Genomic DNA, 50,471 nt, shown 5'->3' on the forward strand with positions numbered 1-50,471 from the left:
AATGAACTCAAAGTTTCTCGGGGGAACACAAAGGTTTTGCAAACAACGCAGCTTCTTGGGGGTACCGAAAGTTTTGGCGAGCGAACGCAAAGTTTCCCGGGGAATGCAAAGGTTTTACGCGCGAATGCAAAGTTTCTTGGGAGAACGCAAAGGTTTTGCAAGCAAACGCAAAGTTTCTCGGGGGAGCGCAAAGTTTTTGAGAGCGAATGCAAATTTTCTCGGAGTAACGCAAAACATTTGCAAGAGAATGCAAAAGCATTGACTTATTATTTTCCCTCCCATTTCATATTTTTTTCTACCACCATGTCCATTTAGGGGCTCCGTAGAGGGCAGATAACGATGATGTGCACAAATAAATTACTTATAATAAATACATCAATATTCCATAAAAACAGTTCCAATTGTCAGTTTTGAAAATCAATGGACAATTCTTATTTTTTATGGAGTATTGACACATTTATTATAAACGATTTAGGCCTAACTGTGCACATCAATCTATTTTAACACAAATTTTATTTTGAAATTAAATTTAATAAATTTATCTTTAAAGGTCAGAACAGGTAGAAATAGCTTAACTGCACATTTTCACTGTGCAGTGCATATTATTACAAGGCATAGTGCTTTTTTTATTGCCATTGTTACTGATATGGTTTGTTTTAATATTGTTATTGCTGCTCCTTGTTGTATGGTGGTGACCTTGAGTGGTTTGAAAGGCGCCTTAAATAAAATGCATTATTATTATTACAGTTAGCCTAATACAGAGTAGCCTACAAAGTACGGGTAGATATGTAAACGTATGCTAAATTATCTGTCCCAGTTCATGGTCATTGTCAAAGGTTTGTGGGAGTCGTGAGGGGCGCATAGAAACACGAAGCCCACAATGAATCTTCAATGCTTTTTTTCACGTGAAGGCCAGACATCCCTGAACGTGCATCTGCGAATGTCTCCCCCTTCTCTGGGCTCTGACCTTTTTGGTTGAATACGAGGGAACAGTGTGCTCCGGGAATAGCTTCTGTTAGTGGCTGCTGTGGAGGTGAACTAGACTACGCGTGAGCTCGAGTATGAGAGAGAGAGAGCGAGAGAGAGAGAGAGACAGAGAGGGGAGGGAGAAGGGAGAGAAACAGCCGCCTTCAAAAATGGCGTCTTCGAGGGAAAATGACTAATATTATGAAAACGCAGGCCTCGAGCTCGGCTTTCAAGTGAACTGTGCGGAATTACCACGCAGCTTCAGTTTTTTTAATATCGTCGAAGTCGAATGAAACACAAAACTCGTGGGAACGGGTTTTACTGAAAATAATAGCAGCAACACCATCTTATTTTGATGCGTCGACAGGGCTAACAGCTAGCTCACAACAACATTGTGGGTGGAATTTAATTCGATATTCCTCCAAATTCGCTCGCAATATAGTTGCATGCAATGTAGGAGTTGTTTAAAGGCCGATATGCCCCTTGCTTGGTTAATGCATATTTAATACAACTAAAGTAAGTGGAGAAAGGGGAGGAGAAACAAGGGAAAGGACGTATACGGTCATATGCGTCCATCGGTAATTTATCGGTAACCGGTCAAACCGAATGATTCGCATCCCGCCAGGAGCATGGCATTACTTGATCTGATTTTAAATGAGAAAAGACTGAAAAAGAGGTGAGTTATTTCGTTGGAGGTGGTCGGTGAACACCCCCTCTATCACGCACGCACTCATCTCCTCCCCTCCATTTCCCTCTCCCTTTTCAATATGCTATTTTTCACTCTTGTGGACTTAGTCGTCTCTCACCAGGAAGAATGATTAAAAACTGACAACAGGACCGCGATCTTGCCGTGCAAAAAATAGTTTTGCACCGAAATCGTTCGCTCGCATCCAGCCGCGCGTATTGCGAAGCAATGGATAGAAATTACCCGGGCGCTGGGTTCGGTGATTTGGGCGCAGGAGCCGGATGGAGCTACGAGAGATCAGCCAAAGCAAGGTAAGCATGCAGCCATGCTGAAAACACAGAATGGTGTACGCTGTTTGGGACAAAACAGACTGTGAAAACCTATGCATTTGCATCTGACTCTGACGATGCATTTGCGTAGGATGTCATAAGGTATTAGTGTAGCTATTGTTATTCAAATAAGCGAGGGATTGCGTCTTTGGAAATTCAAGTGTGATTGATGGACTAATGTGCGGTTTGGGGAGGAGAGGGAAGAAAAAAGGTGGGGGGCGGGGTGAAGTCTGCCCGCACGATTTTATTACAGATCCCATCGTAGATTCATTTAGCAGCATCCCCAATGAATGAGGGGCTCGGGTCAAGTCTATTGAGAGCGGGGTCGCTAAAAAGAAGGCGAAGTACAGCGATCGGAGATACTGCAGTTTACCTGCGCTCTTTAATTTGCAACATTGATTAAAAATACTCCGAGTCAAACGTTACAGTTGCAATGGAAATGCACGTGTAACGTTATATTCATATCATATTGCTCTAACCGCGTGTTCAATAATGCCTCGTTGTTTTATAAATCGTGGAAACAATACTACGCGGCCTCTGATGATGAGGAGCCACAGTCAAACCTCCCATTCAGCTGACGTTAGCTAACCCCTTCGTGCTGTTGTCGCATGTGGGCCTACTATTGATTCGAGCTAGAAAATGTTATAAAAATTGATCTTTACGTTAGGGCAGTGAAAATAAAGCAATCTATATCGTTTATGTTAAGATATGCATAAGCTAGCTCTCGCGCTCGTTCTTCGGAAGATGGGAGCGACCTGCGGTGCTAACGAGTTAGCATCCAATGCTAGGCTTACTGTCACAGATTAGGACATTAATTCCAGCCAACAAACCATTGCATAAATAAAAGGTTTATTTTGAAAAAATAAAAATAAAACATGGTATAATCACTAAGGCGTATCGTCATTTTAATTTCAAAGTAGTTTATTGGCATGATTGTTTTACATCAATAATGCCAAAGCCAATAATGTTAATGAAAATAAAATAATTCACAACAGAACATGGTTAAAACTAAAAATAGTATTGTACTAGAGGAGAGCAGTGGCTGGTTTCTGAGGGTAAAGCTCAAATTAAGATCTGAGATTTATTTGTTTTTGTTTTTAGATATAAATTATCTGTCCAGGAACTTCTGTCACAGAAGTTCTTATCTTAATATACAAGTTCAATGTTCCGAATGAGATTCTAAGTGAAATTGCTGTGGTTGCTGCTTGATAAGGATATATATGGATAAGATAAGTGTGTTTCTACTAGCCTGGTTCTACCAGACTCTCGTACATTTCATTTGTACAGAGAGTCTGGCCTCGCTCCATTGAGAAACGTTTACTTCCTTGTAGGCGGGTTCTCTGTTAAAGTTCAAAACTATTGGATCTGCCCAGCGTCACTCAGGATCTGCCATAGCCAATCGCTAACGTGTGGTCGTGACGTATGTCATGCGCCGAAACCGGCTGGAAAGAACAAGTCCGAATTCCATATTCATAAATCTAAATATCTAAATGCTAAACCTCTCTTTCTTATATTTGTGAAAGAATTTTAAAAATACCTCTTTTCAATTAAGTTGTCTGAGAACAAAAAAAGCCTTAAAAACATTATCTGTTTGTAATTATTTTCCTTTTTTCAGTGTCATGTAATTCTCTTAACTTGTTCATGTTTATTTTATATTATCCCCCTACTGTTTTATTTTTGTTTTGTTTTTATTATTATTTTTTGTTTGTTTTTGTATTATGTTTTCTGTTATTACTTGTGTATTGTTTTAAGCAATAAAAAAAAACAAGTCCGAATGATCAGAGGATTATGTTTAGAATAAGATGTCTGTCAACGAGAGCTGCATGTTTTGTTCATCGAATTTAAGAGTTCAAGGAACAATTCTAAATTCTAAATGTATATTTGACACTAATGACAGTGATGTATTCAATCAACTGTCGAAGCTGGGTGTAATCATTAACAATACGCCGCTGCGGTCGTTTCGGATCTGCCGCAAATGCTGTAACGTTACAGTGATCATCGTGCACGCCGAGCTGCCCAGCACCAACTCCTAACCTTTCTGCCTCCCTCACTTGGTCCTCCATTAGTGCAACAAGAAGAGACGACAACAACTATCGGCTTTGCATCCTATCGTTCGCCTTAGCTAACTCATTCACCACTAGCGGAGTGAGCTGGAAAATTAAACTTTTCCCGAATCATGGCCACCAACAACACCTAGCAAACATTGATCTTGCTCGGGCTTTAACTTCTGGATATTCGGCAGTTTTGCAACAACGGACCGAATAGATTTTCTCACGTCTTTCTCCGCTGCCATTACTGAACTCCAACTCAAACTGACGCGCTACATCAACGTCATCGTTCTCAGCCACTCCCTCTGTTCGCTGATTGGACCGGTAAAAAAATTATTTCTGGAAACCAAAGTCTACAGCACAATCCCAGACGTAGTACTGAAGGAAAATAAAATTGAGCGGAAGTGCGTAGGAGGGCGGAGCCAGGCTATGTTTCTACAGCCCCAGACATATAAATATAAGGGGTGCACCAATATTACAAATAATCATATGTAATGGCAGATGTGACAAATTGTTTTCTAAAAAAAATAAAATTTAAATATTACAATTCAATTTAGGCATCAAAACATTTTAATAGTATTATAAACGTGGGGTAACTATTATTATTTTTTTTTTTACCTGAAAAAAGCAATGAAAAGCAAAGAAACATTAATAAAGGCCACTTTTCTTAATGCACTTAACACATTTTATGGTATGATTTGCTTTTGACATAGATGTTCAGGTCTTTCAAAAGTAACCTGTTGTCTAATTAAGGCATAGATACAATTGTGTTTTTCTCTGATGCATAATTATCAGATTATTAGTTTTAAATGATTATTCATTCAAATCTATGCATGTATAATATGTTTTAATTAGCAATTAGGGCTGCTCGATTATGGCAAAAATCATAATCACGATTATTTTTGGTTAGTGAAATATCTATTTAACACGATTGTTGGTGGGCGATATGATCAAGTCTATCATTGAAATTTCACAATTATCGATACTTCAGCAAAAACTAATACTTGGTTAACTAATGTAAGAAAAAGGACCTCAAATGTAATTGCATAAGACAAGTAAAAAGTTTGCTATACAATAAGAACAAATAATCTAATTACAAACAACAGACAAATAAATACAACAGAATGAAATACAAATTAAGTAAACAGTGTCTTAAGGAAGATGTAATAACAGTGGCATTCAGATAAGTAATAGCCTACAACAAAGAAAGTGAATAATCAAGTGTAAAATATAGGGGTGTAACGATCCCCTCATGTCACGATTCGATACATATCACGATACTGAACTCACGATGCGATACTCCAAGACATATGATAAAAGGTTAACAAAAAATTTACTCTGATTAAAATTCTAACTTTGATATTACATTGTGTGTGTAAATGAATAGGCTTGGACTCAGTGTTTTTAACCCAAGGACAATGGTGACACCAGAATAAAAATATTCATGATTCTGAAGCTGAAAATACAGAAATATTTCAGACGAATATTCTTGCACTTTTTCACTGACTAGATATATTTAAAATAATGTTGGACACTTTATACTGGTCAGGTAACATTTGGTATTATCAGGACCCACAAATATTCCCCTATTGCATTATTATACATTATAATCAACATTATATATAGTAGTTTAATGTAGTACTGACACTAAAACTCTGAAAACTTGAGGTTTTTTCTCACATAGTAATTTTGGGGGGGGGGGGGGCGCTATCCACGATACATATTGTCACTATCCACGATACGTATTGTTGCATTTTTGTATTGCGATATATTGTGGCACGATATATTGTTACACCCCTAGTAAAATAACACTGCATAGTCTTACTGTACACATTAAATACAGGTTAATCCTTATTAAAGCTTCTTAAGTTATTCAGTTAAGATCAGTGAGTGATTTTCTTTTGTCATTTGTTGTTTGATTATAATTAATAACAGACTGCAGCAGGTATATTAGGCTGCTGTCATTTTGAGAGATTGCGTAATGCACGGATTCAATATAGTGTTACACGTGTGTTTTTCTCTCTAATGTGTACGTTTACTTAACCCCAAATTTTTGTCATTTACTCACCCTCAAAATTTTCCTGTATGAGTTTCTTTCTTCTGTTGAACACAAAAGAAGATATTTTTAAGAATGATGGTAACCAGACAGTTGACGGTAGCCATTGACTTCCATAGTATTTTTTTTTCCTACTATGGAAGTCAATGGCTACTGTTTGATTACCAGCCTTCTTCAAAATATCTTCTATTGTGTTCAACAGAAGAAAGAAACTCATACAGGTTTGGAAAAGGAGGGTGTGTAAATTATGACTTTTTGGGTGAACTATCCCTTTAAGACAACCGACCGTGTTTACAAGTGAATACTCTCCAAAAAGGCATTTTGAGATTTTTGTGTATATGCTTTACGGCTCATATCCGAAGCCCATTTGCCTATCTGCGTTCGGCTCCGACTCGGGGCACGCACACAGAAAGCCGGAAGCGCGCTGCTTTGAAGGAAAGGAAGGTGCGTGGGACGGAGTGTGGCAGCGGCACAATAATCGCTTTATCTTGATTCTCTTGTTTTTATTGTTGGGAAGCCAAAATCAAATTACGATTAATCGCACAACCATATTAGCAATTTAAACAAACTTAATGGAGTTGAATTAAAAGTTATATAACAGTAAAGTACCCTTTACAAAATTGCTTCCTAGTTATTGCTAGATGTACTTGTTTAGGATTAATGTACAAAGAGAGATTACGTTTAGGCAAACTATTGCTATTTAATTACTATGGTTTTACACTTGTTTAAGCATCATTGTTTATTAATGCTGAAGTCACTGGTGATTTCTGGTCTTGTCAGCTTGGTGTACGGCAGCTCTAGATCATCACACCCGGAGTCTGAACTTCTTCATCGCCAAGCCTATGCCACTCCCCATCCCCTGCAGGGTTATGCTACCAATCACCATCCTGGTGGATCTGGCCAGGGTGGGGCTTGGGGTGCAGCTGGAAGAAGCCTAGGTGAGTGACACTACTTTGACTCCACATCTGGTTTGGTTTCATTGTATCATGTTGACGTGGAATATGGAATAGCTTAATTTTATTTATGATTTATGCTGATCATTAATTGCTGAACAGGAATTGATATATGATAATTTCACAGTGTTTCCGACAGGGTTTTGTGAAACTGTGGTGGGTGGACCTCGGGACGCTCTAGGGGGGATCCGGAAGATAATTTTGTACAGTTTTAAAGTTAAATTCATAAATCTGGAGCACTTTGAGAGTTCAAAATTTAGAGCTCCAACCCATATTTAGTGTGCAATTTGAACAAAGAAAAAGTCAGTGTATGGACTCAAACCTCTTTAGTTTTGATAGTGTCTCAGTCTACATTACAGTACATACTACTACTACTACTACTAATAATAATAATGTTATTATAATATTATTCATATGACAGTAATATAGCCTAGGGCTGGGCGGTATATCGAGTTTGTACGATATATCGATATATTTTTTAGAAACGATATGGAATGAGCCAATACCGTTTATAACGATACAGTAGTTACGAGCACATCTGAACAATATCGGAGGACGCAGTGTGAGCTGCTGCAGTGAAAGTACATAGTACAATTTGTCCTAAACATTACACAAGCTTATATCAAGGGCTTCAAAATAGATATAGTTAACAAGTTTAAAGCAGCTTAGTTTGTGCTTTTGTTTTTATTTTCATTTTTAGTTTAACCTTTAGTCAATTTAAACACAAAAGCATTTTTTTTTGTTTTTAGATTGTAATGTTAGAATGACCACCTTTTTGCGCGTAATATATATTGCATAGCTTACATTACATTCATTATATTTGTTTCCATATCCTTCAATATCAATATTGTTTGTAGGATATTGGGCAGGATGTGAAATATATATATATTAGTGGTGGGCAACGATAAAAATTTTTAATCGCGATTAATCGCATGAGTGTATTACTCACTTTTGATTTAAATGTACTGCTATATACACAAAAGTGTAATAACATGTGGTTTGCAAAAACTTTAAACAAATAAGGTGCTTTACCAGCAGTATTCCCTTTACACAGCAATAAAATATTTTTTGTAAATCTCAACTTAAACATTAATGTAATCAAATCAAATATTAAAACAAAGCTATTTGCCACTGCCAGGGCATTACCTTTTATCTAGCTTGTTAAAACGAGTCCAGTTTTCTTGGTCTATGTAGTCAGAGGTCATGAGATATAAGTCGACCAACGTTACTTCTGATAGTAGCTTAGGTTTGGTCATGCCATGGTTTCCCACGTACACTAAGATTGCATTAAACAGAGGTAAAGCCCAATTTATACTTCTGCGTCGAACTTACGTCGTACCCTGACGTGCACCTCTCCAAAAATGTAACAACGCATCAATTCTACGCGTACCACAAGCGCTGTGATTGCTAGAACCGCTTCACGGGTTTCACATGCTCCCTCTGCATGTGTAATTGCGCGTCAACGCGGACAACGACGCAGAAGTAAAACCAACCAACGCGTAGTGTATAGCGTACCGACACAGAAGTATAAATCAGCCTTTTAGAGTGAGGTGAATTGGTCGAGCACAAGGTGCAGCGACAAGCGGGTGCGTTCTGTGAAACTGTTGCGGTCATGCTCGCCTCACGCGCTCGCCTCACGCGCTCGCCTCACGCACGCGCCCGCGCCCGCCCGTTGCCGAAGTTGAATTGTCTAAAAGGACTTTGATTGTCTATAACTTTTTGTACACGACGCGCAGTACAAAATCATTGGAAGAGAGACTGATCCTCGGCTCGCTGTTTGTGAGTTTCCAATATTTAAATAGTTATCAGGACATCAACAGAAGGGAATTCACATGGCAGAGCATCCCCGCTAAACTACACGCAGGCACATCTGGTAAAGTTATGTATAATTTTAATTTAAGTTAAAAAGACTACAGCTGCGTAGCGCACAGAAGCCGTTGCCATGGTTACTATCCATAGAGCGCCTGTCATTCACTCGCGGAGCGCTGTCTCCCTTTCTGTTCACCTGAGAGAACCTGCCAAAGCCTCTCTCCACTGCTGGTTTGGGTGGGTTATTTGCTGGCTGACCAACATCCCACCCCTCCTGTGATCCATGGTTTGACTGTAGGCCTATGTCCTATTCAGAGCCAGTGTGCAACGGACTTTCAAAATAAAAAAAATAAAAAAACTGCGTTAACGTGCGATAAAAAAATTGTCGGCATTAATTAATAAATGCGTTAACGCGATAATAACGCGTTAACTTGCCCAGCCCTAATATATATATATATATGATGGAGCTATACTTGACTTTTCTTAGGGGCATATAAAACAAAACAGCTCCTTGGACAAAATTAAATGTAATATTGTAGTAGTTATAAACAAAGGTTTATGTTTTGGTTCAGATTAACATTTGAGGGCAGCAATTGTATTCATAATGTCAAAATAAAACCGACATAATGTTACTTGAAAGCATTATAGCCTACTATTCCTGCCAAACTTCCATGGTTACAGTTAGTAGTGTTACTACAGTAAACCCATGGTGAATGTTGCTGATCTGGACACTGGATAGTTCATTCATGGCACAATGTTTCTTCCTGGTTTCCACGTCAGCGCTGTTTGATCCGTTAAAGGGGTCATATAATGCCATTTTTGTACAAGCTAATATGATTCTTTAGGGTCTAAATTAAAAGTTTGTAATATACTTTAATTAAAAATTCTCATTAGTATTGTAAGAAAACAGTTATTTTACCTGGTAAAAAACAGCTCTGTTTTCAGCACGCCGTTTCAGTGTATATGACTTTAAATGATCATGAGCTTTGCTGACTCCGCCTCTCTGTTCTATGTGTACACCAGAGCTCTGGCGTACACCGTTTGTAACACAATAATAACGCGTTGTTCAGTATAAACGTGGGATTATGCATTATATTGAGAACGTCATACATAGAAAACATGCCGTAATGTACCCTGAGTGTAAACCTTAGACGCATTCATTGTGAAGCATGCAGCTAGCGATTTACAAGGATTAATATAAATAGTAATATAAAGTTTAATAAAACGTCAGTTCTTTTGGAGGTTCAGCAGGAACACGAATATCTGCTACCGATCCTTTCTTCAGGAGCTGCTTCTTAGCAAAACCAGCTCATACTGATCCTCGTTTATAAAGCAGTCTGGTCAGAAATGATTCGCGCAAACATGTTGCTCGTGGGGAATATTCCCTTCGAAAACAAACTCAGCCACTGCGTATTCAGCGGTTCGGATTTAGGAACATTAAAATGACTGCTGTGTTCGTTATTACACCCAAGAACAGAACACCACAATCGCTTAGACGCCATTCTGCTCATAGACAGTGCTCCAGCATATCAACAATGACCGCGCCGGTCCGCGCTGACTATGATTGACAGCTAGCGAGGGCGGGTCTGTGTTGAAACCCGGCTGTCGCGGCTGTCAATCAACAATCGTGGGAGGGGCGTCCGTTTTATTTACGTTACAAAAGGGAACGGCTCAATTTAAGACAGGGGAAAACATATAAGGAGATTAAAACAAAACCACTGGATGGATTTTTATCATTATATGATGGTTGTGTACAGACACTGCCAACACACATTTCAGTACAATCAACTTGTAAAAGTGCATGTACCATTATATGACCCCTTTAATAACAGAGAAATGTGAATGTTTCTCACTAGATCTCGCAGCGATGTTATTACTTCAGTGGCGAATTCAAAATTTTTCTTCACTGGATTTCGCTGTGTAGTGACAGTGCTGATGATGAAGATCGGCTCGCGCTGCATTGGCCCAAACTGATAAATTGTCCGTCAAACACACAATAACGAGCAGCTCAGTTTCGTTCTGCTTACATTACATTTGCCATTTGATGTTGGGCAATGTTGTGGTCACGCCAGCGTCTCTTACATTATGAGCGCTTGCCACGCGCGACGCGCCTACATTTAAAATAAAAAAAATTTGGTCGGCAGGAAAAATGGTCCAACGAACGAATGGTTCAATATGAATATGTGTATCGTTACACCCCTAATATTTTATTATAAATACAAATTTTCTTTATCCAAATAGAAAAACATGGAAAGTACCGAGATGTATATCATATATCGCCATTTAACCAACAAATACAGAGATATGATTTTTTTTACCATATCGCCCAGCCCTAACCATACATTGTAAAACAAATGCACTGCAAAATAAATTAAACTTTCATAATTAGTTTTGTTAATTTCTGTACATGCAAGAGATAAATGCCATGCAAGAGCTTTTGGTGCTGTCGAGCTTTTATTTTGGCGGAAACCAAGTTTACAAACGCATCTCATTACAAATCTAGTGAAATGCTGTAATAGCCAACTTTGCACATCTGAAAATAATGTGTAACTGCGTTCCAAAATGCACGCTAAACTCAGCACATGCACAGATAGAGTTCACTGCATTCATTCACTCTGAACTGAGACGCGGAGATAAACGCGTGAGTGAAGTGCACACTTCTCTTTGCGCAGCGCAAACAGTATTTTGATAAGGACACAAAGCCTTATCGCGCTTTCGATTTTAGTTTGTTTGACAGCAATGGTGCAAAACACGACATTAAAGACCTTTTATGTTATAATGAGACGTTTAATTATATTTTCGGGTCGCCACAGTCTGGTTAATGAATGGGAAGCACTGGAATCCATTTGTGGTGGTCAATGTTGATATTGTGGCTAAATCAATGTATGGGAAACTCTTTTATCAACTGATCACAATTGTTGATCACATCAAGGCCAGACATTTTTTTTTACATTGTTTTTATAATTTTTTTTTTTTTTTTTTAATGGCTGTGATGTGAACACACTTGCATAAGAGGGTGCACTGCATTCCTGAGGTTTTAAAGCACAATGTGCCCAATAGTAGCCTTTTTTATAGAGCTTATCACATGTTCTCTTCCTTGATTGGTTTGCAGCAAAGAATGTATTAGTCAATACAAGGCTTGTCACACACACAATACCAAATTTCAGTAGTCAATTCTAATATCAGCCAATAATACCAGCAAAATAATTTAAAAAGTGAAATATTCCTGTAATCAAGTAGTTATTGAAAACAAGTTAACCGATATAATAATAATAAAATGGAAACAAAGTTGTAGTTTTTTGTTGTTGTTGCATTTCTCAGGATTCTAATAGCAGGATCAAGTTTTCAATTAAACGTCCAGAAATTAAAAAAGTTATCACATGCAATATACTTTTAACAGCTCCAGAACTTTCTTGAGAACTACAGATTATACTTCCACAATTTTGTATCCCTGTCCACAGACAGTCGGATCGACAGAGGGTTATTACCAGGCAGTGCAAACACAATGTAAATAAGAGATCCATTATGCAGTGTAAACTGTGCCATCGATATATAACTGGAGTTTTGGTGAGAGTCCAGAACTATTTTAATCACAATTAAAATGACAGATTGTTTTCATGCTACGAAAATAAACCATGTGAAGTTGACCGTTTAGTCACTGGCTTGATTTACTGATGCATAGGCTAAACAGCAAAAAACTATTTTGGGACAAAGAACATCTGACTGTACATGAATCATTCAGAAATCACTGATCACAGATAAGGCATTAGAATTAACATGGATACTTGCATGTTGTGGCATTCCTGTCGTGTTCATATCTTATAGTAAAAGTCTGTTTGCAAAGCCTACACCGAAATTGCGACTGATTTACCAAAGAATCCACAGTGAAATATACAGAACAAACAAATAATGCTCTACTGAGACATCCACATAGTTGAAAATAATTAACCACTTTTTTATTTTAATTTTAACCACACCCTACTAGCATTAGGATCCATTGGAAGGTAATGTTATTTTTAGTTCAGTGATCCTTTATCTCTCTTCTCTCTTTCTCATCTCACTGATATGCCAGCGAGCGGGGCCAAAGATGTAGAAAATGATGTAGAAGTAGGCGTTGATTTGATTCTGCAGAGGCGGTATTTCGTCACACTATTATGTCATAATGTGACAAAATCTGCAACGAGTCGTTTTCAGGGCTTGGTTTCAATAAAAGCTGTTTTTGGACTAACGAGGATGTTTTAAGTTCTGAAACTTGTTCAATGAGTTCTTACATGTCAGAAGATCATATTTCTTGATTCATGACCCCTTAAAGACCTAATTGACTGTTTACATCAATACCCTGCTGAAGTATTTTAACCAAGAAGTGAATTTGATCGTTCATGTGTGGACATGAATTTGATCATGTGAAAAGACATGGGTACCAAATTTAGAGAGACTGGTATTGTTACATTTGCAAAAATTTGCTGGGTACCAAAGCACCAGTACTTTTGATATCTCCAATAAAAAGTATATGTTTTGTGTGTGTGTGTGTGTGTGTGTGGAAGTAATATATTTACCAAAATGTTCTCATTACATCATTGTTTTTCCATGTTTCTCATAGGCCTTTCTGGACTTTTTGATGCTGGGCTCCACCACGCAAGTCCATCAGGCCCAGATCCATCGGTTATGAACCTTATATCTGCACTAGAGTCCCGGGGTCCACAGCCACCTCCCTCTGCCTCATCCCTCCTATCACAGTTTCGCACTCCATCATGGCAGACTGGTAAGCTGAGCTTACTGAGTTGTATGGGGTTTGCATGGGTGGTTCTTCTATTTGAATAATGTACAACAAACTGAAATAACATATTTGATAAAAATTACATCAAGAATGCACAGTCACTTCCTTGATGTACTGAGTATATGGTGGAAATTCTGGTAAACTGTAAGTGCAGTCATCCAGCACTTTCATCACTGTTGCTATAACAACGATTAAAAAATATAAATTTGCTCTCTTGTAATAACTCAGTGTTCACAGCCATTTTCTTAGCCTTAGCTTTTATCTTTTCTGTGTCTTTTCTCCACATTTTAGCCATGCACACACCTGCCCCTGCAGAGCTCTTCATCTCTGGTGCTCTTCCTGGATCTGGATCCTTTCCATCCTCTTCTGCTTTGTCTGCCTATCAACACCCAGCGTCATTCTCAGGGCGCTCCTTCCCTGGTGTGTCCTTACAGGACGCGCCCACTTTCAGTCCTACCTCCAATGGCCTCCTGTCACCCCACGATCCTTTACTCCACATCAAGACGCCTTCTCAGTCGAGCCTGGGCTTTGACCGCCTGTTGTCATCACAGGGTGCAGCTGCGGCTTACCGTGGAAGTCACGATCCTTCTGTGAGTGGGGTCACATCTGCTCAAGCCTCCTCTGCAGCCTCAGTTTCTGCCCGCCATATACAGTCTCATCAGTTCAACTTGTTGTCCTCTCAACTGCAAGACCAGTCCTCCCAATTGTACAGTGCCTCTGTGTTTTCCTCTACCCCTGCTCCACCTCAGCCATCATCCCAAGAGCGGACAGTATCAAGACAAGACAGTGTAATTAAACACTACCAACGTCCCTCTCCGGCACAAGCCCCCCCATCCACCCCTCACCCCCTGCAGCACTACCTCAGCTGTGGGGTATCAGGATATCAGCAAGCCACTCATACTCGCCATGCTGGCCTCTCGTGCAGTCCTCTAGGTGAACACAGTCCTTCCTCAGACCATAAACCCTCCCCCAGGACTGAACAGTACAGACCAATAATCCAACCTTCTTATGGGTCCTCATCATCCACATCCTCTGGTGGGACTGGAAAGGGGACAAAGAGCAGCTCCAGCAGTGGCTACTCCTCTTCTGGATCTGCATCTTCTTCCAGAACCCCCCACACACCACCCTCTGCCTCTTCTGCTTCATCCTCATCTTCATCCTCTTCCTCTTCTACTGCGTCTGCTAGTGCTCGTCAGTCTAATTCCATTCCAACCTCCACTTCTGCCTCCGCATCCTCTCGGCAACAACCGCCAACTCAGACTGTACCTCCTCCATCCCAGTCACATTCCCAACCTTCCCAGAGCTCCTCTAACTCCACCCAGCAAACCCTTCCCAAGTCGTGCCTCTCGGGTTATGGATCCCCAGTGGCTCCAGTCAAGTCATCGAGTGGTCTAACTGGCCAGACCCCTCCTCAACCTCAGTCTTTCTCTCCAAATCAGCCTCCCCCATCACACCTTTCCCAGTCATATGGGGGATTCAGTTCTCCACAGACTCATGATCTTCCTTCAGCTAGGACCTCTGGAGTTGCTAAAGGATATGGGAATTTGGGAAGTCAATCGTTTTCAGCAGATTCAGTATATGGGACTGATTCAGGTTATGGGTCTCTGCCACCATCCCTAGGAGGTGCTGGAAGTCCATCAATGGGTTATGGTGCATCAGGACACTCTCCTGCCCTTCTACGGTCAGGAGCAAGTGGTGGAACAACTGGTGGTAGTAGTAGTGGAAGCAGCACAGGAACTGGAGGCAGTGGTAGCGTGGGAGGTGGAGGAAGTGGTGGTGGATCTTACCACATCCCTGATTCCAGCCCTTCTCCATCTGGCAATTCTGGAATCATCCGCCCTGGTCTGCATTCTCCTGCACCTTCACGACCTGCTCAGTCTCCTGTTGGAGCAGGATCCAACAAATATTTATCGTCTGTTCTCTCACCTTCGTTTTTGCCTTCCCCACAAGGGTACCAAGACACAAGAGGACCTCGATCACAACCCTACCACTCATCTGTTCCTCCTAAAACAAAGTCTGATAACAGCCTACTTGGTGTAACAGAGTCTAGGCCACAACAGGATGATGATGTTGATGATGATTTCCTCATCCAACACCTTCTTCAAGCCCAGAGTCCTACTCCTCAAGCATCACATCACCATACTCCTCAAAGCCATCATTCCTCACAGCCCACCCAGCAGCCTCCAGTCCTTCCAGCTCAGGATGAAAATAAGGGGCTCGATTATGAGATGAACAAAAGCTCAGAAGAGAGGTACCACCTTCAAAGTGTTATTCGAACACATAGTGCCACCTCCAATGCTGCCGTCACTGGCACCGGGAGTGGAGCTGGACTGGACAGTCAATTGGAGATGTCCCTAAAGAAACAGCACCAACAACAGCAACAACATCAGCAGCAGCATAAACAACAACAACAACAACATCAACAACAGCCACAGCAGAAGAGCAACAGAACTGTAAGTGATGGAGGACGAGGGAGTTCAGAACAAACACATTCCCATCCTCACCATCATCATGATTCTTTGGGATCAGTGGTGCACTATGGACGGGGTGACCCGTATTCCCAACACTCCATTCCTCAACACTCCACCTCCCACCATCAACACACTCCACATACACCAACGCACCCACACCTACACTCTCACCCACACATGGATCTTCAGAAAAAGCCTCAAGATTCAGGAGATATGGCTTACATGCGTAAGACACCTGATGTGCAGCAACATCACCATCAGCATCAACAGACACATCAACAGCAAACTCAACATCATCAGTCGCATTCACAACATCAACAACAACCACAGCAGCAACAGCATCATTCTCAGTCACAGTCACTTATGGACTCTCCCACTGACCAGTCTCGCCAACCTTCTCATTTGCTGCAGTCTGTGCTGTCCCACACTCGCAGCAAAATAGACCCTCAGCAACAGCAGCATTCTGTAAGCCAGCAGGCGCTAATGGAAGCCACTGGGGGAGTTGTGTCATCAGAGACCCATTCCCAGTCTCAGACATCCCAGCTCCAACTCCAGCTTCAATCCCAAGCTTTGGAAGCAGCTGGTCACTATGGTCATGGTACTCAGCAGCAAGACCAGAGCCGCCCTAAGTCTAACACAGTGTCTTCACTAGACATGCTAGAGCATTCCCTCTCTCGGACATCTAGCCAAGAGGGGGCAATGGTGGATGAGAGGACAGGGGGTGAAGGAAGCAGAGGGAATTCTGGAGCCGCAACAGCAGGAAATGTAGAAAGGCGCCAGTCACAGGAACAGCAGAGACTTTCATCTCACCACCCAACGCAGCACCATGCCTCGGAGTTACACTCATATCTTCCTGAGCCAGACATGAGTTTATCAACAACCTCACATGGACATCACCTATCCCACCATCACCACCAACAGCAACAAGCATCACAAGGTCCTCAACATCCTAACTCCCACCATCAACACCCTCATCCCTCCCATACTAATCAGCAGAGCCACCATCATCTTCCTCCACAGGCCTCCTCTGCAGCTTCTCAGCAACAAGAGCAGTCTCATCCCTCTCATGGCTCCCAGATTCCTCAAGCTCAACTTGACCATCAAGGAGAGCCTCACTTTGACACCAGAAATCCAGCCGCAAAATCGAATCAAAACCAAAATCAAAGCCAACAGAGCCAGAGGTTTGTTCCTTTAACATCCATCTGCTTCCCCGATTCTCTTCTCCCAGATGAGGACCGCTCTTTTTTTCCTGGAATGGAGGATATGTTCTGCCCAGAGGAATACAAATCCAGTTGCTCAGGAGGAACTGGGCAGGGTCAAGATGGGGTTGCATCTGGCCAAACAGTGCAGGAAGGAATGGAAGGAATTAAAACTACACCTGGAGGAGGAGACAATACAGGTCCAAGTTATGATATGCTTGGCCATCACAGTGACCAGGGGTATGGGCAGTATTGCCATGATCTTTCAGAAACTGATAATGGAACCATGCATTTAGATCTTGACTCATTGAAGACTCATGAGCTCCCATCTACTGTCAACACAGAGCAGCTTGGACTAATCCAATCTCAGCCAGCCAGCCTTGGAATGGGGACAACTGGAACTGTCGGGGAAGGATCTGGTGCCAAAATAGGAAGTACTGGGGGATCTGGGTCTGGATCCGGGGGTCTTACCTCTCCAATTTTCTGTTCCTCTCGCCCAAAGAAGCTTCTGAAATCCAGTTCCTTCCATCTGTTGAAGGAGAGACCTGATCCAAACTCCTTGCCCAAGAAGAGCTATGCACAGGAGTATGAATTTGAGGATGATGAGGATAAGGCTGACGTCCCAGCTGACATTCGCCTCAACAGCCGAAGCCGACTTCCTGATCTGATACCAGACCTTGTGTCCAGTTGTCGCAAATCAAGTGGAGTGGGAGGGGGAACTTTAAGCCCTTTAATGGGTGATCTAGATTTTGGATACTCATCCCTTGGTCCCCCTCCTCAGTTGTTGCCACAGGATGGACCGAAGAAAAGAGGCAGGAAGCCCACAAAACCCAAACGAGATGGACCTCCAAGGCCACGTGGACGACCACGTATACGCCCATTGCCAGAACCTCACCACTCTAGGGGTATGATGGGAGAGTATGGAACAGGATATGTTCCTGAAAGAGAAAGAGGCAGAGGCAGAGGAAGAGGAAGAGGCAGAGGTAGACGGGATGAATCCATGATGGACATGGAGATAGCCAATAAAGATCCAAATCAGATGTATCAGCAGCACATGCAACAGCAAATGCATCACCAATCACAACAGCAGACACAGCATCAGGAGCCAATCAAACCCATCAAGGTGAGCTGTTAAAATTGAAAAAGCTGCTGTTACAATTTATACTATACTGTCTAAAATGAAACTTAAAACTTTGGTAGTCATTACAGATGAATAAATATATTAGTTATCACATTACTTATTATTACATATTATTTTTGTATAGCATTGTAAAACATTGGATATTGAATTTTGTATGTTCATTTTATCACTTTCCAGGACATTTTCTATAACGTCTTATCTTCCTCTTTTAGATTAAACTTCCTATTGGAAGCATGTCATCTTCTGATGCCTTGTTGCGGACAGACTCCTTATCAGGCACTGATCCGGCTCTCTCAGATGGTTCCCTTGGTTCCGCTCCTTCTTTGGGATTAAGCCCTGGGACTCCCGGAGTGCCTGACATGAACAGACCTCAAGACAAGAAGTCCAAATCCCAAGAGGTACGCAAATATAGTAGGCCTGAAAAATCTAATTGTGATTTTTAAAAATGCAATTTTTATTTTTTATTTTTAAACAAATGAACAAAAAAAAAAAAAAAGATAAAGAACACCAGGTTTGTTGTGCCTACTTAGGGCTGCACAATTTGGCCCAAAATGTTGTGCTTGTATATCAATATGACTAATAATAATAATTATGATTAAGGGTGGGCGATATGCTGGTAGACATGATAAACCAGTAGAGATTTTTGGACTATCGTCTCTATCGTGGTTACTCTCACGTCACGTGACGTTGTTGTGCTGCTCGGTCATGAAAGCTTACGGTTTGCATGCGTTTTTTTAACAATGCCGTTTAAAAACAGATGATTTTAAACCGTTGAAGTGGAATAAATAGCTAAAGACAACTCATTTCAGTATGTGCGTGCACTGTCTGAGAGACAAGAAGCTGCTGCTTAAAAGCATGTGAGAAGTTTGTTAACGCTTAAATTGGCTTGAACGGTTAAATACACATACCTATGTGTCAAAGTGAACATGTAGAGAGAGAAAACACAAAAGTATAATGGATCAGTGCAGTTGGTATTAAAATTATCAGCTTCCAAATTGACCTGCTGTCAAAAAACAAAAAAAGAGAGCATTTCTCACTGCTCTTGACTGAATAACTTTTGTAACTGTAATAAGAGTAACTGTAATAAGAATGTATATAACTATGTTGTGATATACATTGTTAACGTGAAATAAAATACGGTAAGTTTTTTATAAGATTAAGTAATTATGATTGCTTACTATATGATTTTGGTCATATTGCCCACCCCTAATTACTATTATTATTACTAAATAGAAATATTAAACAAAATACAAATTATTACTATTGTAATAACACTATTTAGTTTATAAAAAAATTAAAACCACAATATTTAAAAATAAATATAATAATATTATTTGACAAAAAACTCTTTATTTTATTTGAAAACTGCAGGGTGTCCTGTATACATGCAGGCGGCCTATAGCTATAACTCAACAGAAATTAACATTTCAGTACACTATACTGGAGGGAAAAAAAACACGGATTATCATAATTGTTTACTTAAAATTTCTTAAAATTTAAAATAATTTTTCATATATTCCGGTTTTATTTTGATTAATCGTGCAGCCCTAAAATGTAGTGTAGATTCCACAGTAGTGTTTGTGAGCATATTTTTTACATTTTAATCTAATCACAAATTTTGTCCCTTCATATTTAGTTGGAAGATAAAGAGTCGGAGAAGACTGGCTTTGTTGCCTCATTTCTAGATTTTCTCAAGTCTGGAAAAAGGCCATCTGGAATGTCAACGGGCTCAGCTGACAGCGGTGGAAATGAAGATTCATCTCCTGGGAAAAGTGGAGGCATTCGTCCATTATCCCCTCAACCACCACCCCCGCCAGCCGCTGCGGCTGTATCTGGATATGGAGATGGGGAAAGTGATGGGGGACTGTCTTTGGGAGGCTGTCCTAGCCCATGCAAGCGCTTGGATGAAGAGCTGAAAAGGAACCTTGAGACTTTGCCCTCCTTCTCATCCGATGAGGAGGACTCCGTTGGAAAGAACCAGGACCTGCAAAAGAGCATCTCCTCCGCAATCTCTGCTTTGTATGACACTCCTCAAATCACCTCAATGCAGCCTTCTTCACTTCCTCCACCCCCTCCTCCACCTCCTCCTGAACAACTGACACCAACACAGCAGCCACCAGCCCTCAGCCCTCAACCACCAATGCATACACACCTTCCCTCACATGCCCATACCCACTCTATTGAGCCTGCAAGATTGCAAAAAGAAGAGCAGGAGGAAGAAATGGAAGAAAAAGAGAAGGATGTAGATGAGGTAGTGGAGCAAGACCAGAAAGAGAAAGAGAAAGTCCCAGACATGGAGCTGCCGAAATTTGAAGGTGAGGGTCATTTTTGGAAAGTGGTATGAATTAAGCAGCTTAGAAAACACCTCCACACACCTGTGCTTTGTTAGAATAGGGCATTATTAAGACACAGTTGAACACTTGTTTGCTGTTGTATTGTTGAAACTAGGTGGTTGAAAATTTAAGAGTACCCTTCTCTCTTGCAGACTCTCCTCAAGAAGCCATTGAAGCCCAAGCTCCCCCTTCTCTCCCACCAGTTTCCCCATCATCCCCTGCTCCCTCCTCCGCCTCCTCGCCATCACCTCTTCCTCCCCTCCCCCTTCCATCTCCCCCTCCTCCACAGGAGGACAATCCTTCTGCCGCTCAGAAATCTCCACCACAAGAGTCCTCACCTCCACCCAGTCCTGTGGCTTCCACTGTTCCTGTCCTCTCTCCTCCTCCTCCTGTAGAGCCCACTCTATCCTCTAGCTCACCTTCTCCCAGTCCTCCTCCAGTACAGGAGTCCATAGCAGAGCCCGCCTCCCCTGAAGAGCCAGCTGTGCCTCAAATTCTACCGTTGCACTTGGCACAGAAACAGAGCGGTGCTGCCATTGTTGGAGAGACTGATGAGGATGAGAGTGAGAGTGGAGGCGAGGGCATTTTCAGAGAGAGGGATGAGTTTGTGGTGCGGATTGAGGACATCAAGTGTCTGAAGGTACGGCAATCTGTTTCTGTATTTTTTCAGTGTCTTTTTTAGTTTTTGTTTGTCAGCATATGTATAATGCAAATGTGCAGGAGTATAATGTGACACGGTAGGTAGGTTTCATTTTGTGATAATCTCATCTCTCACTAGTTGGCCCTGCAGACGGGACGAGAGCCCCCTCCAATTTGGCGTGTACAGAAAGCTTTGCTGCAGAAGTTTTCCCCTGAGATTAAGGATGGACAGAGACAGTTTTGTGCCACTAGTAATGTGAGTCATGACCCATCACATCATTTGGAGAAAGGAGCACACCAATTTTCAGCCATTTCTTCTTTGTTTACAACATCTGATTATGATTCTTATTTATTAGTGCTGTTTATTATTAATTGTATTTAGCCAGGGTTTTTAGAAATATCAGTCTTTCTATTTTTATCTGATAAAACAGGCTAAATAATCCCATTCACCTACATAACACCCTATTAAACTACTACTCAAACTAATTTAGTAACTGCAAAGCACCATCATGACCACCATTCAGAACAACTTAGAATTGTGTCAGTAAGCATCACTCAGATTTTCATCAGAAATGGTAAAAAAGTAATAATAATATGTATTATTATTATTAATAAAGTATGCATAATTGCATATTGAATAATACAATATTTATCAAAACATTAAGTAATTGGTGATTCTGTTTTGTTTTTGACATTTTTATAAGCTGCATTTTAAGTTGTCACTATGTTTCTAAATTTTGTCTGTTCTTTTGCAACCTTCTCCCGAATTTCTCAACTTCCTCCTAGTATCTTGGTTTCTTTGGGGATGCTAAAAAGCGCTACCAGCGGCTGTATGTGAAGTTTCTGGAAAACATAAACAAAAAAGACTACGTGAGGGTCTGTTCCTGTAAGCCCTGGCACAGACCTACTGTCAACCTGAGGTATTTTGACCCCTTTATCTGTCTTGCTGCCCTGTCAAGTCAATGACCTCACAGACAACATGTGAGTGTGAAGGCATCTCCTAAGGAAACTCGTTTCAGACAGAGTACCTAGGCACGATAGCATCATGTTTAATGATCTAGAAGAGATTCAAATAAGCTTTATTCATATTGAGTGACTTAACTCCTTTCAGCTAATCCTTCAACACTAGTATTTACATTTCCACCAGTTCTTTAACTGCACTCACAGGACTGTGAGATATCACAGACGCATACTAGACACATATATCTCATAAGATGAAGGCATGTTAGTTGACAGGATATTACGCAAACATTAAATTTGCATGTGCCTTGTTGCATTTTTCAGGTTTCGGACGCATCCTATATGTCAGTATAAAAGTTGCAGTGTAAAGGGCTGTTTACAAAAGGACAATAACTATAAAGTTTTAATTCTATGAGAAGAGGAAAGTCCACACTACTATAACAATAACACAGTGGAACAATATCGTTGGGATCACCTTTAGAAGGATTTTTAATCTAGCTGATGAACGATAAAATCATTGCTGGCCCATCAAAATCCACCCGACTTGAGCATTTAAAGCTACAGACGCCATCACTGCAGTGCATGCTTAATAAACAAAACATTATTGTATGTTGGTATGGATGCTAATATAGTTGTAATAGTTAACAGCCCTTAAGAGTTGCATTATTTACTAGGGTAGGGTATTTTACATGTTTTGTGTTGCACTGTTGCCCTGCTTAATAATGGTGTCATAATGATCTAGATCACAACACATCATTTCAATGTGGCATAGTTTTGCAACCATCCTGTTGTTTTTTGCTATTTAGGAGGCAGTCTCAACCAGTCCCGAAGCTAGCCCCGCCCCCCAATAACCAGACTCCCTTAGAGAGAGCTGAGAAAGACCGAGAGAAGATAAGGGAACCACGTGAAAGCAGAGAGAAAAACAACATTCGGCCAAAAGAACTGCGTGACAGAGAAAAATTGCTTAAAACCAGGGAAGAAAAGAAAGAGAGGGAAAAGGAGAAAAAAGCTTCACCTCCGCCGCCTTCGAAACCTGAGAAACGGGCAGCGTTGACAGAACGAGGGAAGGTGAAGGAGGAGAAGAGGAGCGCTGGACAGGAGAGGAAGACTGAACGCTCTGCTAAGCCTCAGCCAGCAAAGCCTCCGCCCAAGAAGCGCAGGAAGTGGCTGAAGGAAGTGCCCTCGTCATCAGAATCAGACTCCTCAGCGAGCGAGGATGAAAGTGAGTATACTTTTAACATGTGTATGGCATGCATTAGCCCAAATGTACAGTGTATGTTTCTAATGTGACACATTAACAATCACAATCGTTTTTTTTATCAAGATTTGATTTATTTGCACACAAAATTTGGAATAAATGTCATATTGCGGTATAACAATGTATCGTTACACCCCTATTATTAAAACTATATCATACATAATGTTTAACTGTAAAATCAAAAGAAAAAAATAGAAAATTATATTTTATTTAGAAATTGTAACATTACGATTTTTTTTCGTTGCATTGTGACGTTATTCAAAATAACCATTTTAGACGTAACAAATGAGGACATGTGACATAAAATTGGAGGCGATGTACAGTTATGATAGTGTGTTGACATGTCTCTGTCCAGCAGTGTCTATAAAAGCTGGCCTGAACACACGTGGAATGCGTGAGATGTACCGGAGCTACGTGGAGATGCTGGTCAGTACGGCACTCGACCCGGACATGATTCAGGCTCTAGAGGACACAGAAGGTAAATGAATATGATTACCTCCCAGAAAAACTGCTGTGCTGTCGTTTTCACAGCATGAGATGAAATTCACCCTTCTCCTTATGTTATTGGCTGTTTCAGATGAGCTATATCTTCCTCCAATGCGCAAGATCGACAGCCTTCTCAGTGAGCAGAAGAGGAAGCTTTTGAAAAGAGTCAATATGAACTCCCAGCACCAGGTAAGTCACCTTTGTATTTGTGCTTGCTTGATTCATTTATGTGATCGCTTCAGTAGTCTTTCATGTCCCTTAGCAACAGGCATCATCAAGGACTTCCTACAATAGGTTTTTCTTAAATTACTTTTTATTTCTCACATTCTTTTCATGCTTTATAGAATATAAACAGGATATAATATACAAAAATAATTCCGACTAAGGATAGAATGTAAACTAAGTTAAATGTCTATATAATGTGCTTGTATATTAATTCCTATAATACAAATGAAACAAATACAGCCTGTAGGTGGCAGTCTTGATGAGAAACTGGAAAACTCCTAAAATAATAGGCTAATTCATTATGCTGAATAACTTGCCTTTCTGTTTAGAGACTTTATTCCTTTGTTTTAGTCACTGTTTGCATTACGTATAGTACGTTACTGCTGTATGTTCACAATGGAAGGAAACTCGCATGTATACATTTTAGCATTTTATAATTCCAGAAATAAACTCATCTTAAATATGCAAAAACGGCACTGTAAAGAATTAAACTCACCTGGCTCTGCACAGAGCGTGAGCCCTGAAGCATCTACAGCATAAAATACTATTTTACCTAGGGCAACCTGTGACGTACTGTGATTGGATTTCAATCATCCACGTTGTGTTACTGTAATTCTGAGTTCTTTGTGGTTAACCCGCTTAAACACCTGGGGCCTCATTTATAAAACTGTGCGTAGAATCCTTTCTAAAAGTGTACATGCGCCCGAAAGCCAAAAATGTCGTACGCAAAAAAATATTCAGACTTCTAAAACCGTGCGTATGCCAGAACCTGCGCAGAATTCACTTTATAAATCCCAGTCAGCGGAAGATTGTGCGCACATGCAGTCTCCACCCCGAAATAACCATATATGGAGATTATAACGCCTAGTTTTACTATGCATATCCTCATCTGCATATCATTTGCATATGATTATTCATCCACATGATAACATGTTTAACGGTACAAGACATTAGGAAAATATGAAATACGGATGTGCCGTCACATTAGATTAATAAAAATCATTTAGTAGCCCATCCTTCCCTTGTTTTTTAAATAAATAAAATAAAATAGTGCAAAATGCATTTCAGAGAAAGTTTTTCTCAATCTTTTCCACTGGCCAAATAGTATTTTAATTGATTTATATTTTTAATGGAAACAGATAGACCTTGTTGTGCATTATTTGCACAAAACCATTTTCTCAGACAATCTGCTATCATGATAAGCAATTATCTCTGTAGTTAACACATTAAAACACAGACATAATGCCAGAGGAAAAGTGTTCAAAAGCATCACATCCACAACAAATATTTATATTTATTGTATATAAAAATTTTGTAACTTCTCAGGAATGATTTCATGTTACTGGCTGTAATTCAGAACACAATTCCAAGAGGATGGCTCTTGGGAATCGAAATCGGCTCATGAGCCAATCTTCATCATGAGCAAGGAAATCTTCACAGCCTCTGAAAACACGCTCCCTCCGTAGAGCGTCATTAGCAAGGTCTTCTAACAGCGCTAGAGCATCCATTATAATGATATGTTATATACGCACATACCTTTTTATAGCCCATTCATTACAAAAAAATTGTATTTGCACCTGGTTAAGAATGCTGATAATGATAATTCAGGTTGATGCAATTTGATTTATTGGGTGATGTAATAGGATAATTTAGAAGTTTTTCATTTTAAATAGTTATTGCTTTTTGGACCAGTTGGTGTCGCCAAAACACATACTCTTCTAAAAGAGTGCGTACGCACGGTCAAGAGCATCCTTACGGTGCACACTTATTTACGGCAAGTTTATTTTTTATAAATCCCGATATGTGCGTGGAAAAATGCGTACGCATATTTCTATGCCCATTTTGTCCGACCGCAACGTTTATACTAGGGATGAGTCGCGATCTTCGAATAGTCGAATAGTCGAACTGCGTTCGAAATTCGATCATAGAATTGCTTATTCGAATATCGTTATATTTTCGCAAAATTCCAATGTGACATAATTGACGGTGCGCCTACTGTCACAGATCGCGCAGCAGGGTAGTTTCGTGTCGGGGACACAAGGTGTCACTAATATTAATGAAACCCCCTCCTGCGCGATCTAGGATACCAGCGTTTTATACATAGTGTAAACAAACAACAGAAGAAGAGCATTGTCGTGACCTCTTAACTCTGCGCCCAACAGAGGTGGGACTAACCTTTACTGTCTATGGTAGTAACATTCTATGGTAGTAACAAAGTAGGCTACATTTACTTCACTACGTTGGGCGACGTTCCTCTCGTTACTTTATTTTAGTGCAATACATGTTGTTAAATGCGTAGTTTATTACAAGCGCGCTGTATCTTTTTTATGGGCATGAGCGATGCTCCATTCACAAATGAATCACTCTTTTGAGTCGATTCTGTTCAAAGACTTCATCAAACAAGTTGGCAGATCTGTCTAAATCGGTTCGCGAATCAGTTTGAATGATCTGTTCAGTTCCTCGCGCACTGAATCGTCTGAAGCGCTTTCAATTCACACTCGGCACGGAGTCGTAACAGGAAGATTTAAGAACCACGAGCGTTGGAGGAAGTGGCCGTGGACCTACAGTTTAGTCTGAAAGCAAATCTGCAAATGCATCATATTTTTGCCAGCGATGAAGATCTAGTTGAACATCTTCGTATGATGTCTGTGAATGAATGATTCCACAGGACAATACATTCTAGTTGATTTCATTCAGGTAATACATTTTATAACCAAACAGATTATTACTCGACGGTAGCACTACAAGTATGATGACATTATCCGTTTTCTGCACATATATTTTCATTTATAGGCTACATTAAATAAGCTACCATTGTCCACAGTTTATGAAATGAACACCCGCCATCCCGTGGTAATGTGTGTATTGTGCAGTGAAACACGAATAGTTTTGATTGAAACTAATTTGTTTAAAAAGTAGGCTTTTGCAGTAACAAGGTAGATTTGCATAAAATCATTATGACATTATTTTTTTTTTTATCTAACGAGCATCTGGTTTGGCGATGCAAAAACGGACTGTCGTGCTTATTTTTGTATTTTTTTTTATGTTAACTATGTTAAAAAAAAACGACGAAAACATGTTAATTGTTCGAATAATAAACAGTATGTTTGATGATAAATCGCTAAAGATGAAATTGGCCTCCCTTTCTGTCATTGTGCGTTTTTCTTTTTTTTCTTTTTTTTTCTCGAACGATAATCGACTTTTGCTCCTCGTTTTTCGAATGGCATTTTTGGCAGAAATTCACATCCCTAGTTTATACATCAGGCCCCAGGTGCAGGGGAGTATGAGACTTTAAATACTTTTTCCAAAACATGTATTTGTTTCTTGTGCGTTCAAACCACCTCCACATTTTTTTTTAAACTTCAAGCTCTTTTAAGCACTTTTCTACTAAACAAGCCCATTTTCCAGGTATTGCAGAACTGACATTTCTAAAAGCTAAATCCAAGCAGTTTAAGGACCTTGTGCGAACCCATCCATTCTTCTCTGAATGTCCCTCTGTTCCTGCTCCACAGGAAGCTCTTCACACGTTCCCTCAGATTACGGCGGAGCCCCTGGACTCGGGCGCCGTGAGGGTCAGACTGAGTGGGGAATGCTACAACCGCAAAACCCTGAACCGCATCAAAAAGAGTGTTTCCAAACCACAGGTGACTCTTTCACTGTGAACAGTCCCCCTGATACTGAAATCTAAATCTGATTTGATTATGGGACTCTTTGTTTTTAAACTTACTTAATAGAGCTGTCAATCTGAGAAAAAAATTCATCACAGTTTCAACAAAAATATGAACGGTTTTCAACATTGATTTAAAATAAGAAATGTTTCTTGAGCATCAAATCGGCATATTAGAATGATTATTTCTGAAGGATCACGTGACACTGAAGACTGGAGTAATGATTCTGAAAATTCAGCTTTGCATCACAGGAATAAATTACATTTTTTAAATATATTGAAAAAGAAAACAAGTTATTTTAGCAGTAATAATATCTCACAATATTCCATTCCAAAGGGAATCTTCTGAACTCCCTGAAACACCTCGATTGTAGTCTTGAGCTTTCTTCTGGAAACAAACATGTCACAATATTCCTCATTAAAGGACATTCCCAAACACTCTCGAAGCACTTGACCAATCACAACACACTGATCCATTCGACTTATCAGAGCACAGTGTGCTTTTCTGAAGGAGGGGCTTCATAGAGACAGAAACTAAACAGAGCGTTACTGACAGACTGGGAAGAGAGGAGCTGCAACAATAGAGAATATTGGAAAACATTCAAGTATGAAAACTTATTCTAGTAGAGCCCACAAACAAAATCAAGACTTTATAAAAGTGTGTAATATGGCCTCTATAACACTTTAAATCCATTGGCAGCCTTCATCATAACTAATAGGAACAATGTAGAAACTGTGATAGAATTCAGATTCTAACATGTCACCATCCCTGTCTCCTCCAGGACCTCAAGTTGTCTACAGACACATGTCGAATCTACAGTCTCTACCATTCACTGCATCATTATAAATATCATACCTTCTTACACTGCAAGAAAGAGGTAAGAACTACATTCCCCAAACGCAGCTGGAGTAAACAAACGCAGACATGAACGCATTATTAAAACTCTCTCGTCTTTTCTTTTAGACGAACACTATAGAGCAGGCTTCAGAAGATCCTGGACAAGAGGAGGTTGTTCAGCAGTGCATGGCCAATCAGAGCTGGCTGGAGACGCTCTTCAACTCCTTCTTAGAGCTGATGGCCCTCAGCACCAAAGCGTGAGAGGGAGGAAGTCGAGGAGGCCTCAATGTACAAAGAAGCTGGATTTATTGTTGCCTAGCTCCCCTGCCCTCCTCTTCGGTTTTCCAGAAATTCTCTTTTAAACGGCTCTTACGCAGCGGCGACAGAAGAGGACCGGGCGACGAGCCCAGCAAGCATAACTCGATTAACTCTTCACAAACGTCACCGAGGCCGCAGACCCGGTGCAGGAGCGCTCCTGAGAGCTCAGACCAATGGATATGACTAAACTGAGAGCGCCTGAAATGGGCTGACCTTACTGAATTCACTGAATCCCAAGGAAATGGTACACAGAACCATGGAATATACTGTGTGGAGTCTTTATACTTTTTGAATGGACTGATTCACCACCGTGGGAAATAACTGACAGGAGGAGTTCGCTTCGTGTCGACACTAGGAGGAAGTCTGTTACTGAATTTTACACAAATAATTTTTTAAGACTATAGCAGTTTTATTCTGGCTTTTTTTTCCTGAAACGAGAGCGAGAGAGAGAGAGAGTGAAGGTTCTGTTTTATAAACGAGTGCAGATTGGAAAGCGGACATGGGAAGATGCGTGCAACGACATGTGATGACATTCAACGCTTTAGTCTACACGCGTGAAACAAGTGAGCTAAAGTAATGCATTTTTATTATTTATAAAGACATTTTTAACAGGAGTTCGCACATACTATACAAACAAGTAATGCTTCATAACGGTTAAAATAATGTTTGTTCAGATGTTATAAATGGATCTTATTGCCACATTCTGAGCTGTCTTCCTTTTTGCTCATCGAAGGTGGGTAGATACAATGGAAAATGTCTTATCGTTTTGATCTGTTGCGGAAGAGAAAAGAAAGAACAAACTATTTCAAGCTACGCAAACGGTATTATTGCAGTGCATTCTACAGAAAAAAAAAATCAAATGGAGTTGAAAGTGAGAGTGAAGCATCTGATTCCCATTAGGGAGGGATTATGTATTAGTACTATTTAAAATGGAAATTTGTTTTTATTTGTTTGTCTTTTGTCTGTATTCTGAGTATTATTTTGGAACAATCTAATACTGTGCTTCTTTCAAAAGTAAAGCCTTTGTGTAAATATTGTACAGCTCTTGACAAAAATCCCCCGGTTCTTCTGTACATGGACTATCCCTGTATTTGACAAACAAATAAAACCGTCAACAACTACTTTGTCTCAAATAAGATATGCTTTTTTCCCTCTGGGTTTGCACTTTGCTCCAAGTCAGATTTTTTTTTATAAACTTTGTGACGGGAGAATTAATCAAGTCTGATCTTTTTCTCTCTCTCTTTGGCTTCAACCGAACTCTTCCCTAAATTATTTAATGCAAAGGTTTGTTCTTTTCCTTGAACTTTTGACCATGACTAGTTCATTACACTTCCCCTTTTTGCTGTTACTGTTTATTATTTCTGTTGCTTTATATTTTATGATCTATTCATCTTCGGTTTAGGCCTCAAAACAGCAGGGTATTTCCAGCCTGGAACTTTCTAGAATAGTAGAAATGTCTAGCTTTTTATGATTAAATGGTCCAAATTGTTTTGGAATATTTTCAAAGTATAACCAGAAAGTACAATTGTGACCTAGAATTTATACAACTACTTGGAAAATATGCAGTCAAAAAGTACATTGGCACTGAATTGATATTTCTTGATAAATCTAAAGACATGCTTGCATTCTTGGTTTTGTATACAATTATAAATTAAAGCTGGTGTGTTATAACAGATTAAAAAGTTTTGATTGGTTGACATTTTTGCTCACAATTCTGATGATAATTCTTAAATACCGGTAATAATAATGAGGAATAGGAGCAGGTGTGCTTTCGATCATATCGATGGAAGGATTATTCGGCGATTACTGAATGAAAGCGCAGCTCTGAACAAAATGCCCTGTAAAATAAATATAAATATGTCTGATAGGTGTACTGATCAGAAATGTATTAAAATCCATACAATAATATCATCATGAGAACTAGAAAAAAAATTCACCAATCAATTTTTAATTTTTAATCCAAACATCTTCACATAAAGATGATTCTCAACTATGTTATGAAAGATATAACAATAATTTGATCATGTACTATTTTACAATATGCATGTAAACATGGCAATAAATGATTATTCCCATTCTATACAATGGATTTATACATTGCATCTAATTGGCATATTAATGTGTTATTGGAGCAACATAATGCAAAAAGAAGTGTAATAATGGGAGTAATAACTTGGCAACATTTTCTTAAGAATTTAATATTCGGAATATTGATATCATTATTTTATTTCCCTATCCACTTGTGTCTCTCCAAAAGTCTTAGTTACATCTACAGAGGACATGTATGAAAGCGACAGAAAGTCATATTCTGATTTTTCCTGAGATGTATTTTTGACTGAAATAATGTCTTCTACAGAGGATAAAAGTCTACGGGTCTCATGAAGATAGACTATATTTGAAAATGTCATTGATTTTCACGTTGTTCAAACCTGCCGTACCAAACTGACCAAAATGACAGATATTAGTCGTCCTCGCCATCTAGTGGTCATCTAGGGTAAAACAGTTCCCCAGTACACGGAGTGACGTGTACAATGACGTCAAAATGGAAAATCGAAACTGACATGGATTTCCCAATTTCCCGAGTAATGTTCAACACCTGATGTTAAGGGACAATAAAGTGTTCAAGCGTTGAATAAAGTCCGGTATTAACGCAGAACTGACAAGCAAGCCTGTCTCATAGTCCTGATATCTGAAGAGTTCGCTGAAAAACACAACAGGCCACAGAACACACACTGTCGATGTAACCTTACACGGTAAGTGACGATTAAGCCATTGTGTTTTTGTTATTATACTTATGGTTTATTATTTGACTCCCGAGATCACATTATTCCTTATACAGAATGTCTTCCAATTCCAAGATATGTCATGTTTAAAATTAAAATGTCCACGGCGATATGTAAGAAAATGTCTATACTGTAAAGTTCAGTCAAACACTGACATTAGAAGAAAGGTGTTTTAGGTTTTACTGTATTTTAGGGGTGTATTAAATAAAAGTTTAATAAGAGTTGTGAGAGTTTGTAAATGAAATGTAAGGATATTTCAGCATGTTCTTCTGTTTGTGCAGGTACATTGATGGTTTAGTTTGGTGTGTTGTATAGTCTGTGTGCATCATCATGGCCCAACCAAAGCCGCTCTTCGTTCCCTGGTTGTACCAAAAGATAGAGAGTGGAAGTTATCCTGGAGTGTGTTGGACCAGTAAAGAACTTCAGCAGTTTAGCATTCCATGGAAGCATGCTTTGAGACACGACAAAAACAGTGATGATGTCCTCATATTCAAGGTGAAAATAAGCATTATTTGTCATTATTAAAGATCCATTATCATTAATACAGGTTTTTGATTACCATATTAATGCGCCATGTTTTTTTACATGATACTCCAAGGTACTTAAAAGGATAGTTCACCCAAAAAGGAAAATTCTGTCATCATTTACTCACCTTCAAGTCGTTCCAAACCTGTATGATTTTCTTTCTTCTGTTAAACACAAAAGTAACCAAACAGTTGATGGGCCCCATTGACTTCCATAGTATTTTTTCCCCATCAACTGGTTTTAAATGATGACAAACTTTTCATTTTTGGTTGAACTATCCCTTTAAAATAATTAAATTTGATAATACCATAGCAATGCAATGGCACTTTTAGTATACATAGTGCATTAGATCGAAGTAGATCTTTATATGTAGGCTAATTTCATAATTACTTATGTTGTCTTTGAAATATGGCTTACGTCAAATGTACTGACAAGCATTTATGGTAACCTAAAATATACTTTAATGTCATATCCACTGAAACATCTATTTATGTCATGTAGAGAGAGAGCAGTTGTCATGCTTTATGAAACAGCTTGACAAACTTTTAAACCAGACAGTATCATTATTTCTGTGTTACAATAATTCAAGTGATCCCAGAAGTACTGGGATAAACATTTATAGTTCGGATATAAACACTGATGTCTATGGTAGCTATCAAAATGGAGTAAATCACCTTTTAAAACCAACTTGAAGTGACTGTTAAAAAATGTACTTGTCAATGAATAATTCATTCAAGAGATTTGTTCAAAATCACTGATTCATCCAGTAACGAAACAAGTGAAGTCTTCATGAGTGAGTCAATGAATCATTCATTCAAACCGATTTAAAAAAAAAAAAAGTTAAAAATGTTGTTTTTTTAAAATATAGTCTGCTACAATGAACATTTTGTCAGAGCTTCTAGTAAATTACATGTTATTTAGTTGAATTGTCTATTCAGATTCATGGGCGAATCTTGATCCTTAATTAAAAAAAATCGTGATTGTCAATTTATCCAGAATGGTGCAGCTCTAATGCATACTATCTTTAAGCACACTTAAATTTGAAGTACACTACAAGTGCACATTTAATACATTTATTTTTCACAAGAGGACACTATAATTGTAAGGGTAATTGTCTTCTAATATCTGTAATTTGGTCCGGTCAGGCATGGGCTCAGACCAGCGCTTCTGGAGACAGCAGGATAAATGGAGATCCCTCTGTTTGGAAGAGAAACTTCCGAAGCGCTCTGCGTGCCAAAGGCTTCAAGATGGTATTTGACAACAAGAATGACACTGCTAATCCGCATAAAGTGTATCAGTTTCCATCTGATCGTCTTTCTGCAGGTAAGAAACTATACATTTGTGTTTGATGTCATTAAGAAGATTGTTCATTGAACTCTTCTGAACCTTTTCCGTTCTCTATCCTGACCGCCTTTAGGATCGGAAGGGTCTCAAGAGACTGATGTGAGTATCTGTTTAATCAGTTATTATGTGCTTGTCAGGTTGGGTTTTACAAAAAGCACATTCAAATAGACAACCTGTGTAATCGGACAAGACATACTGTACACACACTGACTTGGGGAATTTGTTTTCCATTTTTTAGTTTTCTCCAGAACTATATTTGGAGGAGGAAAGCGTGTTCTCTAGTAAGCAGTTTTTTATACCCAGTCATGCATTTGTTATACAGGTGAAACTCGAAAAATGAGAATATCGTGCAAAAGTTAATTTATTTCAATTCAACTTAAAAGGTTCAACTAATATATTATCTAGACTCATTACATGCAAAGTGAGATATTTCAAGCCTTTATTTCTTATAATTTGGATGATTACAGCTTATGAAAACAAAAATTCAATCTTATTTTTATTATACCCTATTATGAACCAAATTCAAATTTAGAATATTGTGAAAAGGTTTCCATAGCTGTAAGCCATAATCATCCAAATTATAACAAATAAAGGCTTGAAATATCTCACTTTGCATGTAATGAGTCTAGATAATATATTAGTTTCACCTTTTAAGTTGAATTACTGAAATAAATGAACTCTTGCACGATATATTCAAATTTTTCGAGTTTCATCTGTATAATACTGAGATAGGCCTTTAATCGTGATGACATTATGTTTGACTTTTATCTCCTTTGTCTACTCTGATCTTTTCTTTCTTAGAAAACCCATCTCAAGGTTTAGAGGGACAATTAACTGGACTAAACCTTCAAGAAAGTCCCTCCCGAGGTAGATTTTTTTGATGCGGTTTAGCAAAATATGATTTGGATTAACTCTATGGATATGGTTTTACCATTATTTTAGGTATTTGAATCTCTATATGCATAATGTATGCTATTGTTATATTATGATAAAAAACACACACTCACACACAAAGTGATGTCCTGCTTAGGAAATTGACATGCTTTATTCAAATATTATACAAAATTCAGTTGCACTTTATTATACAGTAAGTGCACTTCCGTGTATAAAACACTGGGTAATATGAGGTAACTAAATGTCTTAAGGTTAGGTTCAGGGTTAGAACCTAGTTATTACCTAGCTATTGTAATAACTATAATAAGTACATAGTATGTACATGGGAAACAGGACTGTAAAATAAAGTGCTACCAAAAATTAATTTAAGATTTTGTAAGCGTGTTGTTTTATCGTGGTAACGCAATGACACGTCAAATTATGCGGGCATAATTTTTGGCCTGGCTATCATACAAATAAACATGTAAAAACAACAGAGAACCAACTAAATATTAATAACTGAATATGGTGTCGAGTAGACAGTGTCTGCCTTTTGTTTTTCTATGCATTTTCTTATTTGCATAGTCAAATAAAACCTGTAGCTGTAGTTTGGCTTTTATTGTCAGATAAAGACCCTAACCATGTTTAGTGTGTGGTTCTTCCCTCATATTTAAAATGTGTATATATATATATAGATGCATATTTAGATGGTTTAATCCCCTCCGGACACCACTTTTGACCACTTTTTTACAATGTACGTGGATTATTGCTTTTAGTTAAATAATGATTTAAAGGACAGTGAATTGTGAATTTCACTTTTCGTATTTGTTTCAGTCCATGAAGTTTGGAATTCAGAGCAGTTATACTTGGGACAACAACTCTTCCAAAAAATGAATCCATGTTCAGAACCCCAGTTTACTGGGATGGCCCGTTTTCAAAGAGTGGACCCTCCTGTAGCCTTCTCTTCAGCTGGGGGTGCTGTTGGTGGTTTGGGGCAGATTTCACCAACTGATGCGGTGACGGCGGTGAATCCTCATTCTCCAGAATATCAGCGGCCGGCGGCGTGTCCACCACATGCTGAAGGGGATCAGGATGCCATTCCTGAACCAAAACTGGGTAGGTAGAACCCGAGACCATGACATATTCTTCACATCAATCACTGGTGTTTAATTACTCACAGCTTTTTTTTCCATTCACAGAGACATTTTTTCGGATTAAGGTGTATTACAAAGGGAAGATGGTGTTAGAAAAGCTGGTGGAGAATGCTGGATTCAGACTGATGTATCAGGAAAACATGTTGGTTTTTTTGTACTTAATTTACTGATCAACTTTCAATTAGCACCACCAAATCATGTTTTAATATAATAGATGAATACTTAACAACAGTCTACACTGTCTTCCCATAGGGACGAGTCCAGTGCTGACCTACCACTACCAGTGGTGAGGCTGCCTCCTCCACATGATATCCTGGATCAGACCCAGGCCAGGCTTACAAATGATATCCTGAATAATCTGGGCGGTCTGGAGATCAGGAGATCGGATGCTGTGGTTTATGGCCACCGCTGGGGAAACAGCAGGATCTATTGGGGTCTCTGCAAACATGAAAAAAGCCCAACAACCAGAGAGCTCTCCAAGAACACACCTGACCCCATCTACTTCTTCAAAAATTATATTTCAGGTGAATTATATTAGATGTTTATTTTATGTATTTGTTCAGGTATTGGTGGTTGCAAATATTTAGGTGATTCTTCTATATCCCTTGGATAATTTGCTGGATGTCTGTTGATGCCATTCCATTAGGTTTGATGGAGTTTATGGAGACGAGCGGTGAATCTCCCTCTTATACTCTTTACTTCTTTCTGGGAGAGAAGTGGCCGGACCCCAAAATGAGACCTTGGGAGAAGAAACTCATCATGATAGAGGTTCGGATTGGGCAAATTATTTATTGTCCTAATATATATATTTATAAAATATTTGTGATATTTCAATTTTTAATATTAAAACCCTATAAAACGCACTGTACCATATTTGGTACGCAAACTATCAACATGATCAAAAAAATTATCTGTTGCACACATGCCTCCTGCTGTCTGATTGATAGTTTATACTTTAATGATAAAACAAAGTCCTTATAGTATCGTTTTAAAAATGTTCACCTTCAGGTCGTGGTTCATGTGTCTTTTTACTCTAAAATGTTTAATGATTTTTATCACATAAATGTAAGAATAACTTTTATATTGTTAGTAATATTTCAAGATGGACACTTACTGGACTGAAGAAACTTATCCATACATACTTTCTTTTTTAGAAAAATCATGTTAAAATGTATCAAATATGATGCATTAGGCTTTTTGAGGAACGTGTATTTGTACATCTGTCAATCCTCATTGTATTGCTTTACGTTATATGTTTCTTCCACAATTAAAACCTAGATTTTATCATAAAACCTAAGCATTTAAAAATCATCTAACTAAAACATATTATTGAGAGATATAGAGTGACATCTGATATAGTCTGAGCTCCATATTCTCACTATATCATTTACATTTATGCATTTGGCAGACGCTTTTATCCAAAGCGACTTGCATTGGATTTCAAGGTACACACTTACATTCTTATCAGTTCTTTTCATACTATCATACTAAATGAGAAACAAAAGCCTTGATATATCAAATATGATACTCAACAAAAAACAAAAAAAAATTGTCTAAAGGTTCAATAAACGGCTTGATTTTCCTGACTATTATTCCATAAGTCAGGCTTTACAGGGTTGAGAAATAGTTTATTGAACATTGGTATCTTTCATCATATTGCAGTTATGGCCACAGTCACATGTGACTATCCACTCAAAGCCATAAGTTGCAGTCTACACCTGTTGAGTCACTGACTGTAATGTAATGCCTCTCGTGGCTTTCTGCTTCATTAGTATTCACAATTTCTTAGAGGCAGCAGTAGTGATTTTTGTCAGAGTATATCAAATAAAATAAAAAATTGTATCATGACTTATTTGTATCTTTCCCATGGTTTCTCTGGTTTGGTTAGGTTATCCTGACTTCACTGGAGGGTTTGAACACGTTGGCTGTTACACGTGGGGCGTCTTCACTGCAGTCAGTGGAGCTACAACTCTCTCTGGAGCAAATGATGGAGTTGTGTTAGAAAGATCGCTTCTGACCAAGTGAAAAGGCTTGACTCTATTCTTATTTGGGATGAATTGAAATGACTTCTTAAAGTGCCCCTATTATGCTATTTTAAAGGCTTTAATGTTGTTTTGGAGTTTCCTACGATGGGCTTACATGCATCCAATGTCAATGTAATATACATTACACATCACCTCATTTCTCAGAGAGTCTGAAACGGTTCGTTCGAAGATTCAGTCTCTGTAAACCCCTCCTTTCCGAGAGCCTACTCTGCTCTGATTGGTCAGACGTCCCAGTCTGGTGTGATTGGTCGACAGCTTACGGTGCATCGGACATGAAACTCGTATTACCATATCTGATGAATATTAGCTCTACCTCAGCACTTGATACACTGTTATATGAACAAAGGCGTTGTTTTTTTCCGGATCAAGTCCTTGTCCTTTTGAAATGCATGCAACGTGGATTCTCAGCGCTGAAAACTGCGTCTTCTCGACATGTCGACAACATGAACCAAACTCTTCCAGTCTCAGCTACAACTACAGTGTTTGAGGGCGGGTCAAAGCAGAACTTGTTTAGCCAATGAAGACCATAGACTGGCATTATGCAAATTTGTTTCATTTTTACGTAGGTTTGTAACAGGATGGGAAGTGAGACTGGAATTACTGACGACACGTTTCTGCAGGTCAGAATCGATTCTTTCTTTTAGGAGATAATAACTTTATTTGTGGTGCACTTTGATCTTTGAAATGTTACATTCACAAACAGCTATATTACGGTACACACTGCATGAAAGCTAATATTCGAAAAAGCATAATAGGGGCACTTTCAACTGTTTACTTAGTGGCGACTCCATGGTTAATTGTATTTATTTAAAAGTGTGTGGACTAATATTGCTGAGCAAATTTTCAGTAATGGTACAAGACAATAATAATTGATTCAGTAGATACAAATACATAAAGAAGTTTACAAAGGGAGTCGTATTTCATATAACAAGTTGTGTGTACTATCATAAAAAGTCTGTGCCTTTCAGTCTGGTTTTACACTACTACTGTTCTCATAATACAATAGTGTCAGATTGAATAATCATGTCTTTTCACAATGTCCTCAATCTTTTTTTGATTTTTGTTATATCTTTGACTGAACTGAATCTGAACTGAATGTGAACTGTTCATTTTGTGGGCTCCAGGACTTCATTGTTCCACTGATGTGCCGTTTCTTTTGCTTTTTCAACTGATATGAACAGGTTTGCACTTAGAATCATTTCACTTTCCAGTCATGTAAAACCTGGAAATATCAGGGAATTTTACGTGTTTTCCAGGCATGGAAATCGCATGCAAATTAATAAAATCTCAAAAAGTCATGGAAAAGTTGAGAACATTTCAATTCAATTCACATTTATTTGGTGTAAAGCCACATAAAGTGGCTTTACAGAAAGATACATGCTTCTATATTACAATTCAGAGTGATCTTTACCAGTGTTGACTGTATTAAAGTAATGTCCATATGTCAAACATTTTCTAAGATAATACAAATAGTGCAGTTAGCTAATATTATGTATTCATTTAGACAGAAACAATTATCTCATTAAAGCAATTATTACAAGTTGTGATCATGATAACAATACATTTCTATAATGAATATACATTTTTCTATTTATACTCTGTTCTGAAATATTTTATCGATAAGCCATGGTATCAGATTTGTGATTGAATCAGTTGAATCAGTAGTATTCAATGAACTGATCAAACCGGTTTAACATTTAATATTCAGCTATGTGGGAGGGATTTTGCACCAATCAGATTTCACTGTGGGCGGAGTTGCCCAGCGCTACACAACATAAATAAACTAAAGACCACAACATGTCCCAGAGGGATTCATCTAACTTACATTAAACTGACACACTGTTTGTACCACTGATTCTACAGTCTCAAAAAATAAAACATTTAACGAGCATCAAAGCAACATACTTCTTTGAAAGAATATGGACACTTTCAAAGAAGTGTCCTTCACATCACAACACATTTTAAAAATTAAGATCTATATTTATATTTTATTATTTAGATGTACAATACATTTTAAAAGTTTGGGATCTGTAAGATTTTTCAAATGTTTTTGAAAGAAGTCTCTTCTGCTCACCAAGGCTGCATTTATTTAATCAAACAATTTTTTTGAAATATTATTACAAATTAAAATACATATTTTCAATGTGAATATATTTTAAAATGCAATTTATTCCTGTGATGCAAAGCTGAATTTTTAGCATCATTACTCCAGTCTTCTTCAGCATCACATGATCCTTCACAAATCATTCTAAAATATATACTTTTTTTTTGTGGAAACCAACATTTTTTGTCAGAATTATTTAATGAATAGAAGTTCAAAAGAACAGCATTGTAACATTATAAATGTCTTAACTGACACTTTTGTTCAATTTATTGAGTCCTTGCCGAATATATATATACACACACACATATACACAGGGTGCGATGTGTGAAAAAGCAGAGGGTGACGTTTTGGAAAAAAAAATAAAAAATCATGAAAATAAATCACAAACCACAGTGGGTATTTCATGCAGCTGTTAAAATAACATAATTATAGAATAATTATGACCTTTAATGAAACAATATTGGAAAATTTTGAAAAAGGAATATTTTAATAAATTTTTTACATTTTATTTCGTCAAATAGAGCGAGATTTTCACTCTTATTATGCCTGGTCCTTTCCTCATTGGGAAGCACTCATACACATAGGTTATTCTGGAAAGCACATCCAATTTGTTTGTTTCTTTTTTCTTTATTCTACAAAAGCATAACGATTTGTTGTTATTATGAGCATAGACACTGACGAAAATGGCCAAGCACCCACAGAATGTAGTAAATGAAATGGCCAAGCACCCACTTGCCAGATGTAGTTTGTCCAGATATAGGTCTACAGATGTATGCAGATGACACAGTGGTATATGCATCTGGTAATAACTATATTTCTGGGGCTGACAAACTAAATGCTAACTTAGAAAAAATATCATCTTGGCTGACCTCATCTTGTTTAACCTTAAACACCAAAAAAACAAACTCTGTCTGCTTTTCAATTAAAAAACGACCTCTAACACAACTTTTGAACGTAAAAATTAATGGGGAACTTATTGAACAAGTACCTGAAGTGAAGTACCTCGGAATAATTTTGGACTATCAGTTGAACTTTAAAAGTCATATTAAGAAAATCTGTAAAACTATTAAGGCCAACTTGAGCTGTTTTATGATGATAAGAAACTGCTTGACTCTTGACTGTGCTTTTATTTTTTTTAATTCTATGATTCTAACACGCATATCTTATGGCTTAACCACATGGTCTCAAGCTCATCAGTCATCAATCAAAACCATAGAGTGTCTTTATAACCGTGCCTTGAAAGTTTTGGACAAGAAGAGAATAAGGTACCATCACTGCCAAATTCAACGCAAATATAAGATTTTGAGTTTTGCTAATTTTATTTCCTTGCATCTGGTTAAACTGGTCTTCAAATGCTTGAATGACGCTGCTCCACCACCGCTTTGCAAAACAATAACAAGACAGCAAAGTACTAGATCAATCACCCGTTCAGTGTCAAAAGGCAACTGTAGGATCCCTTTTCGAAGAACATCATTTGCCCAGGCTGCTTTTTCAGTTAAAGGGGCAAAATTATGGAATTCTTTGCCAGACCATTTGAAATGTATCCCAACATTAGCCTCCTTCAAAAAAAATACAAAATCGTGGTTAATTCAGGAACAATATTGCTCTCATACTTAGTATTTATACTTTGCTATCTCTGTATATTTCCTGTCCTTTTTTATTTAATTTCCTTTTTCTTTTTTTTATTATTGTAATTTTCTTCTCATCTTTTTAATAATGTTAAACTGTATTTTTTTATCAAAAAGCCCTACTAGGGACAAGTGTCGTGAATTAGCTTTAGCTAAAAACACTATGATACATACATCAGATGACTGTTAAAGTTGATCTATGTTATTTGTGTCTGTCCCTATCTAAATAAACTGTAAAAAAAAAAAAAAAAAAAAAAAAACACCAGATATTCTCCATTCACTTTAACCAATAAAAAAACAACGATTGCAGCTTTCAGACAAGACTTTCTTGTCTTATCTGTTCAAACACGTCTGCACTCGCTAATCTCGACTTGCTCTTTCTCTAGAATTGTCTTTTTTTCCTGGATTTAATGTTGCCAGAAGCTTTGAACCAGCACTTTCACGATTGATTGATGAAATAACTCAGTGTACCTTTAAATTGTAAAGAAATGACGGATTCACCTTTGTTTCATGAGACAGCATTTTGATTTTAGTCAACAAGATTTCAAGTTATTTTATTATTTAATAGTTAAGTGCTTATTGTGACTGGTATTTATTGAATTGTATTGGGTGAAGCTCTACTGATCATCAGGTAGCATAGGCTATATCAGCCGGAGCACGACTCGCGACAACACTCAAGAATAGAATGCGCTTTTGTTTGGTTGGTAATGTATTTGCAGTCCGTGCGTTTCTCTTTGCGAGAACTTTAGTGTAATTCATTCATCAAGCGCACTGTTGAAGGAAAAAAAAACTAAAGTAGCCTACTCTTGAAAAACGAACATTAGGCATCACACGAGTGATGCGCCGACAGGGAAAGTCCATTTCTGATTTTATTATTGTTTAAACGTGGATGTTGAAGCATTTTAATTAGTGATATCTATTGGTGAAGTATCTTATTGACCCCAAACCTTTGAACTGTAGTGTATTCATTAATTCAAGTGTCTTAATTAGATATATTCAGGTAATATTTAAGGGTATGTTTTTATGTTTAAGCTGTTAAAATGTTAAGACTAGTTATTTTAAGTTATAAGTATATCGTTTTGGTCACCACATCCATGCCGATCTACTCCACGTTCTCCAGGTCATCGTGTTCTTCCTCTGATTCCCTCTCCTCCATTGAAAGGTCCCTGAGCTCTGACAGTGGCACCAGCTGACCCGCTTGGTTCAATCCCATTGGCTGAATCACATTATCCCTGTTTAGGAAAAGGTGCGAGAGTGTAAGAGCAGTGTGTACAAAGCTTTACTGGTGTTTTGATAAGTGGTTTAAGTTCCTTACTTTGAGAGTTTGTTGAAAAGACTGATGAGCCGGTGAGCTTCCTCCTCTTTCTCGTCCTCTGTCATTCCCTCCATGGGATCAGGCTGCTCCTCTTCCACCTGTCCCGTCACTGGGTTCACGCGGTCTTTAACCTGCCGGTACTCCTCGGTGTCGGAGTCGGAGTCGCTAGAGTACCGTGTGCCTGATGATGTGGCCTTTGACCTTTGACCTCCTAGCAAGCCTCTAGTGGCCAGGAGCCCAGCGGCATTCCCATATCCAGTATACTTGACGAAACGTCTCACTGGAATATCCAAGAAAAACCCAGCATATTAGGTCTTGGGGGTAAAACTCATGGGTGTTTAATACAGTGGTTGAAATGTGGCCCACCCAATCAAAAGTTGGTTCTTTTCCATTTAGATGAATGGAAAAGTGTAATAAACCCCCCCAATAATGATTTATACATTTAGATAAGGAATAATTAAATGCAAGTTTCCATGGTCAGTTGCAGAAAGTTTCCTAGTTTTCCCTCTCCTTTTAGGTGCATACATTATATGCTTGTCAAAACGAAAAGTCAAATAAGATTCGCCAGTTTCTGTTAGTCCCGCCCACTACATTATCTTTAGGACTTACGGACGTAATAGTAGATTCATGCTTTTGTGGAGTTGAAGTTGAAAAAGACAAAGCAAATATCATCAATCAGCTGATACTTTAAAGGGGTCCTATTATACTATTTTACATATTCATCTTTCTTTAGTGTGTAATGTTGCTGTTTGAGCATGAAAAAGGTCTACAAAGTTTCACAAAGTCCCTCCAGCGAGAGTTATTCTCTATATCAGTGTCAGTGTTTCTGAACTCCCTGAAACGCCTCTGTTGTAGTCTTGAGTTTTCCTCTGGGAACGAACACGTCACAATATTCCTCATTTAAATAATACCCACCCAAGGTAGACATTAATTAAAGGGGCGGGGCCTGGTTGAGTTCGTTAGTAGTGTGTTTCAACTACCGGTTATGGGAAGGGGCGTGACATTCCCAAACACGCTTGAAGCGGTTGACCAATCACAACACACTGATTCTGCCAACCAATCAGAGCACATTGCGGATTTCGGAAGGAGGGGCTTCATAGAGACAGAAACTAAACAGAGCGTTACTGACAGACTGGGAAGAGAGGAGCTGCAACAATGGAGAATATGGGAAAAATAAAGTGGTTTTGAACATTCAAGCGTGAAAGCCTATTCTAGTAGAGCCCCAAAACAGAATTAAGTCTTTGTAAAAGGGAATAATAGGTCCTCTTTAAAAATCCTAATTGGGACATCCCAACTGTACTCCTGCAAGATTTCGTCAGAAGCCCTCCTCGTCTCAGACTAATACTGTAGGAGGACATTTCAAGTTAAGTACAATCATTTTCTCAATGTTTATAGTTTAAAAAAAATCAAATAGTAATTCATATGTTTATACTGTCATTATAGTTGATGGAAAACAGGGTGGCTATTTTCGGTTTTGAAATTTTGTGTTGCATTGTATTTTTTCATTCTGTTTTTGTGGTAATTTGGCGTGCAGTTTGAGTTTTCATACTCTATGCTTGGGTGTTTCTATGCGGTACCGTTCTCTTTGCACAGCACGAAGAGCAGGTCGGCAGCGCAGTGTTTGAGCTCAGTCTCCAGGCTGGTCATCAGTCTAACCAGACGATTCCTCAAGGTGTTGCCCTTCTCAGGTTTAGTGCTAGCATCTCTTAACGGAGGCAGAATCTGTACTCGGTGAGAAAACATATGCAATTTGATACAAAACAATGCAAGTGTTTTATTAGACAGTGTTGCCTCATGATAATGTAAAACAGCAGTCGTGCCTGTTGTCTAAGGTAGAGTCTCGTCTCTCTGTGACCTCTGGAGCACTCGCTCAGCAAGTTCAGCACAGGGGTCAGTCTCTCTTTGACCTTTTCACCCTGCATGTAAAACACCACTGCGTTAGAAAAGCCACTGTTGCACATGACAAGCAATGTTATGCAAAAATATATGCGAGTCATATCATGTATTTTGTTTTTCTTTTCCCCCTGAGGTCCACTATTAAAGATCATTTATTCCCTTCTCCCTTCTTCCACCCTCTCTGACCCTTCAAACACACCACATTTTTCTAAAATTTACACAATAAATAAAAATGCTTAAATTGTGTCATGAAAATATATTTCACGCCTTTCAGAGCCTACCAAAAATCAGTCACATTTTTTTCGGCAAGGATACATAAAATATATCAAAAGTGATAGTGAAGTCATTTGCAAATTCAAATTAACATTGTTCTTTTAAACTTTTTATTCATCAAAGAATCCTGAATTTATTTTAGCATGGTTTTCACCAAAAATAAAGCAGCACAACTCTGTTCAACATTGATAATAATCAGAACTATTTCTTGAGAAGCAAATCATCATATTAGAGTGATTTCTGAAGGATCATGTGACACTGAAGACTGGAGTAATGATGCTGAAAATTCAGCTTTGATCACAGGAATAAATGACATTTTATTAAATATTCAAATAAAAACTATTTAAATATTTTAAATCAAAATAATATTTCACAATTTTTCAATCAAATAAATGCAGCCTTGGTGAGCAGAGGAGACTTCTTTAAAAAAAAACTTTGAACGTTACTGTGAATTGCTAATATTTTATTATAGTACAGTAGTATTGACTGATTTTTGGAAGGCTCTTAAAGACATGAACTAGACTTATTTCTACCTAACTGCTGCCTTTCACAACACAGTTTAGGATAGTTTTAAGTTCCGAAAGTTGTTTTTCACAGGATAATTACCGTAATTTAAAGAACACAGACGCAGCCGGATCATTTCCATAATGACCAATGACCTTTTTTGGGCAGTAAATAATGGCAAAACATACCAATAAACTGACAAACGCAAACCTTACTAAATCACCTTGCATGATTCATTTAAATACTCTCCTCCTATAAATTTTGTGTCTGATGGGAAACTCCTACAAATGTATATGCAATAAGGTCAGCCGTAAAAAATAACCCTGTTCATGCCTTGTCAGTGCTAATATTTCACTGCGTGTCTTATCTTTAGTAAATCCTGACAGTAGTTTTTTAAAGAGGGTTAGTAAATCTGGCCCTAAATCTCAAAATATCAAGGACAATATGATTCATGATGATCTATCCGTTTCTCTGTTGTCTCCATCTTTTTGTTTCTCCCTTCCCTTATTTCTTTCTTTCACCCTGTTTTTACCTGCTCCAGTTTTCTCTCCATGTACATGAGAAGGTTTTGCACACAGTCCATGTTGACTCCGTTCATCTGGTGTGAGTCTGGAGCCAGAGGCACAGACACCAGAACGTCTAGACAACTCAACGGGAGAGCAGACAGCATGTTCACTGCATGCCTGAGAGAAAGACAGAGATGTGAGGTCATGCTAAAATCTGGTCTGTTTTCATCCAATGTTGAATACTGTTGATTAAAACAGAACATCAGTCTGTAAAAAGCAGAATTGTGCAGCTTGTATTTTACGTAAATTAGTCTATAAATGTTGGATATTTAACCCTTGTGCATCCTTATGGACATTTTTGTCTTTTTCAGTTTAGTTTTTTTAATCACTTTGCCTGTGTTAATGCTGCTAACTGCCAGAGTCGGACAGTAACGGAGTACATTTACTTGAGTACAGCACTTAAGTACAATTTTGAGGGATCTGTACTTTACTCAAGTATAATTTTTGGGGAGTACTCATGACTTTACTCAAGTACATTTGAGACGCAAATATTGTACTCTTTACTCCGCTACATTTCTATCCATAACCTTGAGTACCCGTTACTTCTTCTAAAAAAAAAAAAAAGGAAAAAAGACAGATCTCGGACACCCTCAATTTGTTGTTTCCCTCTCAAACATGATTGGATTGTGCAGACGCCACTGATTGGGACAGCCTATCATCCTTCACCTATCATCCTTCACTCAGCTTTCCGCCAAAGTCAACTCCATGGTCAGATTTAGATAAGAGACGAAACCATGGACGAAACAATGGATGAAGACACAACAGATCCATCCCGGGAATGTGCCAACCCGTGGCCCCACCTCGCCAGACTATTTCAATTTTCTGAACAAGTTAATGATAGTTTTCGCTTCAAGAGTTTGCTGTTTTTATCAAAACAGACCTTCATCACCGCCTACAAAAATTCATCCTCCAACTTGCGGATTAAAGCAACATGGTAAAAAGATGAAAATGACTTGATTTTACTTTCAATTCCTTTTACATTCTCCAAGGTATTAACATTAACATTTTTCATAACTCCATGTAGGACGTTTCTGTACATGTAAGCAGTGGCACTGTGGCAGTAGTAATGCAATACTTAGAAAATGTACTCTTGATACTCAAGTACTTTTAAAAACAAGTACTTCAGTACTTTTACTTAAGTAGACATCTGACTGTAGTACTTTTACTTGTACTTGAGTAAAATTTAGCAAGGGCTATCTGTACTTTTACTCAAGTAATGAAGCTGTGTACTCTGTCCGCCTCTGCTAACTGCTTGAAATTTGGCACAGGTGTGTATTTTTATTGGAATTGTACTATTTCATCGCCATTTCCTTTAAAAAATCTATTTTGCACCAGGTACACAAAATAGTTCCTCTCAGCGCCTTTGGATAAAAATGTCCCCATTGAAACCGATTAAAACTGCAATTTTTAAACCCAGGGTCATTTAACTGATGCAATCTTTTTGTAAGAGGCTTTCATTCTGTTGGCAAGGCTTCAAAATTTACAGGTTTGGCCTATAAAGCAAATACTCGCTTTATTCCTGTTTTCTGCTTCGGCAAATTATAGAGCTAATTGGGTAAATTATGCAACGATAATTGTGTGGGTGTGTTGGTATGGATGTCAGAGTGTGGTTGATGTGTGTTATAAAAAAATATGTGTGTGTGTGTGTGCATGTGTGTGTTTGTAATATTGAGAGAGAAAAACTCAACTGCAAATAACAAATCCAATCTCTGTGTGCACCAGTGGAGTTTTGCTGGAATCCAATGGGGAAAATCTGTTACTGCGCCCAAACTCTTACCGAAAGCTCATTTTTTGAGATATCAACCTCAAATTTGGAACACAACTTATTTAGATTTATGGCTTTTATTTTCTAGCCGTTTTAGAGTTCAACTTGTTTCATAAAATATATTTTATATAAAATATGTTTCATAAATAATTTTCATAAACTTAAACCTATATAACATTTTTTGGGATTTACTTATTATTATTTTTTACTTCAGCAATAATCTGCCAAGGGTCTTCTGAGAACAAACTGAAGTCTCTGCTCCCAAGCTTCAAATTTTTATGGCAGTTTTTTGACACGGACATTTTTGTCCACTATGTACCTGTGTAACTTTTTTTAATTGATGCACAAGGGTTAAACAGAAAATAAATGGTCCTTTTGAGGTGGAGAAGGTTATGCATTACATAATTCATATGAGTGAAGATGAGGAGAAAAGCAGACACAGATGAACATGGCTTTCAGAAGAAGGAAGAGCCTGTGCTCACTGTGACACTGGTACAGTTGAGGCACACTGTGGTCAATTTAGAGATATGAGAGAGAAATACTTTGAAGAAAACCACACATCTAATTCCTCATTTTCTAAAGCTTTCACGAACCGATCAGATGCAGGTGTTACTGAAGGAAGGCAGTCGCGCATCTGTCAGTCAAATTAATATGTGCTCTAGATTATTATTATTATTATAATTATTGCCTGCACACCGTGTGTAGGCTTAATGCCTTTTTTTAATGTCATGACCCTTAGAATTAAATGCTCCAAGTTTTACAAAATAAATAAAAACACACAAAAATATTTAGTACAATTAAAATATTATTAAAAATACACTAAAAATTACAATAAATACAATTTAATTCAATTATTAGTAACATACACTACCGTTCAAGATTTTTTTTATTCTTATAAAGTCAAAACCAGCAATATTGAGAAATATTATTACAATTTAAAATAAATATTTTATGTTATTTATTGCAATTAACATTGTTTTTTTGTTGCTTTATTATTATTATTATTATGCTCACCAAGGCTGCATTTATTTGATAAAAAATACAGTAAAAACAGTAATATTGTAAAATATGATTACAATTTAAAATAAATATTTTATTTTAATTATTGTAATTATTTTTGTATAATTATTTTGGAGTCTTATTTTTATTCTATTTTAATACTGTTTTCTATTATATTTCACTTTGTGTGTGGTTGTGTCATGATCTTGTAAATCCTACCAATATATATATATATATATATATATACACACACACAGTATATACATCTGTCAGCCAAATGAATATGTGCACTAGACTCTTAATAGACTCTTAATATGTGCACTTGATTCTCACATTTACTTGTCTATTTATTACCTACACAACAGTACTATTTTATTTTATTTTTTACTTTTTTTTATTACTAACTTCTATTATCTTTAATTCTTGTCTTGCTAATTTGTGTGCTTGTCTTGATCTTGTAAATCCATGTAAATTATATTTGACTTCCACTGTAAGTACATTACTGTACATATGTAACCCTTCTGGACCTGGGTTTACTTGCATCGCTCCGAGCGGGATTCAAACCCCTGTCTCCGGCATGACCCATGGGAGGCAGGTGCGCTAACAAGGACGGTAAAGTCCGCAGCCTCCAGCGTCAGTCGCCAGTGCGCCTCTTGGGGCCCGGGGAATAAGTTTTATTTATAACCGCAGCCTCCAGCGTCAGTCGTCAGTGCGCCTCTTGAGGCCAGGGGAGTGAGGTTTATTTTGAACCGCAGCCTCCAGCGTCAGTCGTCAGTCGTCAGTGCGCCTCTTGAGGCCAGGGGAGTGAGGTTTATGTGCCCAGCTCTTACTAGCTTGCCTCTGTTACACTCACCCCCTAAATCTCACTCCCATCCGGGTCACGGCACCAATATAACTCACACTGCTCCGAGCGGGATTTGAACTGCAGCCTCTAGTGTCAGTCACTAGTGCACACTTTTGTGCTTGTGGAACGAGTCATAATTACTGAAATTTTCAACCCAGAATATTATAGAGCAATAAAAATATTGATCAACACACTAACCCCTTTAACTCATTTGTAGCTTCCTCCTCCTCACAGGACACCATCAGACAGTAACGCAAAACTGCAGCCAGGTGGCGATAGAGAGATGCAGCTTCCTGGTGGTAGAAACAATGTGAACCTTGATGTTAACAATTTATATCAATTTATTCAGTGCAATGTGGGTTTACTACAGTTTTACTACAATACAACCATCTGATACATCACATAGTACCATTGTTTGTAAGGGAGGTGAGTGAGCATGAGTGTGATTATGTCTGCATACACCCACCTCTTCAGGTTCTTGAGTGTGTGTGCTGTGTGTGATATTAAAAAGGATCTTCAGAGCCTCTTGAGCCTGCTGTGAGTCCTCCACACTTACAGGAGGCGCTGCAGGATCCAGCACGACCTCATACTGTTCCTTCCACTGTACACCTAAACACATCTCCAGCACTGTGGTCAACAGCGACACTCCTCCTTTCTAAAAAATCACCAAAAACGGCAATACAATATGTAGATAG

At 38.4% G+C, this 50,471-nt stretch overlaps 3 protein-coding genes across 4 annotated transcripts in view; 2 read left to right on the forward strand and 1 right to left on the reverse strand.

The window, feature by feature from the left end:
* The first annotated feature begins 1,084 nt into the window (after positions 1 to 1,084).
* Positions 1,085 to 29,310, forward strand: prr12a (proline rich 12a). Its single transcript, XM_056246010.1, has 15 exons — positions 1,085 to 1,962; positions 6,865 to 7,022; positions 13,447 to 13,608; positions 13,915 to 18,416; positions 18,647 to 18,832; positions 20,071 to 20,749; positions 20,935 to 21,407; positions 21,546 to 21,662; positions 22,193 to 22,326; positions 23,173 to 23,588; positions 23,983 to 24,102; positions 24,202 to 24,299; positions 27,848 to 27,979; positions 28,785 to 28,880; positions 28,967 to 29,310. The coding sequence occupies exons 1-15, from the start codon at positions 1,880 to 1,882 to the stop codon at positions 29,099 to 29,101; spliced, it is 7,491 nt and encodes a 2,496-aa protein (XP_056101985.1). The 5' UTR covers positions 1,085 to 1,879; the 3' UTR covers positions 29,102 to 29,310.
* Positions 29,311 to 31,712: 2,402 nt separating this feature from the next.
* On the forward strand, positions 31,713 to 38,469 carry irf3 (interferon regulatory factor 3). Of its 2 annotated transcripts, none has more exons than XM_056246011.1 (11): positions 31,713 to 31,911; positions 32,223 to 32,436; positions 33,612 to 33,789; positions 33,884 to 33,909; positions 34,049 to 34,091; positions 34,612 to 34,677; positions 35,518 to 35,799; positions 35,883 to 35,979; positions 36,090 to 36,361; positions 36,484 to 36,605; positions 37,726 to 38,469. In XM_056246011.1, exons 2-11 carry the CDS (start codon positions 32,272 to 32,274, stop codon positions 37,837 to 37,839), a joined length of 1,365 nt encoding a protein of 454 aa, XP_056101986.1. In that variant the 5' UTR covers positions 31,713 to 31,911; positions 32,223 to 32,271; the 3' UTR covers positions 37,840 to 38,469. The 2 variants fall into 2 exon arrangements, with proteins under 2 accessions (XP_056101986.1, XP_056101987.1); XM_056246012.1 differs by having other exon boundaries at positions 35,527 to 35,799.
* Positions 38,470 to 42,560: 4,091 nt separating this feature from the next.
* The window catches only part of si:dkey-94f20.4 (synembryn-A), a 15,435-nt gene continuing 7,524 nt past the window's right edge, over positions 42,561 to 50,471 (reverse strand). Inside the window, exons 8-14 of the mRNA XM_056246013.1 lie at positions 50,243 to 50,431; positions 49,975 to 50,069; positions 46,135 to 46,285; positions 44,750 to 44,845; positions 44,507 to 44,651; positions 42,930 to 43,209; positions 42,561 to 42,846 (exon numbers count right to left, since the gene is read on the reverse strand). Coding sequence (XP_056101988.1) covers positions 42,717 to 42,846; positions 42,930 to 43,209; positions 44,507 to 44,651; positions 44,750 to 44,845; positions 46,135 to 46,285; positions 49,975 to 50,069; positions 50,243 to 50,431 — 1,086 coding nt within the window. The 3' untranslated portion in view covers positions 42,561 to 42,716. The remainder of the gene's footprint in view (positions 42,847 to 42,929; positions 43,210 to 44,506; positions 44,652 to 44,749; positions 44,846 to 46,134; positions 46,286 to 49,974; positions 50,070 to 50,242; positions 50,432 to 50,471) is intronic.

Source organism: Rhinichthys klamathensis, unplaced genomic scaffold, assembly GCF_029890125.1.
Source record: "Rhinichthys klamathensis goyatoka isolate OS25496 unplaced genomic scaffold, OSU_Roscu_1.1 h1tg000035l_1, whole genome shotgun sequence".
Taxonomy (NCBI): Eukaryota; Metazoa; Chordata; class Actinopteri; order Cypriniformes; family Leuciscidae; genus Rhinichthys; species Rhinichthys klamathensis.

What these genes read in the sequence shown, in the direction of transcription:
- prr12a (XM_056246010.1), top strand. Translation starts at nt 1,880, where the DNA reads ATGGATAGAAATTACCCGGGCGCTGGGTTCGGTGATTTGGGCGCAGGA. An exon ending in CTCAGCGAGCGAGGATGAAA is followed by an intron (nt 23,589 to 23,982) that starts GTGAGTATACTT and finishes TCTGTCCAGCAG; the next exon opens with TGTCTATAAAAGCTGGCCTG. An exon ending in GGCTCTAGAGGACACAGAAG is followed by an intron (nt 24,103 to 24,201) that starts GTAAATGAATAT and finishes TGGCTGTTTCAG; the next exon opens with ATGAGCTATATCTTCCTCCA.
- irf3 (XM_056246011.1), top strand. Translation starts at nt 32,272, where the DNA reads ATGGCCCAACCAAAGCCGCTCTTCGTTCCCTGGTTGTACCAAAAGATA. An exon ending in AAGGGTCTCAAGAGACTGAT is followed by an intron (nt 33,910 to 34,048) that starts GTGAGTATCTGT and finishes TCCATTTTTTAG; the next exon opens with TTTTCTCCAGAACTATATTT. An exon ending in CTTCAAAAATTATATTTCAG is followed by an intron (nt 36,362 to 36,483) that starts GTGAATTATATT and finishes CCATTCCATTAG; the next exon opens with GTTTGATGGAGTTTATGGAG.